Source organism: Cynocephalus volans, chromosome 5 (assembly GCF_027409185.1).
Source record: "Cynocephalus volans isolate mCynVol1 chromosome 5, mCynVol1.pri, whole genome shotgun sequence".
Classification (NCBI taxonomy): domain Eukaryota; kingdom Metazoa; phylum Chordata; class Mammalia; order Dermoptera; family Cynocephalidae; genus Cynocephalus; species Cynocephalus volans.
This window is the reverse complement of record NC_084464.1, coordinates 43,571,672-43,639,462: the sequence shown is the minus strand read 5'-3', so window position 1 is coordinate 43,639,462 and position 67,791 is coordinate 43,571,672. Positions and strand designations below refer to the sequence as shown.

Here is a 67,791-nt window from a genome sequence, read left to right as displayed (position 1 = left end):
TAATTCACTTTCTAAGCCAGAAGAGGATGAGGGGGACTGAAGAAGCAGATAATAAAAGGATTGAAGTGGATTAACGGTAGGGGAAGGATGAATGTCCGTCCTCCTCACAGGGCAATGATCCCAAAGTAGACCTGCCCGGACTCGGCAAAGTCCAGATAGTTGGGCAGATTGGTCTCGGCACTGAGTCGATCACCCTTCTCCAGCTGGAAGACCCCTCCCAGGTAGATGGGCTCATACCATGGCTTGGCTTCAGCCCCCTCTGGGGTCTCCCTCTGGCAAGGACTCTTGATGGCAGAGAGGAGGTTGACCTTGCTCTGGTAGGAAACAGCAACGCGGCTGATGGTGTGGGTGAGGAGCACGTGAGTGGAGGGGCAGCCTTGTCCCTTGAAGAGGACCTGGGAGTAGATGAGGTACAGCCCATCTGATGGCACCACCAGTTGGTTGTCTATCATCTCCACACCATTGGCCAGGAGGGCATTGGCACACCGGTTCAGCCACTGGAGCTGCCCCTCAGCTTGGGGGTTTGCTAGAGGGAGGGAGGGAGGCGTGAGTCAGTGTGACCCTGTCAGTTCACTCTCCACATCCTGTCCTCAAGTTCTGCCCACCCCCACATCCGGTTCTTGTCCACTCTGCCTGTCTCCCCACGTTCCATCTGGCCATGAGATTCTGAGTATCCGTCTTAAGGCCTGTGCTCTTTCTCCACCCTCCCCTAGAGCTCAGCAAGTCCTCCTGCTGTCTCCAAGGTCTGTCTACCCTCAGCCTGGGTTCAGCTCCCAAATCCTGTCCTTCCAAGTCCCATCTGCTCCTTCATCCTCAAGACACATCCTCAGAGCTCTTACCTACAACGTGGGCTACAGGCTTGTCACTCAGGATTCGAGAAGATGATCCTGGGGAGGAAGGAGGAAAGAAACAGGTGAGACCCTTAATATTCCCAGAAAGTATACCCCTACTTTGGGCCGGCCTGTGGCTTCCTTGGGAGAGTGTGGTGCTGACAACACCAAGGCCACGGGTTCGGATCCCATATATGGATGGCCAGTTAGCTCACTGGGTGAGCGTGGTGCTGACAACACCAAGTCAAGTGTTAAGACCCCTTTACTGGTCATCTTTTTTTTTTAAGAAAAGAAAGTATCTCCCTACTTTGACCTTCATTCCTCCTCCCTAAATCCAAGAGTCTAAATTTTCCCCACAGCTTCCTTCCCAGGACACTCCCCCCTCCCTCCACCAACTCAAACCCAGGATGAGGAGAGAGGCTTTGGACACACTTACTGAGTGTCTGGGCAAGAGGATTGATTAGATGGAGGCCATTTGGTAACTGTTGGGGAGAAGGAGAAGGATTAGCATCAGAGGAAGTCACCCCCAAAAGAGAAACAGCTGGCTGCTTATGTAGCTTGTGCTCTCTGCCCAGATGTCTGATTTTCTCTTTCCATTCATCCATTTATTCATCCATCCATCCATTCAACAACTCTTTCATTAAGTGCCTTCCATGTGCCAGAACTTTGTCTTCATCTCTCCTTATCTCTCTGTCCTCATCTCTCTCATTTTTCATATCTCCCACATCTCTATCCACATCTCTTTCTGTTTCGCCATCTTTATTCATATCACTTATTTCTCCCTATCTCTCCACCCACACCTCGCATCTCTCTCCACATCCCTCTTTATGTAGGTACATCTGCTTGCCCATTCATTCATTCACCCCACAAATATTTAGTGAGCAATGTGTGCTGTTGCTTCATCTCTCTCTCTACTCCCCCATCTCTCTCCAAATCTCTGTACCTCCCCATCTTTCTCCACGTTTTTCCTTCCCACCCTTCCCCATCAGCCCACCTCTTTCCCCCACCTCATCTTTCTTGCTCTCTTTCTCCCCCTTTTCTCTGCTGGCAAGGCACTCACCTCTTCCCTCTGGGGGCCGATCACCCCGAAGTGCAGCAGGCAGAAGAGCGTGGTCGCTCCTGCCACAAGCAGGAAGGAGAAGAGGCTGAGGCACCAGCACTGCCTGGGGCCCTGGGGCCCCCCTGCCTTCTTGGGGAGCACCTCCTCGGCCAGCTCCACGTCGCGGATCATGCTTTCAGTGCTCATGGTGTCCTTTCCAGAGGGAGCCGGTGGAGCCCTGAGGCACTGTGTGTGAGAGGGAGAGAACCTGCCTGACTGCTTGTCTGGGGGTGTGGCAGCTGAGGGTTATTTCCAGGGGTGTCTGGAGTTGCTTCTCTCCCTCTTGGCTGGTCCCCTTGTGTCCTCGCTGAGAGAGTTTATGCTGGCTGGGTGTGCAGCAGCTGCCTTTATATGCCCGTGGGGTGAGAGGAGGGCGGGGAAAGGTTCTCATTCAACCAGCGGAAAACTTCCTTGGTGGAGAAACCCATGAGCTCATCTGGAGGAAGTGGTAGTGGGCCCTACACCTTCTGTCTTGGTTTCTTCTCCATCGCGGGGGCGGGGGTTTGGAAAGTTGGGGACACCCAGGCATCAAGGATACTTCCCACCCTCCCTACTCGGATTCTGAGGTGGGCTTCCTGGGCCAGTTACCAATATGTGTGTAGGACCCTGGAGGCTGGACCCCAGTTGCCCCCTGCCCCTCAATGTCTATTATTTCCATTTATGTTGGGGACCATGTCTGTGGCCTGTTTCCCTCTGATTTCCAGACAGGAGTTATGTGGGGGGTAGAACTAGAAATGGGAGGGGCTTCAGAAAGCTGAGTCCTTAAGGGAGAGAAAACTAGGGCAGGGGGCGCCGTGCTGGGTGTTGAGGCTTGTGTCTGGGTCTCTGTGGGGAAAAGGAGCCGGGGGCAGGGCAGCCTGAGACTTGGGGGCATGCCTTGGGCCTCTGGAAGGGCTGGGTGGTGGTAGCAGGGACAAGCCTGGGACAGCCCCGGGGGATTGCAATCAGCCCTGGGAATTCACGGACCTGCTGGGGTGGGTCTTTTTCTTTCATTCTGACCAGGGACTCAGAGCTGGTTTCAGTTTTGGCTTCCAGGGGACTCTGAGGTCCCTGATGTTTTCATGAAGCCTCCACCTGTCAGAGCCCCGGTGTGTGGCCATGTCTCCTCAAATGTTCCCTGATTCCAGACCCCCTGGTCCTGGAGATTCTCCCATTCCAGAGGGCTCTGTGCATGGCCATGTCTTCCAGGGGTCCCCATACCCCACTCCCATAATTCTGAACATTTCTTCACCCTTTGGTGTGATCATTTCTCCCCAGAGACCTCCTGCAACCCCCATTCTGCGGAGCCCCTACTTGTGGCCATACCTCCCAGGGACTCCCTGGCCCCCTCTAGGCCTTGGACCCCCATTTTTCCTTAGTCTTCCCAGCTTATCCTTTGGTTCCTCCGTGAGTCAGCCACGTATCCCTGGAGCTCCTTGAGCCCCTTTATCTTCTTATTCTGCCTACAGCTCCTATCCCCTCTGAGGCCTCTGTCTCTCCCTCTATTCCTTAGAGAGACCTGGGACATCCTCCCCTCACAGACAGACAGACAAGCAGACAGCATTTCAGAGAAAAGAGGTTTATTGGGCTTCCTTGAGCTTGCAAATGTCTCCCTGTGGAATGTTGGATCAAGCAGCAGCTGGCTTTAAGAGCCTTTTGCATCCTTCTAGAGCCCTGCTAGAGACATACTTCTCTCTCTAGGTCAGCTTTGTGCCAATGCCCTCTCACTCCTCATCTCTTGGGCCTGTTTCTCTCTCTCTTTTCTGATGTTCTTCGATCATTCCCCTCTATCTTTCATAAATAAATAATTTAATTTTCCCCTTCATAAATAGTCCCCCTCCTGCCTCCAGTCAGCCCCCAAGCTCCCCCATGTGTCTGCTCCTCCTCCATGTCCAGGTCCTCAGCCGAACATCGGGGTGGTTCAGGGAGGTGTGGTCCCTGGGGGTGCCTAGACTTCCTTCTTTGAAAGCTGTGGGTGATTTGAGTGGGGAAGACTTGAGGCTGTTGGAATAATCAAAGGAGAGGTGCTGGTGACCTTTGAAAAGGTCAGAATGAAGGCAAAACGGGGAGAAGGCCTTGAAACCAATTTTTTTTCTTTCTGGATTTTTCCGTGTTCTATACAGCAAAAGCTCCAAAGAAGACAGTACTGGGGCTGATGACTAGGTGGGAGATGCTCGTTGTGTAAGTGGATAGCTGGTCTCCCTGGCTGAGCAGGAACACAGCCCCACTGTACATTGAGTGCACCCAAGGTCTCTGCGGCCCTGTGCACGCAAACTTCTGGGTGCTGAGGATAGGCACGAACAAGGGGTACTGGGGGGATAAGAGCCGGACCTCATGCGCCAAAAAGATAGGGGTGACCTTTGGGGAACAGGCTTCCCCAGAGAAGACCACCTGGGAGTAGACGAAATAGAGGCCATTGGTGGGGATCAGGAGGGAGTTGTTGCTCATAGAGAAGCCATGTTGGAGGAAGGCACGATCCACATTCACTTTCCAGTGCAGTGAGTCCTGTGATCTGGTGTCTCCTAAAAAGAGCCATAGGGGGTAGGGGTTGGGGGTCAAGGGTCTGGGTCAGAGGTCTCAATCCCTGAGGAAGCAGTCACCAGATGACTGAGTTCCTGGGGGAGGGATGGGGGAGAGGTGGGAGTGGACTGCCTCTGTTTTTTGGGGTGGGAGAAGTTAGGGGAGAGGTGAGCTGGATGTTTGGGTCCCTGAAGCAGGGTGGGTGCAAAGCTGGGAGGCTACACATCTGGGAGGTCAGGTAGATGTTTACCAACGAGGTGAGCAGCAGGTTTGAGGGTGCTGGGGTCAGTCTGTGCAGCTGAGTGTGAGAGGCCGACACTGGGGAGCCCCTAGGGGAGAAGGGGAGAACAGAGTTGAGGGGGGCTCTAGGGCTCAAGGTTTGACGGGGCCATCCCAGCAGCCCCCGTTCTCCTGCTGCCTCACCTGGGCCCCAGGCGGCAGGGCCAGCAGCAGCCCCAGAAGGAGGGGGAGGAGGAGGGCGCCATATGCCCTTGGGAGGTAGAGACGTCCAGGTGGTGTCATGGGGAGAACCTGCAGGGAGAGAGAGACAGTGAGCGGGGTGGGGCACACTGTGGAAGACGGACCTCCTGCCTGTGGAGACAGCCACCCCGAGAGACAAGGCGACAGACTGAGAAGGGGACAAGGTTCAGTCAGGGAAACCCCAAGGTGAGCAGAGGGAGACAGAGAGACAAGAAGGGAACAGAGAGATAGCAGCAGAAACAGGGAATGTGTGAAAGAGACAGAGAGAAAGAGACTGAAAGATAGAGAGTCAGAGACAGAGGAACAAACCAAAACCAAATCCACCAGGGCCAGGCCCAAGCAGGTCAGGGACCCAGGCAGCAGGTGCAGGAGGGGCTGTGCCCAGGCGAGGGGAAGGATGCCACAGGGTAGGAGTCTCAGGCCCGGGAGGCCCAAGGAGATGGGGCTGGAAAGTCTCACCTGCTGTGCGGGGTCTCTGGGCCCGGCGGCTTGGGTCCCTTTATAGAGGAAGCGGCAGTGGCAGCGTGGCAGGTGGCGGGCGGGTTCTAGGTCGGGGCTGGGGCCCCGGGGAAGCCCCCGGGGCTTAGAAGATGCTGCTGTTTCAGTCGAAGGCAGGAAAGGCTGAGGCCTAGGAGAGAACCACAAGCTGGGGGCTCAGGCGACTGAGTTCTGGGAAAGGGAGTGGGGTCAGGGGAACCGGGGGCTGGGAGGGCCAGGGAGTAGGGTCAGGCTTAGGAGTTCCAGAGAAGGGACAGTCAATTCAGGGAGGAGCAGGTGGGGTGTGGGCTGGAGGCCCAGTTCCCTGAAAAGAGATCATATATAACACCTCTGCACCCTCGGCTGGTTACAGGCTTCTCTCTTTGCCCATTTCCTTCTCTTGTACCTCCTGTCCTTGTCCTGAAAGACTCAAGTCACACTTGTCCCAGTTTGTGTACAGGTCATCTGACAGGTTTCATCTCAAGAAGTTCCATTATATACCTCCTTGCATGGTGTATACCTATTGTCCTAGTGAAAATATTAATTGAGCCCTCTTTCACTCTCAAAAGTGTCCTGGTTTGGATGATAAAGTTTTTGGTCCCCTTACCCAGATGCCATGAATTCATGTATGATGAGGTCTCATCCCACTCCTGAAGGATGTCCTCCACTTCATCCAGACCTCAGGTGGCCTCCACAGATCAGATTTATATAACCTGGGATAAATACACACTCCAGAATCAATGTGGCAGACCACTTCCATAGTTCTCTGTAGGGGAAGCTTCAGAATTCCACACAGGAGGGGCTTAAGGGTAGTGACCTAGGCTGGGGTGGGGACAGCGGATTTGTCTTGAAGCTTCATTTGCATAGCCAATACACTGTTTTAAATTGTTCAAGATTTTTTCCTTTTTATTAATGTATAACTTAGGGGCAATGAGGTTTGTATTTCTCAGGTGTGCAGCTGATGAATTTTTTCATCTGTATATAGCCATGTAGCCACCACCCAGTTCCACATGTTTTCAGGTCCCCAGGGTATTCTCTCATGCCTTTCCCAAGGTGATACTTCCAAAGATAACCAACCACTCTCTGACCTCTATTACTGTAGATTAGTTCTTCCCACTTTTGTGCTTCATATGAATAAAATCACGCAGAATGAGCTTGTTTGTGTTTGGCTTCTTTCACACAATGTCACGTTTGTGAGATTCGTCCATGTTGTTGTGAGCATTGGTAGTGCTGTTTTGTTATTGTGATGTAATATTTTATTGCATGGATATACTCTAATGCATCCTTTTGCTAATGGACTTTTGGCTTGTTTCTAGGTTTTGGATGATATGAACATTCTTGTACGTAAGCCAGTTTTTACTTAGCTTGTAAGTTATAGGTTTTTTAAAAAGCAAAGTTTCTAAAGATGATTTTGTTCTCTTCTCATAAGACTGAGATAATACCAACTGCCAACCTCAAATATTATTATTACTGTTATTGGTGTTGGGATTTCATTCAGAGGGTTTTAGAGGAGCTGGTGGTGACGGAGGCTGAGGCCCACTGTTGCTTTGAGCACACCGATGCTCTGCTCAGGCACAAGGTTCCTAGGGATCTTGGTGTGCTATGGCACAATAAGTAACATTCAGCATGTGTATGAGCTATTCCTCCTGCTATCCTCTCCTACCTGGGCCCTGCAACTTATCCTCTCTTACTTCACTAGTCTTAGCTATTGTTCCTTTTCATTCTGCAGGGATGGAAAGGGGTGATCTCTCTTCTCACCCATCATAAGGGTCACAGCCGACAGTCCTATAACAAAAGACAGATTAACAAGAGAAAAGCATAGTAAATTTATTTCATATAAGTTTTTTTTTTTTTTTTTTTTTTTAAAGATGACCGGTAAGGGGATCTTAACCCTTGACTTGGTGTTGTCAGCACCACGCTCACACAGTGAGCAACCGGCCATCCCTATATGGGATCCGAACCCGTGGCCTTGGTGTTATCAGCACCACACTCTCCCGAGTGAGCCACGGGCTGGCCCTATTTCATATAAGTTTTACATTACACAGGAGCCTTCAGAAATGAAGACTCAAAGATCCAGGGAAAACCATCTGTTTTTATGCTTAGATTTGATGAAGAATGAACAGCTGCATAGAAATGTGACTGGACAAAAAAAGTCTGATCTAATGGAAATAGACAGAGGGGGAGAAAAACTCAGAAAGATCTTTCTGTTTGGATTCTTCTTGGCCTCCCTATGTGGCATTCCTTCCTCCCAGGTATAGACCCTTCTGGAATGACGGTCTTATGACCTACTATCAGATAAGATAGGTCAGAGACTTTTTTTATGGCCAGCTATTACACAGTAAGGTGGGGAAAGGTTAGAGTAATATTTCTAGGTTCTATGGCTGGCTTAGGGGAAGAGGAGTTCTAGTTTCTATAGCTTGCCTTGGTGGAGGAAAGGGAGTGAGACACAGGAGGGCAGGAGAGGCCTTGGTTCTGAGGCGAATTCTGAGGCCACTTCTGAGGCCTTCCAACCTTTAGTTCAAAGTACTTAGAATGCCAAGGCACCATACTTAGGGATATCATGTTCTGAGTCCCAACAGTTCTCATTCCACCTCTTTAGCTCCCTCTCTACTCTACAAATATTTATTGAGCACCTTGTACAAGGCATTGGGGACAAAGATGAGAAAGATGGTCCCCTGACCTCCAGGACCTCAAGGACAATAAAGTGGGATAATTTTCATGACAGTGGGCTTATGGCAGCCCACAGAAAAGTCGTCAAACCTGGCCTGGGGGAGAGGTGATTTGGGTGTTCATTATCAAGGCAAAGAAGAAGTGGGGAAGCATTTCAGATGGAGGAAAGTATGTGTGCGAAGACTGGAGGTGAGAGAGAGCATGAAGTATGCTGTATGCTGAGATGTGCAGCTGAGTACAACTTGGGAGGTAAGCTGAGAACATATCCTGGAGGGTTTAAAACCAAGAAAAGAAGTTTGGATTTCATTCTAAATATGATGGGGAGCCACCAAAAATTTTAAGTGAGAGAGGGACCCACCCAGATTGGGATGTTAGAAAAATGAGTCTGGAAGCTACACTGAGGAATGGGTTGGGGTATGGGGGTTAGGGGACTAGGGAGGAAGCCAGAAGCATGGAGACAAGGTAGGAGGGTTTTTTGACAACCCAGCAAGATGACAGGGGCCTGCATTTATATTGAGGTAGGAGAATGAAAAGGAGAGAGTTTCTAGGCAAGACCTATGGGTCCTGGTGGCTGATCAGATGTGATGGAGAAAGGAGAGAAGTTATGGATGCCTCTTTTAAGTTTCTCGGTCTGTATCTTGTTCTCTTAACCTTATTATCTCTTGCGTCACTGTTGGTTTCCCTCTTGGCCCCTGCTCCTTTCCTTTTCTCTGTGTCTCTCTTTCTCTTGGGGTCCATTTTCCTTCCTGTTATCTCTTTTTCCCTCTTTGATGGTATGAGCTGATGGACTGAGAGACCCCAGCTAAACTATATTAAAATATAAAATGGTATTGCAATTAACAGAGAGAAACAGAGAGAAAGAGAGAAACACAGGGTCAGAGAGGAAGACTGGAGGGATGAAAAGGGGAAGGCAAGAAGGAGTGAGGACGAGACATGAGAGACAGAGAGGAAGGAAGGGCAAGAACTGGGCTGAGGCTTGGTGTCACGAGCATTTGTGATGTGCTGAAGAACGCTCCCTTGCGATGGGCCAATCTTGGTTTCAATCTCACTTTCGGAGGTTGTGTGAAATTTGGTTTCTTTCTTGAGGAGGCCAGCAGTTGGTTTGGGGCTTTCCCTGGGTGGGATGGCTGATGACTGGAGTCTTGTGTCCCAAACTCAGGGAAATTCAGTCTTTATAGTGGTCTCTGTGGAGAAACTAGTGAACTCTCTGAGGCCTCCAAATGAGGCTGAAATGACATTAGCCTGAAACTTGAATTTAGCCTCAAAACCCAAGTTGGGATTTAATACCAACTTCGACCCTAGCCCAAATTTAACCTCAACCCAAATCACAACTCAAACTCAACCCCAACTGTAACCCTAACCTCAAATCTAAACACATCCCAATATATAAACCCCCAAATAAAACATATCCTCTAAACCAACATGACCATTTCTAGGACTAATTTTGAAACTAACATCACCATTCCTAACCCTAAACTTGAATCTGACTCTAAATGTAAGTCCGATCGGAGTCAAAAACCTAAAATTGAACCTTATCTTGCTTTACCATATGTTCATCCATCCCTCCATTTAGTAAGTATTTGTTGAGTGCCTACTATGTGCTGGGCATGTTCCAGGCAGTAGGGATACAGACGCAAACAAGTCAGAAGAGGCCCCAGCACTCTTGGAGCTGATATTCCAGTGAGGAAAACAGAAAGGAAATAAACTGGAGAAGTCAGTAAGTAGTGCTACGAGAAAATAAGACAGGATGATATGGTAAGAGTGGCAGAAAACTATTTCACATACACTAGTCAGCAAAGTACTCTCTGAGTAAGGCAGTGGCATTGAAGATGAGACCCAAATGACAAGAGCGATCAGGTGAAAGTTTGGGAGCAAAGCATTCCAGGCAAAGGGAACAGCTACTGCAAAGGCTGGAAGGCAGAGACGAGCTGAGGGCGTTGAAGAACAGAAAGGTCAGTGTGGCAGGAGCAGAGAGAGAGACTGGGAGGGGGCGGGAGGTGAGGTCAGAGAGGAGGGCAGGGACCAGGTCACACAGTGCGAGGAGGGGTAAAGCGTCTAGCTTTTATTCAACTGTGGGAAGCCTTTGGAAGGTGTCAGAGTGTGTGTGTGTGTTTGAGAGAGAGAGGGAGAGGTGGAGGTGATTGGATTTATGTTTTTAAAAGGTCATTGTGGCTCCTGTGTTTAGATTGGCTTGTTTGTAGGGGACAAGAGTGAAAGCAGGGACACCAGTCAGGAGGCAATTGCAGTAATGCTGAAGAGTAGATGGTGGTAGCCTTGGAGATGGAGAGTAGTAGACAAATTTAGGGTATATTTCAGAGGTACAATCAACAGGACTAGATAATGGACTGGATGGACAAGAGGAAATGGGGAGACTGGAAGAGAAGCAAGATTCTGACGGGATGGGAGAACCAAAAGTTCTATTTCAGATGTGTTAAGTCTAAGTCTACTACACAGACTTGCAAATGGAGATGTCACTTGGCAGTTGGGTACATGAGTATGGATTTCAGAGGCAAGGTCAGAGCTAGAGAGGAAAACTGGGAGTTGTCAGCATGAAGATGGCATTTAAAGCCATGGAACTGGAAGAGATACCTTATCTTGTACATCCTGGTAAGACCCCTTCCCAGGTATTTGTGTTTCCCCCGACAATAAATGCAATGCCTCTTCCATTCTGAATTCCAGAAGCAGCAATCTCCTGCTCCAGAAGCAAAATCCTCCAGACGTCATCTTCTCCTGAATTCTCACTGGGATTCAACCACCCTGAATTCAATTCCCTACCCCACAAGGACTCTTCTACCAATTGATTTCACAATATATGATGGGTCTTTAAAAAGTTCATGGAAATATTTGTATTATCTTTTCATTCTATTTTTCCACAAACTTTTTGAAGTATCTCCATACTATGGAACTCCTCATATATTCAAATCTTCTATTTCACTCTTCCTCTGGGCACTTTGAAATCTGGTGTTCCCCTAATGGTGCTACCTCTCTCTTTGGTGAAACCTGCTTTTTCTTTGATCTCCAATGCTAGGGGTAGGGGGCAGAGGAGAGAGGTGATTATTCTCCCCCCACACCCATCACTCCTCCTCCTCTCTTGAAGTCCATGTCTTTTGTATTTGCCACGCTCTTCCTGTCTTCTCCATCAACATCTGTACTATGCTCTTAACAGCTTGCATATCTAGCTCAGTTTTTCTCCATATCTCATCCTCTACCACCATCTTTAGTGACTCCATACCACACAGATCAGATGAATCTTACACTCTGGCCTCTCCATTCTTCACCTTTTTCAACTCCAACATGTTTACAGTCTTTTTCTCTGCTCCACTTTAGCCACGAATAAACAAAGTTGCACCTTGAACTTCAGCATCACTTAGAAATGATACACTTTCATGATCTTGAACTCTGAATTTTTCTTCTCCTCACAAAACCATCCATTTTCTATATCTCCCACTCTCTCCTTCCCATTGACTCAGTTCTTTGTTCTCACCAAGACTTCCAGCTTCATCTACTTTCCTAGTTTTCCTTGTTGATTTCGTTTGACATGTACTGCATGGTCAATAATTTCAACTAGTATTTTAGAATCTCTCACCTACCTGATGCTCTACCAAGACCTTGAAAAACTTGACTTGGGTAAACTCAATGGTCTCATTCTTGGATCTTTCTTTTAGGCTGCCATGTATTGCAGGAGAGAGTCCTGTCGCCATAAGAGGCCTACTACTAATCTTGGCCATCTAACCTCAGAGTCCTCAGTGTTCCTTGACAAAACTTTCAGTCATTCTTTGTTGCCTCTCCATTATACTCCTGCAGGTGATGTTCTAAATCTCCAGGCCTCTACGTCTTTCACCCTACCTCTTCTCTCAGTTGCTGATGCCATCATCTTTTTTATTGTTTAAGGCCATCAAGGTGGATCTTACTTCCCTCTTTTCCCTTCACTGTTATTTGTATTCCATCTTTCCTTTTTTCTTGACCCAGAGTACTCTTTCTCTTTTTTCAAGGCTGACCCTTTCATCTGTACTCTTTATCCCACTTCCTGTCTTTACCATACTTTTTTCACCCCTTTCTTATATTTTCAGTACGTTTCTGTCTTCACGTGCCTTCCCTTCATCTTACAAACATATTCAATTTTCTTTCTTCAAATAAACAAAAAATCCTTCTCTGGACTCTTTCTCCCTCAGATATTCCACCTCTCACCTTCCCTTTCTGTGCAATATGTTGAGACTAGCTTCCTTAACTAAACACTTTTTCGAGAACTGGTAAAATTTTCCTCATCTGTAAGATTTGTGGGTAGAGCTAAGAGATGATTCTTAGTTGTTTTGTGTACTCACCACTCTATGGCTCTGCACCCACTGCCTCCTTTTCCTCTCCTCCCACTCATTCCTCAACCCATGTAAAGTGATTTCTGCCCCTCTATTAAATGGAAACTGTTTTCTCCAAATTTGTAATCATCTAGTTTCTGAACCCAAAGGATCTTGTCAACCCTCACCTTCTAGATCTTTCGAAGCCTCAGACACGGCTGCCTGGTCTCTGCTCGGCACACCCCTCCCTTGCCTTTCTTCTCTGACTGCTTCCTCAACCTCTTCCCTTTCTTGGTTCTCTTCCTTTGATCATCCTCAGGGTTCTTCTGGTCACTCCACCCTCATTCTTTTTTTTTTTTTTTTTTTTTTTTTTTTTTAATAAAGATGACCGGTAAGGGGATCTCAACCCTTGACTTGGTGTTGTCAGCACCATGCTCAGCCAGTGAGCCAACCGGCCATCCCTATATACAGATCTGAACCCGTGGCCTTGGTGTTATCAGCACTGCACTCTACCGAGTGAGCCATGGGCCGGCCTTCAGTAGGCCTTCTTTGAGCACTTTATTGTTCTATGCAGGTGCACCTCCCATTATTACCTGTAGTTACTCGTATATTACTTGTCTCACCAGATTGCAAATTCCATGAGGGCAGTGACTTTTTCACTTATACCTATTGTCTAGCAGTGCCCTGCCCCTAACAAGTGCTTAATAAAAATGCACTGACTGAAAGGGCCGGCCCGTGGCTCATTTGGGAGAGTGTGGTGCTGATAACACCAAGACCACAGGTTCAGATCCCTACATAGGGATGGCTGGCTTGCTCATGTGGGAGAGCGTGGTGCTGACAACACCAAGTCAAGGGTTAAGATCCCCTTACCGGTCATCTTTTTTTAAAAAAAAAACAAAAATGTACTCACTGAATATCTGAAATTGAACTCCTCATCTTGCCCCTTGGCCACGCTCCTCCTTCTTGATTTAAGTCATCATCTTTCCAATCCCCAAGGCTCAAAACTTGGAGTTATGTAAGACTCCTCTTTTCCCACTGCCACCAACCAATCAGTTGTCATATCCTAATGTCCCCTCGAAGTTTATAAAATTTGTTCCCTTTTTAAATGCTGTTAATGGAGTTATTGGGACTTAAGTAGAAAGTGCACGAGTTTTGGAGTCAGATGAATTTAATGCTAATTCCACTACTTCTTAGCTTTGTGGCCTTAAGTGAATTACAGTACGTTTATGGGCCTCGGCTTTTCTCATCTTTATAAAGGGGACCCACCATCCACCTTTTGAACAGATGATGAAAGGATTGCTGATGTTAGGAAAAGGACTGTGTAACACATAGTAGGTATCCAAAAACAGACAGTTCTTCTCTTTTCTGGGGGGGGGGGGGACACTGATTTTCCATCAACAGTTGTTTTCTATTTCATCCCTTGCCTGCACTCTGCAGTGCTCCCGTTCTCCCTCTTCTTCACAGCTGTCACCAGTGCCACTGCTCACAGGGTAAAGTCCAAATCCCTGACCCGGGCATTCTGTGGTCCTTTCTTCACTACATGCTCCCTCATACGTGTGCTGCTTCTGCCTCAGGACACTCATCTTCCCTGAACATCCTGTGGTTTTCTGACTCCTCGGCCTGTGCTCCAGCCATTTTACTTACCCCCAGAGCTTCTCCATCTCCTTCCACCCACTGGAATCCTACTCATTCATCAGAACCAATTCAAATGCTCTCCCTCATCCTCAGAGCCTCCCCTCCAATGTTTTCAGATGGAATTCACCTGCCCCTTTTCTGTAGCCACTGAACCTTACTGTGGAGTTGACTCAGCAAGCCTTGACTCAGTTAACTAGGTATGGGTCTGCCTCCCCTACTGGATTGTAAACTTGAAGCAGGGTTTGAATGTATCTTTGGGCTCAGTTGACCTGCACTGAATAGCTTCTCCCAGATCTTTTTCCTAACTTAACCCAAATCTGCCCCAATCTCAATCCCTAAATTGCCTCTCTTCCATCTCACTCGTCTCTTTCCCAATCTTGTTTCTCAAGTCAAACCCCAGCGCAGCCTCCACTGAGACTCAACTCCTGGTTCCCGCTCTAGAGAAAAGATACACATGCTTCCCCCTCCCCAGTGTTTCACGGTAGGCACTGAGTCACCTCTTGGGGATCCCTGGGCCCCCTCCCCATCCCCACTGTGGTGGACAGGATGCCTGCTGTCTTGGCCTCAAGAGGTCAGAGGAAGCCAGGGCCTCTAGGGCTCAGTATTTTTATCAGCCTAGGAAACAAGACACACGGAAGCGGAAACCATGTGGTCAGAGAAAGTGAACAGCCCTCATCTCAGGGGAACCCCCACTAGGGCTGGGGGCCAGACACCAGGGAGGGACATTGAAAAGAGGCAGGTCTGGGGGCCAAGGTATCAGGGCTTATTTTGCTTTGGTTTTATGTAACTCTCACAGAGAGGGAAATGACGTGCTTTGAAACCAGAGAGAAGCCTTCCGGGTGGAGGAACAAATTTGGACACTGAAGTTTTCTTTTCTTACCTCTCAACGCCCAGCCTAGGGATCCTAAACCCAACTCCCCCCAACTCCAAACCTAGGCTCTTTGCATGCCACTTCCGAAATCTCCAGCCTGTGAGAGGAACCGGAAACCAAGGTCACTCACAGCTTGAAGTCTCTTCTCTGAATCACAGCAGCTTCCTCTCTCACAGGATCTTTCTTACCAGCCCTTCCCCCTCCTGCCCCCTGAAAATCTGCCTGGTCCTTTGGAGGCCTTGGGCCTCTTCCTAACATCAGGCTCTCTGTCTTCTGCGAGGGTCTCATGCCCACCCCATGTTCCCATGTTTCCAGAAGCTTCCCCTCCCTGTCCTCTACCACCTTCCACTTCCACTCCTGGGGTTCTCCTGTATAAACCTGGGCTCAAAGCCTGAAAAAGAAGTTTCTGATAAGATCCTCTGATGTAGACAAACACAGGCTGTGCACTCTCCAATTCCCTATCCTAGTTTCCAGGGAGCTAGAGTGGGCAGTTGAGTAATGAATAGTGGGAGAGATGGAGATCCCTCCCTCCTCTATGGGGATCCCAGACCCTCTCTCTCCACCTGTCAGGATTTCATCACCAGTTCTTGGAAAAGGAGATGTTTATGTGGAAGGCAAAGCCTAGGCTGCTCAGAGATGAAGCATGGGGATTGGGGATGGGGACAGAAGCTGGAAGGAGGAAATGAGGATTGGGGCCCTGGAGGAGACTGAGAAACTAGAGGGCAGGAATAGCCAGGAGCCTAGCAGCCTGGCTGGCCTTGGGTGTGGATCTCTGGTTGCCCAAGAGCAGACAACCCAGGTTACATAATTTGGCTCTTTCTGCCTCCTTCCCCTGCTCCTAATTTTAGCAACCGAAATTCCACTCCCCCACAGAACTCTTCCTCTATCCATTCTGCTTCTATCCCCTGTTCTCCCCCAGCCTCCTCATGGCCCCCCAGCCCTAGCTACCCCCAACTCGGCTCGTTCAGTGACTCAGCAAAGGGAAAGCCCTGTGATGGGGGAAGAGGGTGTTAAGTGGGGAGGAGGATGTGGTTCTGCTTGGGGAGCTGGGGAGGGGAGCGAAACTGGTTTTGTTCCCCTTTTGGCCTCTGTTCACATCTATTTCTCCAGCTGCAGACTGCAGAGTAGATGGACCCCAGTGTAGGGAGCAGAGTGAGATGAGGGCAAACTGGGCCTTTTTAGAGCTGGCTTGAGGGTGGGCAAGCAGGGGATTCTCATTGTTAGCTGAAGGCATGCACTAGCGCCTGCGTGTGTGTTGCAGGTGTGTAGGAGCTGTGGGTTTCAGCAGGCAGGGCGGGAAAGGAGATGTCATGGGTGATAAAAACCACAGCAATGGAACAAGGCAGAGGAGACAGCAGGAGTGAAATGTGGAACCAGGTCTTATTAGGAAATGGCAGAGTCAAGGAGCAATGTTGGTGGCCCTTATCCTGCCAACGCTGCTTGTTACAAGTTCTGTTCCCACCCCACATCCTCTGCCATGCAGCATCTGACTCTTCCTCATTATCTCCACCTATCCTCACCCTTCCTTCTACCTGCCCCTGAGGCTGCATCCCAGTTTCTCGCTCTTTCCCTAGGGTCACTTGAGGGCCTCTGCATGGCGATTCAGGGCCTGAGAAAGGGCTGTCACAGCTCCCATTACACGGCCCAGCTCCCAGGTCTCAATCTGGCTTCGAAATCGCTGCAGGAAGCGGTCAGGGTGCCAGCGGACCTGCTGGACCCTCAAGTACCTCCTCAGAGCACCCTGTTCCTCCAAGGGAGGGCCCCTGGCCACAAGGGCTGCAGCCATGGCCTCTGGGTCTCCTCCCCCAGGGCAGGGCCAGGGCACATCACCAAAGCGCCAGAGGCTGCCCCTTCCAGCCCCTCTGGGGTGCTCTGCCCTAGGCCCAGCCCTGGCTGGCTCTGGCCCTTGGTCCCCTTGAGCCTCCTGGGCCCTCCTGGATCGGCTTTCACGCAGTTCTTCCTCCTTGGCCTGGGATCGCTCTCGGAAGAGCCGCTGCTCTTCCTCCTGCTGTCGCCAGTTGTGACTGGAGCCCTCAGCCCGTGAGGGTCTGCAGGATCTCTCTGCTTCCCGCTGCTGCTGCTGGTGCTTCTGGGCATGTTCCCGGGCCAGGCGCTCTGACCAGGCTGAGAAGGATTCAGGTTCCTGGGCCTCACGGGAAGCATCATCTGTTTGGGAGGTGGGATGGGGCATATCAGAGAGAGGCTGTGAGAAGGTGATGGGGCATGAGAGACAAGTATAGAGGAAGGGGCAGAGGAGCCTTGGGTGGAACATTCATGTAGTGGGCAGAGGAAAAGTGGCCAACGGGAAAGAAGGGCAGCTGTGGATGGCAATGGATTCCTCACCTTCAAATCTCCCAATGACCTCCTGCCACTCGTCCTCCAGCTCGCCCTGCAGCTTCTGCCTCCATTCCTGCTCCTTGGAAGCCTCATCTTCTTCCTCCTCTTCAGCAGAATCCCAGGGTGGTCCCCAGCCTAGAATTTGCCCCGGGGTCTCCCCATCCTTGTTCTTTATTCCCATGGCAGACGGACAGCGACTCAGCAGCGGCAGGAAGAAGTCTGTGTAGGCTGTTGGTGGGAGAGGAGTAAGCAGAAGTTAGCTGGGACTCCTGCTCCTTGGTAGGGCCACCATCTTGGACTCTGCTGGTCACTCACTCCCTTGGTCTTAGAGCAATGGAAAGGGTGGCCCACATGGCTGCCTCCTGGGTATTAGGAAATAACCATCACTTGAAATACATACTCATAGTTTACCATATGCACAATAAGTGTGGTAGTTTAAAATATTCTAACCTATATCCCCACAAACTATTTTAGTGTCCTGGGAATTCTATAATGTCAAATGACATTTTCCAGCCTGCCTCCAGCCACCTAGGGCAATGTCAAAATCCTTTGACTATGTATTCCATTTTTGGCTTGAAAGTCTTGTCACTATATATCCCTTCTTGTATTTCTCACTCAAAACTATACGTCAGACCGGTAAAATATCTGAAAACTCTACTCTGAACCATTATAAATATACAAATATGTAACATTTACCTTTTTATATCACTTTTCAATATATTGAGTAAAATAAATGTATTCAGGAGATCTTCTCTCAGCCAGCCTTACCCAGGGAGGGGAGTGGGAGGTAGACCAGCAATGAGTTTGAGCCACAGAAATGTTGCCAGCAGCAGAGCTCTTTCCAAATGACTGCTGACCTAGGGCAGGGGAAAGGGGCCTGAGATAGGGGGTCTCATCCAGGTACTAGGAGAAAACAGAAGGGGGACTGACATTCCTGAGTTCCCCTCTTCCTGAGTCCTGACCTCACTGCATATGGTCCAGGTTTAGCTAAGTGCCATGCTGCTTGCTTCACTGCCAACCCAGGCACCTTGGCCAGGCCCACCTGCTCTGGCCACCAACCACCTCTTTCACTCAGTGGACAGGGGAAGGTGAGGGAGGCAACCTTCCTTCCTGCAGACCTGCTTTCTTTCTCTAGGGTAGGAGGAAATGGACCGGCAGTCCGCCAATCTTTATTCTGTGGTGCTGGAATGTACCTTTTACCTGGCAGAAGGACAGGAAAAGGGTTGAACTGTCACTGCCAGGAAGGCAAGAAGACAGAATGGGCCCAGCCTTGGTTGGCCAAGGCCCAGCCCCACCAAACCACTTCAGGATGAGAGGAAGGGGCACTTCTTAGTACTGTTGTGACCAGTCACAAGTCCTCCCAACTTGTCCCACCCAGCAAGTACCTGTTCCTGTCTTCAACTGCTTATTCCTCACTAGGGTTCACTGCAGATGTGAGGGTGGGTGTATGCTCAGGCTGCCATGAGAGGTTTTAAATTCATAGGTTTTTAAGGAGTAAGGCCTCTAACTATAAGAACATAATAAATTAAATATGGTACAAAATAGTAAACAGATACTATGAATGATGTTTGCATGTGAAAAAAGCTGGGTTACAAAACTGTATTTAGGATCTGATCATAACTGTCTAAAAAAAGAGAACAAATCCTACAGTTGAAAAAAACAGACTGGAAGAAAATAAGTAAAAATTCTAGCCTCTGGGTGGTAGGACCGTAGGTAGCTTTCCTCTCCATTTTATTTAATTGATATTTTGATGTGAAAGGGATATAATTAAGTAGAAATTTTCTTTCCTTTTCATTTTATTTATTTATTTTTGGCAGCTGGCTAGTATAGGGATCTGAACCCCTGACCTTGGTGTTATCAACACCACGCTCCCACCAACTGAGTTAACCGGCCAGCCCCTCTTTCCTTTAAAAGGAGGAATAAATTTGATAACTATAAAGAGTTTGTTGTGGTTCTTTATGACAAATTTATTCAGAGATATGTGACCACACTACATGTATTGCTCAGCAATTTGCTTTTTTCATTTAACATCTCACTTATTTTTTTCCACAGGAATATATACAGTCTACCTCATTCTTTTTGATGACTGTATAGTTAGTGTTCCACTGTGTGTATGAAACAAACAAATCTCCCACCCCCAGTAGACAGACTTTGTTTCCAAAAATGTTTAGCCGCATACATATATCTTTGCAGACTTGTTATGGTATTTCTGTGGGGTAGATTTTCAAAAGTGGAGTTTCTGAGTCAATGAACATGTGCAGTTGTGCCAAATTGCTCTCAAGTTTGTGCCAAGAATATATGTGTGCCTGTGTCTTCCTTTACCAAAATTGAATTTCATCAGCCCTTTTAATTTTGCCAATCTGATACATTAAAAAATAATTTTATTAATCAAGTTTTCTTCTTTCAGTTTTTTGGATATTTGTATTTCTTTTGTGAGTGACTTATTCATATTTGTTATTCACTTTTTCCTTGGAAATTATGTATAGATATGAGATTTCTTTATATAGTATATTGTATCCGTTACATATATTGTAAATATTTTCTCCCATCTGTCCTTTGTTTTGGTGGCTGGCTGGTACAGGGATTCAAACCCTTGACCTTGGTATTATAATTATAACACTGTGCTCTAACCAACTGAGCTAACCAGCCAGTTCCCATCTGTCTTTTAAAATTTTTATGTAGTTAAATCTGTATAAGTATTTTCTTTTCTGACTTTTTTTTTTTTTAGGAGGGCTTTCACCATTCTAAGATTATAAAATATTCCCTTGTATTCGCTTCTACTATTTTTATTTTCATAAACTTAAAAAATTCAAAGAAGTACAAAGTATAGTGCAATAAACACCCCCATTCCTACTACAGGGTATGTTGACATATTGTTATTTTTATAACATTCTCTTAAAGAAATAAAATCATAGATAAAGCTAAAATTTTCTTTGATACCACCTTCAAGTTTCATTCCTCCTCAGGGGCAACCCCTCCCATAAATTTGGTGTGTACTGTCCTGTCACATTTAGGTATTAATCTGCTGGAATTTACTTTTGAGTCTATTTTACCCTAGATGAGCCAAATGTTCCAACGTCATTTATTAAATAGTTCACCACTTGCCAGTTTTTGAAATATCACATTTATCATCAATTTAGCAGTATAGATCAACTTTACCCAATGTTCTTTAATTAATATGTAAAAGTAAGTATGAAAACAATTAAAAAAAAATGAAGCAATATAGAAATGAAAAAAAATTCTGTGGAGGAAAAATGTACTTGGTCTTAGTAATGGAAGCACTGCTCTTCCTTCATCTGAAATAAGATGCAATTTCTAACTTAAAGGGACAGACATACTAATTGGTAAAAGAACACACTTAAAAAAAATGTCAATATTAGCAGCTTATATTGAGTGAAGATTGACTGAGGCTCAGAGGAGGAAAAGGTAACAGCAGTAGGGTGGTCAGAGAGGGCTTCAAAGAGGAGAGGGGGCTTGCACTGGGCTGGAAGGGAGAATAACTTAGCAAAGTGGAAATCAGGTGGAAGAGAAGGCAAGAGACAAGGAGGCTTGTGAAAGATGTGCTAGGGTCACTGAACACAGAGCCATGCAGCTGGGTCCGTGGATGAGCAGTGGAAGGTAAGGCTGGAAAGGCAAGTAGAACATAAACCACATGGCTCAGCTGTTGTAAAACAGGGCCACAGCCCACTTCTGTGCAGATGAAGGTGGGTAATAGATGTTAAATGTCTGGCATCATGCTGGCACAAGGCAGAACTGCACTGAATGTTACATTAAAAAAAAAAAAAAAAAAAAAAAGCCAGGCTGGCTTTATTCTTTTCGTGAAGACTGTGAAAAATGAACTCATTTCTCAATGTTCACTGATTTTGCTATACATACAGAATGGTTATTGTCTGACTAAGGTGTGTTTATATAGGGGTCTCTGACAGCTAAGGCCACTTCCCCATGAGGTGATGAGTTCTAAAAAGAAGGCACCAAAAGCTCAAGAGGTAGGGGCTGGAGTCTTACTGGGTGAGATAACCCAGCCCAGTTACTCCAACATGAACTGGCACATCCCTCAGACCTAACATGGGAACTGGGGTGAGGGTGAGTGGAGGGACTCCCGGCAGGGAATTCTGGGTCATTTAATCTGTTCAAAGAAGATATTTTTATTTTACTAAGGTAGGGTGGTCTTTAAAGCATCTGAAAGCTGAATGAGATGGGCCTTTCCACCAAGGACTTAGAAGGCCACCTGGTGGCAAGGCTGGCAGGGGACCAGGAAAAAATAAGGCCTGAGAGGACACCAGGGTTAGGGAGTGAAAGCACTGGGCAAGGGTCCCCCTTTGGAAGACAATGACCTGACTACTGTGAGATTTCAGACAAGTTCCTGAACCTTCTGGGCCCTACTTTCCTTGTCTGTAAATATGACAATAATATTAATTTTATGAGCTTCTTAGAATTCAGTACAATAAAGGAAATGCCTACCACACTGTCAGGGGCATTTTTACTATTCAAAAAGCTTTAATTGAGTAATATAAAAATAAAAATAACATACTTGTTTAGTGAGTGTCAAAGCTGCACCAAGTGCTTGCCTCATTTACTCATCAGACCCCCATTTTAGAGATGCAAATTAAGCTCACAGAGGTTAAGCTGCAGGTCCCTGTGAGTGGTAGAGCTGGGATTTGGATGCAGGTGTGCCTCAGGTACATGCTTTGTTGCCTTCCAAGGTCCTGCCTCTTTCAAGTTAGATGCCTGCACTTGGTAAACCTACTTTCTTTAAGCTAAAAAAAGAAAAAAAATCCGAATATGTCAGCCCATCTCACTTATTAAGGGAAATTTTGAACATATGGGGAAGAGGCTTCTTGTATCTACTTGGGGAGCTGTGGGATGATAAAAGCAGCAAAACAAATTGAGTTAAGGTTGTTTATTCCAGCCTAGAGGTTTTCCTCTAATGTTCTTACTTTACAAGGAAGTCTCCAGATGGGGAAAGAGGGTTTTGCCTTTAATTTCAGTAAGAGGGGCTATTCCTCTTCAGAGCTGCTTCCACTGCCACTACGATATGAACAGATTTCACATCTGAATTCCTCAGTGGCAGAGATTTTTCAGAACTCAGATGTTTTGGGGTTTTGATAAGAGATGATCTAATAATATGCTGTACACAGGTTGGGCATCCCAAATTCGAAAATCCAACATCTGAAACAGTTCTGGTTCCAGGCATTTCAGATAAGAGATACTGAACCTGTATTAAGTAGACCAGGAGTGCAGCCCTGATAACCAAACACATGAATGTTTCTGCAGTGAAATGAATGAATATTGACATCAGTAAGATAAAAGCAAAGCATAGATAGCCTCACTTTAGTTCAGGTTAGGTTTTTGTTACCAAATGAGTTTTAGTGGCAGACTGATGAAAATGTTTGGTTCTCAGAGTGTCTTTGTTTCAGACTTGTGGGTGAATATGGATCTGTTGATAATAACAGGAACAACAATCACCAGCATCTACCAAGTGCTTATCGTGTGCCAAGTGCTCTAATTGTATACTATGTCAGTTGATTTTCAAAACATGTATGTCACAGCATGGGTACTTTGAACATGGGCACAATCACTGTATAAATCTATAATGTATAACACGGGACAGTGTAGTTGTTAAGAACATGGGCCCTCTTGCTAGGCTTCCTAGGTTACAATACCCGCTTTACCAGAAAATAGCTGTGTAACTTTGGCAAATGACTTATCTTCTCTGTGCCTCATTTCCTCGTGTGGGAAATGGGGTATAATATTAGTACTTATCTCATAGGATTGTTGAGGATTAAATGAGTTACTCTGTGAGAAGTACCTGGCAAATAGCAAGGGCTGTTATTATTTTGTTTAATTTTGCAAATGGCAAATTAAGCCTTAGGGTAGTTTAGTACCTTGCCGAAGAACACACAGCTATTAAGTGTGGAGCTGGGATTTCAACCCAGGCAACTGCAGAGCCAGCGTTCTATGCTACTTTTTGCACTATGGGCAAGAAACAAAGTAGCTACTAATCTAGAAAGATGTGAAATTTGAAGACCAGTTGCTGTTTTGGGAACATTGGGCTCTTCAGACAAAGGCTCAGTAAAGTAAAAGTACGAATGATAACCACATGCCAATTTGGTCAATTCCCTCCCTAGGTCCGACTGACCAAATAACTAGCTTATTTCTCAACCATTGGTTGGCTTTCATGTCAGATCTGGTCAGTTGCTAATGACCTCGTTCCCCACTGGGCAAACTCACCATCAGGGCCCTGGCGGGCAGCAGCATGCAGCGCTGTGTCCCCGTGGCGGTCCTGGTGGGCAGGGTCTGCCCCAAGTCGAAGCAGCAGGCACAGGGCAGGGGCATCGTGGCGGGCACAGGCCCGGTGCAGTGGTGGGGGTTGCCCAGCATCTACATCAAGGCCCGGGTGTCTCTGGAGGAGGGCCTGGGCCCGGACCAGCCGTCCTGCAGACAAGTAACGACGGAAGCGACGCTCTCTGCGTTGGCGGCGGGAAGTGGAGGCCATGGAACTTTTGGGCTAAGAAGGAAAGAAAAAAGGCAGCAGTCAGGGCCCCAACCTTGGCTGGTCCTTCCCCCTCCATCTCTGACACTCCCTCTGTTCTTCTCTTTGATTGCCCGTTTCTTCTTACATCTTCAGCAAGAGTTGAGGCCTATCCTGATCTTCATCCCTTACCAGAGGATAGGTTTGAAAAAAATTTTGAGTGGGGCTGGGTCACAGATGTAATTTTTTAATGTAAAATTTGAGAAAAGGATAAATAATGGCTTAAAGGCTCATAAGCCCAGGGAAATTTTTAATAAAAGATTTTTTTAAAAACGAATAGGGCCTGATGGGATAATTTCTATCATCAGAAATTTGAATTTAAAAAAGACACCGATAATTTCAAATAATGATCTAGAAATTAAATATAATGTAAATGTACCCGGTAGACAGATGTAGAGGCTTCCCCCTCTGGGACCTGGGGGGAGGGGTTACTCATCAGACCTGCACCCCGCCCCCCAAGTATCCCCAGGGCTGCAGGCCGGAGGCCTGTGTTTAAGACGCTCGAAGAAGGGAGGCGGGAAGGGCGGAGATACTCCAGGCCGGCGGAAATGGCGTAGCGGAGACGCAGGGGAAGGGCGGAAATGAGCTGTGAGGCGCATTACCGTAGGTCATTCCGCCCCAACAAGGTGGTTTCTCGGTCTGGCCTCCGGAGGGAAAGCTAGGAACTTAAGATAAAGGGTCCGCCTCAAAGCGGAAGACTTCGAAAGGCGAGGCGAGGAAGGGGAGAAAGAAGGGCTGTTTGGAGGTTAATCCACGCCTCTCCCAACGAGGCGGAGAGAGGAAATGGTTCGGTGATGGACGAAAAGAGAAGAGAAAGAGAAAACAGTGGAGCTAGGGTAAAAATAATAATGGAAATGGAAAACAAAAACCACAGTGAGGCCAAGAACAGGGACAGTTCAAAAAAGAGAAAAACACAGACACGAAAAGATATAAGTAGACAATCGTAGGACAGGGCAAGTGGGATGGATGCAGAAGTTTGGACTTGGGAAACATGTAGAAAAAGATGGAAATGGAAACGGGAGCGAGAGAGGAACAAAAGTCGGGAAAATTAAGAGAAGCCCAGAATACTCTTTTCGCAGTACAAGGCTTACGAAGACATCCTTATCTTCTCACCCCACTCTCAACCCCACTATGCCTCCTTCTCTGAGACCATCAATCAGGCTCTTCTCCTCCCATCCAAATACTTCTCCCCAACCTTCCCCGCATCCCTAGACCTTCCCTACTGGAAAGGACCTGCACCTGCTGCGTCGTTGACGGGAAGATTTGGGCCTGGTCTCTGCTGCTCCCAGGCGGCCCTTCTGGGTACTGCCTGAGTGAGATGTGGGAAAGGAAGGCCAGTCATCAATGGGAGGATCAGATTGGGGGAGACACCCGGTGCAGGAGGCTGAGCGAACAGGGGAGCACTAAGACCCAGGGGTAGTGGAGGACCGCAGGAACGAGCTGGAGGAGGAGAAGTAAGGGGCGGGAGCCATCTGGTACTTTGGTAGCATTCGAAACAGCATCTGCCATAACGACAGAAATGGCCAGTCAGACCCAGGGCATCCAACAGCTCCTGCAAGCTGAGAAGCGGGCAGCTGAGAAAGTGGCTGATGCCAGAAAGAGTGAGTCTCCTCTTCCCTCCCTTAGGAGTCTGGAAAGAAAATTGGGGGTAGGGGACCGCAACATTTGAGTCTTTAGGAAAATCCAAGGCTGGTGGGGAGAGGGGTGGGGGCTGGAGGCCGGTCAGGAGGGAAGAAATGTGTGGGTGTTAGAATCTAGCACCTGGTTGGCTGGGAGAAGGCAGAATAACTTTTTATAAAGGATTGACTCCTACTATCACTTTTTTTGGGGGGGTCTACCCCCACACACTGTCCTTACGTCTTCCTCCAGGAAAGGCCCGGCGTCTGAAGCAAGCCAAGGAGGAGGCACAGATGGAGGTGGAGCAATACCGCAGAGAGCGAGAGCAGGAATTCCAGAGCAAGCAGCAGGCGGTGAGTTGTGGGGAAACTGGGATGGGACCCTCGGATGCAAGTTGGTGGGTGCATCTGGTGAGGTGTGTACAGGGTGACTCAACAAGAAAATATTGTGGTAGAAGGCTGAGGGGACACTGGAAAGGACCACAACGTTAGTAGGGCTTTGTGATATGTAAGAGAGTCTGAGAATTTTGAAGGACATTTACATTTGGGGTGGAGGGCAGAGTTTTACGGTCATAGATTGTGAGGTGGTGGGCATTTTACATTCTGTTTTAGGATGAAGTTGAATGTCAGGTCTTAGAGGAAAAGGGATTGTGTTGGTCTCTTTGGTGTCTGAATATTTTTGTGGGATGGGGGCAGTTTCTGTGAGGGATTTTCTTCTTGACTCCAGGATCTTTTCCTCGACATGCCTGTACCCTTCTGTCTCTGTTTCTGCTTTTTTCCGTTCTCTCTTCCACCCTTTCCACACCCCCCAGGCCATGGGCTCCCAGGGGAACCTGTCGGCTGAGGTGGAGCAGGCTACAAGACGCCAGGTACAGGGCATGCAGAGCTCCCAGCAAAGAAACCGAGAGCGTGTCTTGGCCCAACTTCTTGGCATGGTCTGTGACGTCAGGCCCCAAGTCCACCCCAACTACCGTATTGCTGCCTAGGACCCACCATAGGCCCTGACTCCTCCTGCCAGTTTCCTCCCTCAAAGAAATCTCTCAAATCAATATCACATCCCACCATAATCCTTTACTCTTTTCCATTCCCTGGAAATCCCAGGAGGCGAGATCCAATAGTTCTCCTGTGCTCAGATCTGAATCCCCCTGTTGCTCTTTAATCCTCAAGGACATTGTAAATTCCCAAGTCACTCTCATTCACCTTCTTTGTGAAATTTGTAGCATGGGGAAGTAGGGATGTGGAAAACACCCTGACCTCAGAGCCTGGTAAACTTGGGTCCCTCTCCTGACTCTGCCACTGCTGGCTGTGCAACTGGGGCAAGCTACTTAATGTGGTAGCCTCAATGTCCTCCTCTGTGAAACTGGAATAATAATAACAGTGTCTACCTTTTGGGGTTGCTGCAATGATTAGGAATCATTCTATAAAGAGTTTAGCGTGGTTTCTGGTGTGTGGGAGCTGTGATTCAATAAATTGGCAACCCTGTGATATTACCAACCCCTACTTACCTAACAAAACTTAAATACAGCTGTTTCACTTGTCAGTGGCTCTCTAATTCCACTCATTCATTGTGTGACCTTAGTATTGCTCTGAAGAATTGGTTGTCCTCCCATTTCTTTTCCCTGAAACCTTATGATCCCTGAGAAGATGAAATGATGACCTCATTTAGTCCCTCTACTATGGCTCCAAGTAGATAATACTGCATCTGTTAGCCTCTCTTTGTTTCTTTTATGCTGGTCTTTCTCTTTATAGGATTGTACCCTTTTCCTATTTCTCCAAATACCCATTACATGCTCAGTGTTTCTTGAGATTTTAAGTGATGCTGTGTCCCCTTGTATGCATGGCCTTCCTTTCTACATCCTCTAAGCCTTGCTTTCCCTTTGTAACATTAAAAAAGTGCAATAAAATAACTATGGAAAAATCAACTGGTGTGTCAAAGCAGCCTCCTTTTGTCTCATCATTTCTCATTTTCAGGCACTCTCCTGTTTTTTTTACTATTTCCCAAAACACCCCAAAGTGCTGTCCTTTGAAACTTGTTAGAGAAACAAAAACAAATCATTATATTTATGTGTTGATGTGTTGTCTCCCTTGTTATGTAAACCCTGTGAGGACAGGGCTGTTCATTGCTGTGTCCCCAGACCCAAGGACAGCACTTGGAACAGGGCAGGCAGTTGATAACACTGTTAAATAAATTAAATGATATGTAGGGTTGGGAAAACTGCCCTTCTATGACATCATCCTTGAATCAGTTATCGCTCTTCGCCACAGGAGACAAGCCTGCCCAGGGACTTGAACCAATGTGGTAATCCATAGTGTATTTATTAACCAGATTCTTTAAGCAGAGAGGCAGGATACAATAGAGAATTAGAGGTGTTTACATCCTGGCTGTCACCTTACTAGCTGCATTACTTTGGATATGTTCCTTTCCTTCTCTATTTTCTTGTCTATAAAATGGGAATACGTTTCCTACTCCTTAGTGTTAAATGGCTAAATGTGCTAACAGGAAAAAGGTCAAACGTTTGTTGTCATTTTTATTAAAGCAGCAGGATATCACGTCTGCCTTTTGTAGCATCTCAACGAGGGGGACGTCAAATGTTTCAGGAAAAAATCCAGACTGAACAATTGGACTGTTGAGGCGGCCCTAAGAATATTCTGCTCGAATTAACAATATTTATGGAATGTTGTAGAGCCCTTAAGCCCTACCATTTATTTTTAACACTTGAGGCAGAATCCAGATCCAGTATCTCACTCGGTAGATTCAGAACACCTTCCTGACTCACCTCCTGCTCACCCTCCCCAAGGCATCAGCTACATCTACCGACATCTCTTTGGGCAAATGCCGCTAAGCGTCCCCACGGCTGGGAAAGGGTCGGGGCAGAACCTCTGAGCACGGCTCACTCCAGTGCCCTAAGACCAGTCTCTTCCCTCCCCTCAGGTGCGGCCGGCCGTTCCCTAGCGCTAGCCCAGCAGTCCGCAGGTCACCTTGACTACCGGGCCAAGGACCCCGTGGGAACTCGGAGCCCCCACCACCCACGTTCCTCCCGCTCCCACAGAGGGGTGCCCAGAGAGAAGACCTGCCTAGCAAAAACCTAAACGAAGAGGCAGGGACACAGAATTGCAGTACAAGAGAAGAAAGATAACAGTGGAAGGATATGTTAGTTTTCTTTATGCCTGTTGTTACCTGCAGTAATGGAGGAGTTAGAAGTGGCTTAAAAAAAATTTCAGACAGGCATTTTCCAAAGACAACTCTAGAGCGCGCGGAAGGGCCTTTCTTCGGTGTCTTGCGCCTGCGCCCTGGCAGCCGAGAAGGCGGGAGGCCGAGGCAGAGGGAGGCCGAGAGCCGGAAGTGAAGGCAGATCCCCCTTTTCGTTGCTGTTGCTGCCGCCATACGTGCTTGCCGTGCTCAGGTAAGCTTCGGCTTTTGCTACCATCCGTCTCCATCTGCGCTTGTCCGTGGTCATCCTGTCGCATGGATTCCTGATACCCCGTCCACAGGCGATCGTCTTGTCTTCGGGGCCTAATTGGGTCTTTATTTCCATTGCGTGTATTCCTTTTAAGAGCAAAGAGTTCCTGGGGGGAGGCAGGGAAGCTAAGGGGGCCCAATCCAAGATGGTGGCCTTGGCGCCATTGTGTTCCCTTTGCTCCCGACTCCTCCCGTGGGTCCCTCGACTACCGGAGGACCCAACGAGGACGAAAGGCGGCGCTAGGCGTCCCCTTGTTCTGGACATTTGCGGGGGGCGGGGCTGTTTTCATCTCTCTCCTCTGGGCCCTCTCTCGGCTCACGGTGGCACTAGGAGGAAACGGCTTATGGGCCCACTTGGATTTTCTCACCTTCACTTGCTCACCCTTGTTTGGAGCTCTTTTGAAATGTTTACGAGCGGTGTGTTTCTCGGAAAGGACTCTCACCTGAGTAGCGCATCAGCGATACGAGGTCACTTGGTAAAGGTTCTGTTAAAGCCGGAGCGGTGATACTTTTTTCTCAATTCTTCCTTCTTACTTTTTGTACGGTGGAGAGATGAATGTTTTCTCGCGGCCGAGCCATTTCTCTTACACCCCCCCGTCCCCCGGGGTTTCTTAAGCAATGGAAGGAGGGTACTGAGGAGTAGGAGGCTGGAGAGCTGTGCGAGGTGGATGGCGGCCACATGATGTTTTCATTTTGAGAAGTGAGCGCTTTGCGCAGTGATGACCTTAATCTATCACCCTTCACTGATGGCTGCTGAGTTAGAGATCGATACCGTGAGAATATAGGGAAAGCACAATCTTCCTTTGAGAATTGAGGACTGTCCTTATCTTGTGTCTATTTTCCACCGTAAGTCGTTAGTCATATTTTGCTTTTCATTATCTGTTTTTCTTCACTATCGTTACTTATAGATCAGGAATTTATAAGGAATTTCAACTTCCTGGTTTCAGCTACTCTGATCCTATTGGGAACCTGTGTCTTAACCACTTCCCCTGGGACCACTTTTTCATTCTGTTTGCTTTTTGCTTTTTTGTTTTGTATGTCTTTGTTACTTTTCGGGTAAAGGTTGCGTAGTTTAGGGAAAGTGGAAGAGTGTGGGGGTGGAAAGGAGGTGGTGAAGGGCCCTGTTCATGACTGATAAGTCTTCCATCTTTTTTTTTTTCTTCCCCCACTAGCTCTTCTATCAGAAACTAGTCTTCCTTTGCTGTTCCTCAAGCCCCGACTCTTTCCCCTGGTTTTCACTTATTCTTAGAGAACCCCTCCAGAGACCCCCTTCCCTTCTCCCCCTGCCGGCCCAGTTATGGCAGAGAACGATGTGGACAATGAGCTCTTGGACTATGAAGATGACGAGGTGGAGACAGCAGCTGGGGGAGATGGAGCCGAGGCCCCTGCCAAAAAGGATGTCAAAGGCTCCTATGTCTCCATCCACAGCTCTGGCTTTCGGGACTTCCTGCTCAAGCCAGAGTTGCTCCGGGCCATTGTTGACTGTGGCTTTGAGCATCCCTCAGAAGGTAAATTTTCTTTTCGGCATAGAGTACTCATTAAGCTCCTTAGAGGTGCAAGAAAAAGATGTTTGTGGTTTCTCAGATGGTAAAGATTAATATTTAGAATAGACCAGGAAAGAAGTACCAAAGATGATTTTAGCAATAGAAGAGGCTTGTAGAGGCTGGTCTTTCATCATGATAATGTGAAAGTGCTAGTGATCCAAAAGCAACTTACAGGTCTGCTGTTAGTTTTTATGACTGGCCCTTGTTCTTGTCTGCTTGTTTTTAATTTTGTCATTTTGACTTCTAAATTTTAAATTTCCAGAAAGGGCTTGGTTGGACCTTTAGTCACCCTCTTTTGGGCCAGGCCAACTCTGGTCTCTGTAAACCTTTATGATTTGTCTAAAGATGGCTGACTGCTGGGTCAGATACCAAGTCCTTCATTTTGTCCAAGGTTGCAGGGTTATGTGACCCAAAGCATGGCAACCTAAGTAGGAGAAATGGCCTGTGGCAGGCACTCAAATGTTATGGATTGTTACAGATTAAGGAAAATAAAGAGAGGTAAAAAGGGTTTGGAAGTCGACCAGAATCAGGTAAATACTTTGAGACTTGTTATCTGGAGAGTGTAATTTAATTTTTCTTTAATTCTTTTTTTTTTTTCTGCCCTCCTCCTTCTAGTCCAGCATGAGTGCATCCCTCAGGCCATTCTGGGAATGGATGTCCTGTGCCAGGCCAAGTCAGGCATGGGAAAGACAGCAGTGTTTGTGCTGGCCACATTGCAACAGCTGGAGCCAGTTACTGGGCAGGTATACTTGGGGAGAGTACTGGAGAAGGCATTTTGGTTAGGAATATATGAGAAGGATGTTTCTGTCCCAGTTATATGACGATTTCAAAGCTGTGAGTGTTAAGATGACCTCTATCCTTGACTACCATGGGGAATGTTTCCTAGTAAGTGTGGGGTTAATGATTTGGATCTCAGAATTGAAGTCATTTTTGATCTGCCAAGTGTGCTTTTGTGACAATCACTTCTCCAGAGGGGATAATGAAGGGATATATTTACTATATGTCTGTTTCTTTTTTTTTTTTCTTTTTTTTTTTTTTTTTTTTTTACTATATGTCTTTCTGTCTACTCTACCCCTCCCACCTCCACCCCAAGGTGTCTGTGCTGGTGATGTGTCACACTAGAGAGTTGGCTTTTCAGATCAGCAAGGAATATGAGCGCTTTTCTAAATACATGCCCAATGTCAAGGTAAGCCAGGGTAAAGAAACCTGGGAGATTGAGGGTGTGGGGAGTTACAGGTGTCGGAACCTTGTAGGACAGCAGTCTCTGTGTCCCACAGATGTTAAATACTTATATGAGAACTTCAATATACATATAACTGATAATAAGTTCCTGCAAGCTTTGGATGAACAAGAGATTTTTACCAAAACGTAGGACTCATTTGGATATGCGTTATAATTTCAGAGATGCTTGCTCTATTTTAATTTTGGAGAAGCTTAAGTTTGTCATGGTTTAACACATGTTGTAAATATGCCTGTGTAGCAGGAGAACTAATGATTTGGCTATGGATGATGTTTATTACAAGACCACCCTTTTCTTTTCTTTTCTTTTTTTTTTTTTAGCATATTACGGGGGATTTTTTAAAAATTTAAAAAAATTTTTTTTATGCTTTTCTTTATTTTCTAAATTTTCTACAAATAAGCAGGAATATGCAGAGAATTGTGCAGAAGAGATATTATCTGTAATCTTTGAATTAACATTTTGACCTTTTTTTTTAAATCAAGTATTGAATTCTTGTATTTTATAAACATAGTTGAGATTATATATATATATATTTCTTATTTTATTTTATTTTATTTTATTTTATTATTATTAGGACCACCCTTTTCTTACTACTTCATCACATTGACTTTGAATCATTTCACTGGACTTTGGTTGACAGTTTGAGAATTTTGGGATGTGTGGCAAGAGAAAGCTGGAAGCTCTAAAACAGCTCCAGTGTAGTGTGTGAATTTAGAGGATCCTTTTCCTTTTTTTGGCCACTAGCTGGTATGGGGATCCTAACCATTAACCTTGGTGTTATAACACCTTGCTCAAACCAGCTGAGCTAACTGACCAGCCCCTAGAGGATTCTTTAAAATGGCAGAAAATTGAAAGATGTCTGGGGGCCACAACAGAGTTGGTTTCCATTATGTAACTTTGATATTCATGCTGTGGTTCCCAGACCAGTAGCTTCATTTGGGAACTTATTGGAAATGCAGATTATTTTGGTCCTACACCAGACCTACTGAGTGAATATATAGTAAAGACACTGAGTGAATATATAGTAAACCCTTGAACAACAGGGGTTGAACTGCACAGATTCACTTATACACAGATTTTTAAAAATAAGAATATTGAAAAATTTAAGTAGCTTACCTAACACTAGGCTATTAGTTAAGTACTTAACTTTAAACTGCTAAAGTAACTGTGGCCCAAGGAAAAGCTCAGATATACATGGATTTTCAGCTGTGCCCCTGTCCCCTGCATTGTTCAAGGGTCAGCTGTACATTCTAATAAGATCCCTACGTGATTATGTACATCAGAAGCACTGATGTATTCCTGTCTTCTCTGCTAGGATAGGGTAAAGAACAGCTGTACATTTACTCAGATTGTTGCAGTTTTTCACTTTGTTTTATTACTTTATATTTTAAGGGAACTAGGAGTATTTGATTTGTATCCCTAAACCAAAAATAATTCCTTAAAAGCCAAAGTAGTATTAGTAGTACCTACGCATGGTAAAAATGCTTAAGTAATCCAGAGGTCTTATAATGAAAAGATATGTGTTCTCCCATCTCTATTCCTACTTCACAGAAGGTAATACTTAACCTTTTTTTTTTTTTTTTTTTGTAGCTCTAATAGTTCTGTGTAACCAAGTCTTAGGCATTATTTTCCCAATTTATCAACTTGTAAGTCTTTTTGACTTCTTTCATGAAACATTATTTAGCTTGTTTATACTATCTTCCTCCCAGTATTTGAAAACTGTATTAATTGTAATTACCTAAATATGTTCAGAAGGCTGTGTATATATATGTGTGTCTGTTGTTACATACGCCTCTACTTTTACATTGCCAGAGTGAATTGGTTTACTTTCATCACCCTTGAGTCACTCAAAGGAGAATGTTCTTGCTGTTAAGGTCAAATATGAAATGTTCCTTTTCTTACTTTTGCTCAAAATTATGTTACAATGATTTGTTGAAGAGGCTGGGCCAGTTTTATAGAATATCCCACTCTGAATTTGTCTGGTTATTTGCTCCCTTATGTTTAGCTTGTTGTTTCCTCCTAGTGTTCCCTATAAACTGAAATTTATATTTGAATGCTTAACTGATTTAATTTAAACATTTTTGATGAGAATCCTTTATAGGTAATGCCGTACCTCCTGTTATGCCACAAACCTGGTTGACTCCCATTTATGATTTTAGATTAACCATTGGAGTACGGTCATGACAGTCTGACTCCTTGATTGTTCTTTTCCCCCTTGAAACTAGAAAGCAGTTCCTGGTGTTATTTGATACCATACTAAGACCCAGATCTTTAACAACCTTTGCCTAATGGTTTTAACCTGTGGTTTGGCAGGTCGCTGTGTTTTTTGGTGGTCTGTCTATCAAGAAGGATGAAGAGGTGCTGAAGAAGAACTGCCCGCATATTGTCGTGGGGACTCCTGGCCGCATCCTAGCCCTGGCTCGAAATAAGAGCCTTAACCTCAAACACATTAAACACTTTATTTTGGATGAATGTGATAAGATGCTCGAACAGCTCGGTGAGTGGCAGTGCTGGGACTGGGCTAGTGGTCTGAGGAGTTGTCCTTTGGAGCCAAATGATGCTTATTTGATACAGGAACACTTCTGTGAAAGGATTACTCTTGATCTGTCACCCATGACTGATGGCTATGGGTTCCCTGGTCAGTCTTTGTTAGGTTTTTAAGCAGCCTTGGTGATCAGGGAGAAAGGTTCTTCCTTTCTATGATAGATATTTCTTTAAGAGTAAGGGTCTTTGATAATCTTAGATGCAAGTCATTGCCGCCGCCACCTCCCTTTCCTTTGTAGATTCCTATACTAGGTGTCATGAGGGAGATATTAAACTGAAGGAGGAGACAGTCTACCCTTCTGGCATCCCCAGCATAGCACGTGATAAGAATTTATAGCTGATTAGGTTTCTAAACTTAAGTTCTGGGATTAATATGGAGAATTTGTTTCTAGGAGTTTGTGTGGCATGGTATTCTAGTGTGCTTAAGTGGGGTTAATAAGAGGAAAATTTTCTGTAAGAACTGGATTTTGGTGAAAGGGAGAGTGGGAATAGACATAGCACCTGAGAGGTCTTCCCTCATGATGTTTCCTAACTTGAAGTGGTGATCTTTAAGGTGGGCTCCAGGTGGAGATGTCATATCTGGATAGGAAAGTGTGATCCAAAGAAGACATGGAATGGACTCTGTCTTCTAGGATATTATAAGTGCTCAGTATTTGTAGATTGCTGGGGGATGGAGCTTGCAGAGAGAGGAGTTGGGAGAAGGGCCTGTAAAGCATTTTTATTTTTTTTCTTTATTCTTTGTGTAAAGCATTTTTAAAAGGCCTTATTTTTGTGAGGCTCTGGAGTGGGCTTTTATAGTTGTGGACTTTGGGGATTTATCCTATTTCTTGTCTGGTTAAAACACTGGAACCTGGTCCCAAATCTTTATTTGGGGATCTAAACCCTTGACTTTGGTGTTATCAGCACCATGCTCTAACCAAGTGAGCTAACTGGCCATCCCCTTTATTCCAAATTCATTGCTCTTTCCGTTGTGTTATTACTATGGATTTGATTTTATAGTGGTTGGAGAAGATGGAGTAGAGAGAGACCTAAGGTCATTCCCTGAGATGAGTCCCTTGCTTACCCATTTCTAGCAGTCTTCACCTCACTGGGAAGTCTACCTCCAATCTTTATCACACATGCTTATTTTTTCAATAATTTTTTTTCTTGTAGACATGCGTCGGGATGTGCAGGAAATTTTTCGCATGACCCCCCATGAGAAGCAGGTCATGATGTTCAGTGCTACCTTGAGCAAAGAGATCCGTCCAGTCTGCCGCAAGTTCATGCAAGATGTAAATACCCTTCTACCTTCTCTCCCTCCACTCCCCGCCCACTGCCTCCTCCCCTTCCTCGCCTTCTTCCTCCAGACTCCCTTGTCCTCCAAGCGCCAAGAAGGGAGTTTGTGCCCGTCTGGGAGTGATGGCTCCTTAAAGAGACAAGAGGCAGAGACAGCTAGTGTTAGGGTCTGCGCGGGTGCCAGGGAAACTCCGGAAGACTTGGTCGGGTTAACGTGAGAGCGGGTAGTTTCTGACTTTTTTTTAAAATCACGTTTTTGAACCTCTTCTCTTTTTTGGGTGGAGGGCAGGATTTTCTGCCCTGCCACTCGCCCATCATCTCCTGCATACCCCCTACAGCCATGCACCCTCCAGGTGGCATCGAGCATCCAACTGGAGCCTTCTGCTCACCAAAACTCATACCTCCCTGTGGCAGGAGAGCAAGAGAGGGACAGACAGATGGCAGGGCTTGTCCAAAAGAAGAGCAAAACAGCACGAATGAATCTGCCCCCTCCCCACCTCTAGGGGTGGGGGCCTTTGGCACCTCAATCCCCGATCCCCTACTCCTTCCTGCCCATACATCCTTGCACCATCTGGAACCTCGGCTGATGTGAGCCAGCAGCAGAGAAGCACCGTGGCGCGGCGAGGGAATATGGACGGCACCCAGCGGTGGATGGCGGCAGCGGAGGCCGCGAGAAACCTGACCAGGAAGCTGAGGACCAAACCAGCCTATTTTTCTGTTCCCGGTTTTTTTCCTGAACCCAACGCGTGCTGTGCCCCGTTTCCCCCATATGTGTTGGGGGTGGGGTGTCCTGAATGGGGTGGTAGTTTTTTTTCTTAACATTTTTTTTTAATACTGAGAGGAGGGGGATATGGGAAAGGTAAAGTGAATGTAACCGGGTGGCTGTTAGGGTTTGGGGCCAGACAGGGCCCTTGTGTAAGCAGTGGAGCGTGTTCCTCTGCTCCCTGCAGTGCTCCCTCCATGGGACAGCTCCTTCTCTTTAGCTGTGCTTGGGGCCCGAATGAGATTCGAAGGAGGCCGTGGAACTTCTCTTTAGAAAGCCTGCCTTGCTAGCCTGCCTTCTGGGATTGGACTTCTGTTTTTTTCCCATGACTCTCACACATCCTTTCCAATCTTGATTCCTGGATCTTCATGTTAACTGTGTCTACCAATATTGTATGAAGAGTGGTAGAAAAGTTGGGCTTTGGAGCTGTGTCAATTTCTATTTTTTTTCTGTCTTTTTTATGCTACTTTCCTCCCCTTCAAGGGTTTTTTTTTCTTTCCCCTTTTAAAGATGAATGCATATCTGCTGCTCTGAATTTGTTTTTAAGCACCACTTATTGATACCTTCCATGTAAGCCTGTACATGGTTTGACTCTTAGTCTGGAGACCAGACTTATCTAAAACTATTCCCTTGCAGTTTGAGGGCTAGTTGTTACTCACCTTGAGCAGTTCTCTTTGTGCATTCTGCTCTTAAAGACATACACTTTCCTAACATACATGAGCTTCTCCTATTTGAGAGAAATCTCAAATGAAGCAATCTTTGTCCTCTCCCCCATGTTCTTATAACCAGCATTGATGGAGTTATTCTGACCTCGAGTCACTGTTCCTGGGCATTTTTCAGGTGTTTGAATCATGTTTTCTTTTTGAGAATTATCTCCCCTTGTTTTCTTTCTTCCACCACCTCCATCTGAGGTAATGGCATTTTGCCATTTGGTGGTTTCACCATTGCTGTATTTCCTTTGCGGAGTTTCTTTCTGGACGCTTTATAGTTGGGCAGTCTTAAAACGCAACTGATGGAAAGGAAATTAGATCTAATGTGAAAGAGACCACAGTAGAATGTGGGTATTTTTGGGGGTGCGGTGGGGTTTTCAATCTGCTCTTTTCTCCCCATCCCCCCATGGGGTGTATTGGAGATCAACTTCCGCCACCCCCCCCCAGGTTTAACCCCCCCACTCTGCCCTCCTCCCGTTCCCCACCCCCTTCCTCCCTCCCAGCCAATGGAGATCTTCGTGGATGATGAGACGAAGTTGACGCTGCATGGGTTGCAGCAGTACTACGTGAAACTGAAGGACAACGAGAAGAACCGGAAGCTTTTTGACCTTCTGGATGTCCTTGAGTTCAACCAAGTGAGTTGTTCAAAGTGTCCAGTAGGGGAGTGAACATTGGATATATCTCCAGCTATAGCAGAAACCTTTGTATTAAGTACCCTTTTATTGAGACCACACATATGATGTGAGAGGGAATGATAAAGAAATTCTAATAAGTGAAATTCTTTTAAATGAGAATATAAATATCTTAAGGGCTGAGCATGAGCAAGGTGGGAGCTCCTTTTTGTCCTGTGACTGGCGAGGATAGGTCTACTCAATAAATGAAAACCTCAAGTAAAGTAAACCTTAAAAAATAAAGTCCTTGAAGGGTTTTAGTAATTTAGTAAAAACCTTGAACTATCTTGGTCATGTTAGGGTTCTTAAATCTTTTTATTCCTCCTTGTACTACTTATTGAGGAGGAGAATTTCATCAATTTACCTGTTGTCCATTTGCTCTAAAAACTGCTTTCTAGAATTAGGATAGGTCCCTTAGGTTTAATGTTTTAGTGAGTAGCAATGTCAGTCATGGTTTTTCTAGACCTTAGTTCTAATTTTTATCACTTTTTCATGTGGTAGTCTCATTCTTGTCTCCTAACATGTCTGGCAAGTTTGGTTACTGTTTTCCGCACCACCCCAGAGGCCAGTCTGCTGGGGAAAAAAGGAGCAGAGAAAGGCTAAGTTATATTTAGAACAGAACAGGAAATATGGACAATAGGAGAGAGGAAGAGGAAATTCTTTATAAGACTAATTATTAAAACTCATCTCTCACACATAATCTGTGTCACATACAAACACGGACTCACATCTTCCCACTCAACCCCCCCCCCCCACCAAACCACACACACACAGGTGGTGATCTTTGTGAAGTCCGTGCAGCGGTGCATCGCCCTGGCCCAGCTCCTGGTGGAGCAGAACTTCCCAGCCATTGCCATCCACCGTGGAATGCCCCAGGAGGAGAGGTGAGCTGGAGATGGGGATGATGTTTTGTGTCCTTGGGGGGAAAAGAGACCATTGAGACAAGGGAATCTCAATATTTTTCTAATGTCCTTTCTCACAAAGGCTTTCTCGGTATCAGCAGTTTAAAGATTTCCAACGACGAATTCTTGTGGCCACCAACCTATTTGGCCGAGGCATGGACATCGAGCGGGTGAACATTGCCTTTAACTACGACATGCCCGAGGATTCTGACACCTACCTGCATCGGGTAAGCCCCCCACCCAGAAGGACATCCCACTCTCCACCCCTTATTTTCTGTATCTTTTCATACCTTACATCTTCATCCCTGCCTCTGGGGGTCTTCCCTATTTGGGGTTCTAGTCCTACCCTCTGTCTCCCTCCAGGTGGCCAGAGCAGGCCGGTTTGGCACCAAGGGCTTGGCCATCACGTTTGTGTCAGATGAGAATGATGCCAAGATCCTCAATGATGTGCAGGATCGCTTTGAGGTCAATATTAGCGAGCTGCCTGATGAGATAGACATCTCCTCCTACAGTGAGTGTTGATCTCCCGAGACTGGCTTCTCCAGTTCTTTGGATTGTCCTTGTTCCTTAGTGTAGAACTGTCTTCAATCCCATTGTGTACGGAGAGTGCCTGATGCTTGGTGGGCATTGACCAGCTCATGCCCCTGGTCTTTGATGTCATGTTGGGTTGTGTTGATGGCCTCCGTGTGGGGTCTCTTTCTTCTCATCAGATTATTTATCTTTCTCACCCCCAAGTCTTTTCTCTGAACCCACACAGTACATGAACGTATGTATGTGTGAGTGCGTGAATTTCTGTGTTGGTTTTGCCTTTTCTGCCTTATTCTGACTGTGCTGTGTTCTGACTTCAGTTGAACAGACACGGTAGAGGGCTCACCCATTCTGGAATGTCACGATCTGCTCCTCTTCAGGAGAGGACACCAGCGTGGAGGTGAAGGAGACACTACTGCCACCTACCCCTGCCACCCCCACCCCATGGCTCCCTCTTTTGCATCACAACCCTCGTAAACCCCATTCTTGATTTGTCAGAATTTTTTTAACAAAACTAAAAATGAAACACGTGTCTGGTGTGTATAAGTGCTCCGTCACTTTACTGGATGTGAGGCTGTGTTAGGACATGAAGCAGGGTAAGTTCCTGTGAGGCCTGTGTCCCCTGCTGTGGAGCTGAGATCAAATGGGTGGGGTCAAAGTGGGGGTTGGGATTAAGCCACTGCAGAGATCATGGTTCCCCCACCACCTCCCAGTTTCTGGCCCTTCCTGGGGGTCTCTTCCATTTTCTCAGTGGCCTGGGAGAGGCTGGGAAATTTCTGATCAAAGGGCTGCTGGAGGTGGGGGTGTTGAGGGGTGGGCAGTATTACTGGTGCTGGAGGGTGATGTGGGAACTGGTGGGAATCTTAGGTCGCTTCTCCTAGGCTCTCTTGGTGTCCCCTCATCTGCTCCTTCAGCTTCTGGATCTTGAGCCTCTCAGGTCCTGGGTCTCCCAGGCAACCCCCTGCCCTTCCTGCAGGGCCTGGTATAGCCCCTGCTGCTGCTCTAGCAGCTCCTCAGCTTGGGCCAGCTCAGCTGTGTGGTGGGGCTGGGGCCCTGGGTAAGGGGTGAGTTGGGGAGGAAGCATAAGCCAGGATGGGGCGAGGCCCTTGGAAGCTGTGTTGCAGGGTCTGCCTGGAGGTGAGGATCCACCCTCCCTTTCCCCTTTTAAACCCCATTACTTCAGGGTCATCTGTGCTGAGAAGCCAAGCTAGCGCTCTGTCTTAGGCATGGACTCTGGGGGCAGTAGAGGTCACCCATCAGGGGCTATAACAGCTCCTTGACCAAGGATGTGGGGTCATGGGAAAGAGGAGGGGCTTTCCTTTCTTCCTAAGAAGTAAGTAACTGTTAGGTGAGAGGGAATTCCTGTTCAGGGACTTTGTGGACTGCTGCTGTGGAGGGAGGGGGTGTGGTGATAGGGAGCCCTGAGGTCTGCATGGGGTAGCGGGGCAGGAGCTGGGAGCTGAAAGCTGGAACTGGGCACAGAGCTCTAGGGTGGGGAGCTGCAGGATGGGCTTAGGGATTTTCTCCCACGCCAGTATAAGCCCCCCTCACTCTCCACGCTCACCCTGGATGCCAGTTACCCTGGGGGGTGACCTCATCTTCTTGCTGCCTGTGGAGCTGATCTGCTCCTCTATGCCAGCCTTGGGGTGCTGGGGGCCAGGAGAGCAGGAAGAAGTGAAGACAGCAGCACCAGGAGAGCCCAGGGAGAGGGCGGAGTGTGGTGAGTAGGCAGGGATCAGTCTGAGCTGCCAACTGCCAGGAACTGACTCCCTCTAGGCTTGGCCCTGCTTCAGTGCCTGGCCCTGCCCATACCCCTGCCCCACTCTGCTGCCTCCACCTCCCACCCAGCCTGGCCCAGACACAGTCCAGGAACAACTGCTCCTGATGAGAAAAAATGTTCCTCCAGTTTGGGCAGAACTTGCTTTACGCTGGTGCCCGACATTTCATAGGTTGTGTGTGTGTTATTCCTAACACTATGTCTTTTCTTATTCACCTCAATGCTGCAAGATAGGAATTACATCACTGGTTTGCAGATGAGGGACCTGGCCCAAGTGGTTCTGTGCAGCACTCATTGTGCCTGTCCCCAGTTCCACAGCTGGTTTTTGGTAGAGGCTGGGAGGGTTCATGTTCAGGTCTACCTGATGTGAAAGCTCACACTGACCTGGCTCTGATGCTGATGGTCCTACTTCCCTTTCCTTTCTTTTTGCTGGCCCAGGATGACCTTTTTTCTTGACCTTGTTTTGCAGTGCATGTTGTAGGAGTTGACTATTTCTGGTAGGTCCTAGCACCTCTGTATCACTTGTAATCTTGGCTCCTGACAGTATGACACTGGCACAAGTGTCAAGCTTTATTGAAGTAGCCAGCTCTCCCTTCACACACCTCTGTACTAGAGCAAAAGCCTTGTTCATACTGTGCATGTGTGAGCCTTGTGTACAGATGTCGGGCTCATTCAGTGTATTCTGAAGTGTCCTTTTGTGGCTGGAGGCCACAGCCACAGCCATGTGGGCAGAGGTGGCTCAGAAGGGAGTAGGTGGTCCAAGTTATGATCATCTGGGTAAAAGTTGGTCAACAGGCAGAAAAACATCCCTCAGTCCTTTTTTGTGTTGCTATAACAACACCTGAGACTGGGTAATCTATCAAGAAAAGAGCTTTATTTGGCTCACGATTCCGGAGGCTGGGCAACTGCATCTGGCCAGGGCCTCAGGCTGCAGGAAGAGATCACGTGATGAGAGAGGAAGCGGTCCTCTTCAACAACCTGCTCTCCCCAGGGAGGGCATTAATCTATTCATGAGGGATGTACCATCATGACTCAAACACCTCCCACTAAAACCCACCTCCCAACATTGCCACACTGGGAATCAGATTTCAACATCACTTTGGTGGGGACAAACCATATCCAAACCATAGCAGCAGGATTGCCAGAGAGTGGAAAGTGGCTAACCAGCTCAGTATCTTAGGGACATACTTTGGATTGGGGGGAAAGATGGGTTCTGCCATAGAGTAGGGGTTGTGAGAAACACTCTCACCCATCCAAGGCCAAAGGATGGACACGGAGACGTGAGGTACAGCGAGGCGAGACTTTAATTACAGCCTTGCAAGGTTCGGGTGTCTGACTGGCAGGTACACGGAAAAGGGGTGTAACAAGCAATTTATTCCCTAGTGCGCAAGTCCCTGCCCCCGCCTCCTCATTGGTTGGGATGCACAATCTTCCCGGATGACATGTAAGATTACCCTGATTTATTACTCCCTTCTAAGTAATTTCTTTGAGGGCTCAGGACAAACCCGTGAAAAAGGCCCACCCAAAACGCTGTGAAAGGAGAAACACTAGGAAATGAAGAGAACAATAAAGGGCTATTAACTCATTACCATTCAAGGAAAACTTTATCCATTTGAAGTAAACAATTAAGGGCTGGTAATAACTCATTAGCATCTGAAGGAGAACTTTTATCTATTCAGCGATATCCCCAGGAATAGGCTGAACCAGTCAGACAACTTTTGGACTGGGCCTGAATAATTTCTGAAAATGAATCACTTTGATTATTTTCTTACAGGGGTTTACGAATTAGGCAGAGAGAACTTGAAGTCGGTGGTTCTCAATCTTGGGGGCTGATGAGCCTTTAGATGAGGCTAAAGACCTCGTGTTCCCCATAGCTGACTTGTTCCCAGTTTTTAGTGGAAAAAACCAAGAACCTCTAAAAGTTTTAGGAGAGAGGGACTTTCCCCCATGTCTCTTAGTGATAGAGTTATGCACGGCTCATATTTGAATTGGAGTGTGTTACATGGCTTCATGTCTTAATTATTGCGACATAAGAGGCCCAAATTACTCTTGTTACAGATATGTAAAACTATCCAGATAAGGTTAAACAACCTATAACCAACTAACACTGAAGCTAAACTAACTACATTTGTAAATCAAAAGCAAGATTAGCAGCCATGGAGGTGGGGGGGACCCCAACAAATGAGACTTCTGCAGTGTAATCTAAATGATACAATAATAATCCTTCCTGAAAACTGGGCATTTCAACCATACGAGGTTCTGCTGTAGGTTATGAACTCCAAAATGGACTAACCCCCAATAATTTGCAGTAGGTAGTCCTAAACCGTAAATAAAATAGAGTCTGAATTTTGGCTTTGTTCATCTGTGAGAACTAAGGAAAGTACTGGGCTTTGGGTCAGTTCAAATTTATTGGATGAGAAGGAAACAATAACAAGAAAAACCAAAACAACAAGAAAAACAAGAAAACAAAAACGAATGTATCGGATGAGCTGTGGATCTTATAATCATGGAAATAAAGGAATGAAGATAAATATACATAAACCAGGTTACCTAGTTTTATGTTGTGTATATTTATTCACTTTTCATTATTCCTGAGTCTCTAATAAAGTCTTAATCAGATGTGAATTCTCACTTGGCCTCTGCAGGAGGGAGGTTCTGTCTTCAGCCAGGGACAAGCGGGGGATTATGGAAAATATGCACAAAGTAAAGGGGCTGCAGAGCCCCTGAGGTGACTGTGCTGATGGTGCCTTCAATATTGCATCCTACCCAGTGGATTGGCAGGAGTGGGGTGTGACTGGCATGAATCACTGTAGCCTTTATGTGGAACTCTTATGGAGAAGGGGACTTGGGGTTATTGAAATCCACCCATTATGTTAGTGTGAGAGCTTACTAAGTGCCAGTGACCCTACTGGGCACTTTTTGTTCCTGTCTCAAATGACTTTTACAGCAACCTTTCAAGAGAGCTCTTTTTATTTCATTTTTCTTGTATGTGGATGTGCAATTGTGTCAGCACTGTTTGTTGAAAAGACTATCTTTTCCCCATTGTGTTGTCTTTGCTCCTTTGTGTTTATGTGGGTCTATGTGTAGGCTCTCTATTCTGTTCCTTTGATTTGTTTGTCTATTCTTTTGCCAATACACAGTCTTTTTAAAAAAATTAATTAGGGGCCGGCCCGTGGCTCACTCGGGAGAGTGCGGTGCTGATAACACCAAGGCCACGGGTTCGGATCCCATATAGGGATGGCCGGTTAGCTCACTGGCTGAGCGTGGTGCTGACAACACCAAGTCAAGGGTTAAGATCCCCTTACCGGTCATCTTTAAAAAAAAAATTTTAATTAATTTTGACTGACAAAAATTGTACATATTTATGGTATACAGCATGATCTTTTGATACATGTATACATTATGGAATGGCTAAATCAAACTATTTAATATATAAATTACCTCACATATATCTTTTTGTGTGTGTGGGGAGTGAAAGGACGAGTCAACACCAGTTGATGATCCACCGGAGAGAGCTCGCTCATTAGGCGGCACACACACACACATATATAGGGCTTTTAGGGAAGGCTGATTGGCTTAAAATACAATCCCTACTTAGCATACCACATGGGGCTTGGGGTGAGCTGATTGGCGTGCGATTTGCGCCTGTGGGAAGGAGAATACAGAAGAGAAGGGCAACCAGTGCCATGATGGGGTGTGGCCGAGAAGGACTTATGTGATCAGGGTGTGATCCCTTGGGGCATTTGGGTTCTTACATTCCTCGGTGTGATCCCTTGGGGCATTTGGGTTCTTACATTCCTCGGTGTGATCCCTTGGGGCATTTGGGTTCTTACAGGGAGAACATTTAAAATCTACTCATAGCAATTTTCAAATACACAGTATATTGTTATTAGATTTCATCATAATGAGGTGCAACAGATCTTTTGAACTTATACTTCGTGACTGAAATTTTGTGTCCTTTAGTTAATATCTCCCCCAATTTCCCCACTTCCCAGTCTCTGGTAACCACTAGTTTTACACTCTGTTTATATGAGTTTGACTTTTGTACACTCACATATAAGGGAGATCATATTTGCCATTCTGTTCCTGGCTTATTTCACATAATGTCCTGCAGATTCATCCATGTTGTCACAAATGATAGGATTTCCTTCTTTTTTAAGGTTGAATGTGTTCCATACACACACACACACACACACACACACACACACACACACACACTACGGTTTCTTATCCATTAATCCATTGATGCATACTTAGGTTGATTCCATATTTTGGCTACTGTGAGTAATGCTGCAATAAACATGGCAGTACAGATATCTCTTCAACATATTGACTTCATATCCTTTGCATAATAACCAGTACAGGGATTGCTGGATCATATGGTAGTTCTATTTTTAAGTTTTTTGAGGAAACTCCGTGCTGTGTTCCTTGATGACAGTACCAGTTACCACACTGTCTTGACTACTGTAGCCTTATAGAAAGTCTTGAAGTCAGGTAGTGGCAGTCCTCTAACTTTGTTTTCCTTCTTTTTTGTGCTGGCTAGGTTTTTTTGCCTCTGTATAAACTTTAGAATCAGTTTGTCAACATCCATAAAATAACTTGCTAGGATTTTGAATGAGATTTTGTTGATTATGTAGATCAAGTTGAGAAGAACCAATATATTGACAATATGAACATGGAATCTCTCTCCATTTATTTAGTTCTTTTCTGATTTCATCAAAGTTTTGTAGTTTTGCTCATATAGATCTTGTATATATTTTGTTAGATTTGTACTTAAGTTTTTTATTTTGGGGGAGTGCTAATGTAAATGGTATTGTGTTTTGTTTGTTTGTTTGTTTGTTTTTTAAAAGATGACCGGAAGGGGATCTTAACCCTTGACTTGGTGTTGTCAGCACCGCGCTCTCCGAAGTGAGCCACAGGCCGGCCACATGGTATTGTGTTTTTAACCTCAAATTCCACATGTTCATTGCTGGTATTAAGATAGCAATTGACTTTTGTATATTAACCTTGTATCCTGCAAGCAACCTTGCTATTATAATTGCTTGTTAGTTCCAGAAGTTCTTTTATTTTTTTATAGATTCTTTTGAATTTTCTACATAGACAATCATGTCATTTGTGAAACAAAGACAGTTTTATATCTTCCTTTCCAACTTGTATACATTTTAGTTCCTTTTCTTGTCTGACTACATTAGCTAGGACTTCCAGTATAATGTTGAAAAGGAGTGATGAGAGGGTCATTTTTGCCTTCTTCCTGATCTTAGCAGGCAAAAAAAAGCTTTTGATTTCTCTCCTAGGTGAGCCACGGGCTGGCCCTCATTAATTGATTTTTAAATGTTAAACCAACCTTGCACACCTGGGATAAATCCCACCTGGTTTTGGGGTATAGTTCTTTTTAATACATTGTGGGTTTGTTTTACTTATATTTTGTTGAGGATTTTTATATCTATGTTCACGAGAGATAGTGGTCTGTCATTTTCTTTTCTTGTAATTTCTCTGTCTGGTTTTTGTATTAGGGTAATGCTGGCCTCATAGATTGAGTCAGAAAGTTGGGGCTGGCCTGTGACTCACTTGGGAGAGTGCGGTGCTGATAACACCAAGGCCACGGGTTCAGATCCCTATATAGAGATGGCTGGTTAGCTCACTTGGGAGAGCGTGGTGCTGACAACACCAAGTCAAGGGTTAAGATCCCCTTACCGGTCATTAAAAAAAAAAAAAAAGAAAAATGTATTCCCTCTGTGTCTATCTTCTGGAAGAGATTGTAGAGAATTAGTATAATTTCGTCCTTAAATGTTTGATAGAATTCACCAGTGAACCCATCTGGGCCTGGTGCTTTCTGTTTTGGAATGTTATTAATTATTGATTCAATTTCTTTAATAGATTGTCTATTTCATCTTACTTTTTTGATTAAAATTTTTTTCTGTAATAATGTTAGATTTACAGAAGTGTTGCAAAGCCCAAACACAGTGTTTCTGGATACTCCAACTTTCCTTAATGTTAACGTCTAACAAAACTATGTTAAGACTAGGAAACTAAGAAATTAACTTGGGTACAATACTATCCGCTAAACTGTAGACTGTATTTGGATTTCACCAGTTTTTCTACTCTAAAGTTACTACTTTTCTCTTTGCATATTTTATTCTTCAGAAGCAAATCAGCAAGTCCAGCTCACGTTCAAAGCAAGGGAAATTAAGCTCCACCTGCTAGATGGGGTATTCTCTTCATACATTTTTTTGGAATTCTTCTGTAAGGAAGAGTTGTCCCTTCACTCCTTTTTATTTATTTATTCAATCATTTATCTATTTCAGTATGGACTTGTGGATATTTATTTTATATTTTGGGTTATAATCCAGTATTATTGTTATTTTGTTGCTCAAATTATTCCAGCTTTGTTCACAGGGAGCTCTTTCAGCTTGGCTTCTGTGTCCCTCTGACATGCCCCATTTGGGTGGGGTGGGAGGGGCACTTCTTTTCTGGCACAAGATGTTCCAGGCTCATAGGCTCATCATCTATTCCAGCCCTACAATCAACTATTTTTCTAGAGAGCCTTGGTTCCTTTGATTGGAGATGATATAGAGATGCCAAGATCTGGGCTTGGGTGCTCATTTCTCTTTTCTAAAGAGGACACAGAGATTCCCAGAGCTGACTGAGCTCACACAGGCAGGTGAATGGTTCTCACTTCAGCATCACATTACAGCTTCTCCATGCATGTCCTTATTTCCTAAGCTTCTGTATTTTCAGTCTGTAGGGCTTAGACATTAATAATTTTATTATCTAATATTTGGAGGCTTTCCTAAAAGAAAAATTTCACATTTCAGAAACAAGTTTCACTTAACAAAATTGGCCAGAATATATATGAGAAAAAAAGACAGCAGAGCAAGGACTCATGTATATTTTTCTTTCACCTGAAATATCTCCCATTACTGCTACTCTTTACATGTCTCTGGGCCTGGGGGAAGGGTGGCTCCCTTGGGCCATAAGAGAAAAACGATGATGTGGAAAACATCTGCCTTCATCACCCTCCAGTCCTCTGATTTCTGCTCTGTTTGTGCCCATTCTCCCTCCACAAGCCCTGGCCCATGAGCCTTTTCCTTCTCCCAACCTCAGGCAGAGCCCATTCTCACTGAGAGCCGGCTCCTCAGTGGGAAGTGAGGGTAGAAGAGGAGACGGAGGTCAGAGCCTGGGTCTGTGGCAGAAGGTGCAGCAGGGATGAAGGGGGTCAGAGTGAGAAGGACTTCTGAATGAGGGTGACATAGGAGTTATCAGAAGGTTGAGGAAAGCCCAGCATCTCCATCTAGGAGGAAAGAGAGGACCCTGGGGCTCAGGGGCAAAGAGCAGAGTGGGGTTTGAATGAGATGCCCCCACCCTCATTCTGGTCCTCTGACAGCACCTCACTGCAGTGACACTGAGAGGCCCCTCCAAACCCACGTGCTCCACCAGGGAGGTGCATTTCAGCTTCTTTCTGGGGAGGACCCCCACAGCTGCCCAGTTCTAGTTTGTCTTGTCCCTTACAACCCCCCAATTGGGTCTCCCTGAATCCTGAGCTCAGGGTCAGCTCTACTTGCAGCCAGGTCAGAGTGACGTTAGCAGGTAAGGAGTCAAATGCTGGGCCCCTCAGAGTGTGATTGTCCTCAGAGTCCTCCTTATCAGTGACCACAGGAGAGACCACTGGATGCAGGAGAGAGAGCAGAGGGATGGAGTGAAGGGGACACATCTCAGCTCCCTCCCTCCTCACTGAGTCCTCTTCCACACACCAGGGCCATCCCCTCCCCCAGCCCCAGGACGCTAACAGCCTGGACAGGAAGGGAGGATCCAGGGCCCCACAACTCCCTGCTGACGTCTTTCCCTAAGTGTGCCCACCAACCCTGCTGCAGCTTTAGTGCCTACCCCACGTGGAGCCCTGGGTATGTGCAGAAGGCAGTCCTGGAATGTTCTTCCTTCAAATATCTGCATGGCTCAGTGCCTCTCCTCCTTCAAGTTTGCTCAGATGGCACCTCATGAGGCCCACCCTGACCATCCTATTTTAAAGTGCCATTTCTTCCATTACTTTGCATTGTGTCTACTGTGCCTGATTTTTTCTTTATATCTCCTATCATTTTCTAACATACTGTGAAGATTTCTTTGTTCATGGTCTCAACCATATCTGCCATCCCATATGCTGTTTAGCAATGTGACCTTGCCATCCCCTATCAAGAACTGGGGTCTGATCCCCCTCCCCTTGGATCTGTGACTGGCTTTGATGACTAGAACATGGGGAAAGGGACACTGCCTGACTTCTGAGGTTCTGACATAAGATGCTCTGTGGTTTTGACTTGGCTTCTTAAACAGCCCCTGGTGGACCCCAGGTTTGGAGGTGGAAGCAGCCAAACCATGTGGAGCAGCAGGCAGAAGAGAACCCAGGCCACCTGATTAACAGCCCCAGTGAGCTCCCAGCAGACAGCAGTGCTGACACAGCCCTGTGCAAGAGCCTCTTGATGGTTCTGGGCCAGTCGCAACAGCAGCCCCTGCCCAGGTCACATGTAGCAGAAGAGCTGCCTGGCTGAGCCCAGTTGACCCACACAATGACAGGTAATAAAAAGGTGGTTTCTTATTTTGGCATTGTTTGAGACTGTTTATTACCCAGCAATAGGTAACACAAATATATACCATACAATTTACTACTTTTATGTTTTTTTTCTCCATTTTTTATTGTCTGTCTTTCCTGCCAGATTGTAAGCATCAGGAGAGTGGGTATTTTGTGTAGTGTGATTATTAAATGATTAAATGGGCATTGGACAATGCCTGGCACAGAGGTACATTAAATATTTGTTAAATGAATGACTAAATCTGAGCTGTGGCTCAGCTGCAGTGTGGGGGACCCTGGGGAACTCTCCTCTGGCTTCTAGATGCCTAAAGTCCTGGGTCACTTATCAGAGGAGAAATGAAATTTGAGGCCAGTGCTGCAGATCTCCTAGTTCAGGGGTCGGGGGTGGCAGAGAGAGGGGCCTGAGGGGTCCAGTCTGAGGATCTGTGTGCTTGGTTTACCTGAGGGAAAGAGAGGATCACAGGGTGCATGGGTGGTGTATTAGTTGTTTTGTGTTGCTATAACAGAAATACCTGAGACTGGGTAATTTATAAAGAACAGAGGTTTATTTGGCTTATGATTCTGGGACAGCTGCATCTGGCACGGGCCTCAGCCTGCTTCTACTCATGGTGGAAAGTGGCAGGGAGCCAGCGGGTGCAAGCAGATCACATGGCAAGAGAAAGCAAGAGAGAGAGAGGAGGTGTCAGGGTCTTTGTAAACAACCAGCTCTTGCGGGAACTAATAGAGTGAGAACTCACTCAATACCCCTCCTCCCCCAGGGAGAGCATTAATCCATTCATGAGGGATCTGCCCCCATGACTCAAACAGCTTCCAGCACTGCCACATTGGGGATCAGGTTTCCACATGAGTTTTGGTAGGGACAACACATCCAAACTCCATCAGGCAGTGAGCTGTGGAAGGGGTAGGGGCTGCCCCCAGGAAGCTGAGAAATGGGTAGTTGGTTGCCTGGATCCTACCATCAAGGTTTCTGTAGCCCATGATGTGTACAACCTCTTGTGTGTCCAGCACATGGTATTCCAGGGCTTCTCAGCCTGGCTCCAGTTGTCACAGGGCAGGAAGGGGCACCTGAAGGTTGTGACAGTGGGTTGATCAGTGTTGGACTCATCCATGCCTATGAGATCCTATGGCAGGGAGTGAGACCCTGGAAACCCTGGTACTTTGGGACCAGGGTTGGTCCCTGCAGGGGTAGCCCAGACACCTGCCCTAGGCTCTCTATGGCCATGGACCCGGAAACCCTCTCCAAACATAACCCCACAGGAGTCCCCTAGGCCAGCCCCTCCCATGCCACTCTCCTCGCTGGCTCCTTCCTCTCCCTCCTTGTACCTCTACACCTCTGTGTCCGTATTTCTTCCCTGTCTTCACTTTCCCAGGGGCCTCCCTCCTTCCTGGACATAACGCTCCAGGGGCTTCTCCCTTGAAACCCCAGTGTGGGAGACTCCCTGGATTGAGTCCCAGGTGGACGGCCCCTCAGTCCGACAGCAGCAGCAGGAACAAGTGACAGGGACTCCAGAGTCCAAGGTCCCATCCTGGGAGACAGAGAGCACCTGGTATGTTTGTGGAGTCTTCCCTGAATCTGGGAACCAGCTGTTATTACCTAGAGACCTTGCTCTGCCCTGAGACAGTGTTACGGTCACTCAATGGGAGAGAAACATCTATGTCAGCATTGGTTTTGGAAAACACTTTAGACCTTGAACCTGACATGGGATGGTGGCACCTCCTTGTGTGCAACCCTGTCCTGCTGCTGGGATCCCAGGGAGTCTGTGGAGAGACTCCGGGTTGAGTACTTGGAAGGAGCTCGGTTCTTCTGTGCTCAGCTCTATGGCCACACGGGGGCGCCGCCGCGCTGCTCTCGGGTTCTGATGAGCAGCGCGGGAAGAGTCTGGGCTGTGAGTCAGGCAGAGACGGCCACCCCTGGGGCTGGACATCACCGGGGGATGATGAAGCCTTTGAGCAGCCCTGGACTCCACGGAGCTCAGAGGAGAGGAAAGTTCAGGAGCCTTGAGCTGTCCCCGAGGCTGCTGTCTCCTTCCCACAACCCCTCTCTCCAGCCCCTTGATGTCAACACTCCGGAAAATCGAAAAGTAGGAACTTTTTCCTTAACTCTATTTCTTTTTAGTTTTAGTGCTCATTCTTCTTCTTCTTCTTCTTTTTTTTTTTTAAAAATTTTTAAAAATTTCATGTACAAAGAGCATGCTTTCTTTCGCTGGGTGGATGCCTTGGATAATCCATTCAAGGAAGATCGCTTCGTCCAACGTGGTGAAGCCTATGTCCTCCGAGTACTGATGGAAACCTGGCAGCAAGTGTTCAGGCCGTGTTACTGGATGGGGCCGTGCGGGTTTGAGCAGACGTGGCGAGAACCAGAACCCTGGCCGACGTCCCGCCGTTGGCCCCAGCACGGCTCCTGGAAACCCATCTTGCCTTCAGGAGTGCAGGGAGGCAGAAGGGCAGTGCTCCTTCCTGATGTAGCAACGACAACAACATTGATATGACTTTTTTCAGGAAGGATGCATGAGACGTTGTTAACGTGCTCATCTCTGGCAGGGGACCTGGGCGCTTGGGGAGGGAGGAAAATTTCCCTCTAATCCCTTTGGAATGTCTTGAAGGATCTTTCCAAAATGTGTTACATAGGACCGGCCCGTGACTCACTTGGGAGAGTGTGGTGCTGATAACACCAAGGGCAAGGGTTCAGATCCCTATATAGGGATGGCCGGTTTGCTCATTTGGGAGAGCGTGGTGCTGACAACACCAAGTCAAGGGTTAAGATCCCCTTACCGGTCATCTTTCAAAAAAAAAAAAAAGTATTTGTTTTAATTGCTTATTGTTTGTCCTGTACGATATAAGCTTTATGTGGACAAGGACAGAAATTTTGAATGTTCACAGCTATACTTCTGTTGCCTTGAATAGTTCATGGCTATGGATTTAAAAATATTTGCTGGGTGAATGAATAAATGAATGAATGCACACACAGACTGACACACTCACAAAAAGACTCTCACACACTGCCACACACCAACACACAGTCACTGTCACACATGACACATCCATGCATAGAACACACTCCTACACCCCCCCCCCCACTGACACATTCTCACATACAGATACTCTTGAAGCTTAATTTTCATTTTCTTTTTGAAGCTTAATTTTTGTTCAACATTATGTTGTGGACATTTCCTATATCATTATGTATTCATTTTAAATTTTCTCTGAATTATTGTGAAAAATTTCTAAGATATCTAAAATTTGAAAGAATAGTACAATGGTCACCCTAGATCTAATTAATGATTATAATATTTTGTCATATTTGCTTTATGTGTGTAATAAATTCTGTTTTTATACTTTTTGCTGAAACACTTGAAGATCCCTTGCCAACATCATGACCCTCATTCCTAAATACTTGAGGATTCATCTCTTAAAAAGTAACATTTTTTTCAAACAACGATATTATTATCACACTGAAGAAAATTACTATAATTCTATAATAGTGTAAAATGTCAAAGTAATATAAAATTTCCCTAATGATCCCCCAAGTGTCTTTCATTTGGAGGTGAGAAGAGCTCAGGAGCCCTTGACCCTGTCTGAGGTTTCCATCTCCCCCACAACCTTTCTTTCTAGCCCCTTGACGGCAACACCCTGGAAAACTGAAAAGTAGAAACATTTTCTTCTACTCCCTGTTTCTCACTTTTTTGATAGACCCCTATTTATTCAGTTTTTCCTTATTTCAGAGCCACATCTCCATGTCCACATAACATCCTACAGTGTGGATGTGCACACTGGGCTCTCAGGACTAGGAGCACAGCTCCTACAGCCCTGTCCCCTCAGCAGGGTAGAAGAGGGCCCTGTGCAGGGTCACACGTGGTGCCCAGAAGTCGCAGCTCCAGCAGCAGGTATCAGGGCAGCCCAGAGACCTGGCGTGAGTGCCCTCCCCTCCCTCACGGTCAGGAGTGAATTGTGCACATGCTCTGAGACCCCTCCTCCCCCAGGGGCTCCATCCCATGTTGGCCAAGAAAGGGTCCTCATGCCAGAACTCAGACCCAACCCCCAAACATCCTCATCTCCATTGACAGAGCTCAGGTGACATCCCACCCCTGCTCCTCCCACCTTCACCTCCCCAGACACCACCATTGTCTGTCTTGAGCCCACCAGGATGAATCTCTTATGCCTTTCCCTCTGTTTGTGTGTCACACCGGGTCCCCAAATATCCTGCACCCTCATCCTCACAAGGCTCTGCACACTCCTGTTCTGTCTCTTCTCATGCCCCCTCCCAGCTCCTGAGCCCTTTCCCTTGTGCCCACTGGAATCTCAGCCCATGATCAGCTCCTGGCTCTGAGCTCCTGGCTCACAGTCTCTCTCTCCAAAGGTGCTGTCTCCTTGACCCCTGGTGATTTTAACATAAACAGATGTGGGAGGCTGAATAAGAGTCCCTGAAGATGTCCAGTCCCAATTCCTGGGACCCATGAATAGGTTGCATTACATGGCAAAAGGGACATTACTGATGTAGCTAACGTTAAGGATCTGAAAAGAGGGAGATTATCTTGGACTATCTACGTGGGTACAATCAAATCACACGAGCCTTTAAAAGCAGAGAACCTTCTCGGTCTGGAGTCAGAGATGCTGCGGAAGAGGAAGGCAGAGATGTAGGCGAGGGGAGGGCAGAGGTTCCGTGGGGGAGAAGGATCGGATGTGCCACAGGGGCTGTGTGGGAGGACCCTAGAGAGGGCTCTAGGAGCTAAGGGTGGCTCCCGGATGATGGCCAGGGAGGAAGTGGGAACCTCAGTCCTACATCTGAAAGGGACTGAATTCAGATGACAACCAGAATGAGCTTGGAAGTGGGTTCCTTCCCAGAGCTTCCAACAAGAAACATGGACCTGCCGACACTTGATGTTAGCCCAGTGAGACTTGTCACCTACATAACTGTGAGATAATAAATAGGTGCTGTTTAAAGCCACTTGGTGTTTGGTAATGTTATGGCAGCAACAGACCCCACCCAGCAGGGAGGCTGCTCTCCCTCTGTGGCTTCTCAGCTCTCTGACCTTCTCTCCTCCACAACCTTCTCCTCTGCTCCACCTGGGCCCCCATGCCTTTGTCACCCTTAGGTCATGTCATTGCCAAGAGCCCAGCCCTTCCACAGTCTCAGTTTCATGCTTCCCACCCCCTGACCACCATCGTCCTGTTCACGCCCTTGCAGGATGGACATAAGCTCTGGGAACATCAATACTGTTGTTTTATCATGTGATGTAACATCAGCCAAGCATTCCTGTGTTTGTGCCTGTTTCCAGGGTGAAGTCCACCCTGTAGTATGTCAGTTCCAGCAGTCCTTTGACCCCACTGGGATTCCCAATCTATTGATCCTGCCATCTACTCACTGTCCCTCACCCCTTGGTGTCCTCTCCTCCCTCCTCACCCATTTTGGATTCTGTGGTAAGTCATTTCAATCCCTCCCTTGCCTGTCCCTTGCTTTGTCACGCTTGCTTGATAAAACTGCACAGCTGGTGAATGCACCACTGCCTCCTCCACACCTGCCCCCATGCGGCTCCAGGAGGCTGGAGAACAACTCATAGCCACGCTGGTGCTCTCACTTCATCTTTACCAGCCAGACCTCACGGGGAGCCCCACTGCTGCCAGCCATCATCCCACCCTTGCAGGGTTCACCCCTCAGCCTCCTCCTTTGCTGGTGACTCTCACACACCTTTCTCTGCTCAAACATCCAACCCTCCTTCCCATTCTTTTTTCAGCAGATGACCTTGCTTCCTACTTCACTGAGAAAATATAACACATGAGATTTCCACCACCATCTAGTCATGAGTTTGCAGCTGCACCTCATGCTGGGCCTCCCAGTGCATGGGTAGTTATTGTAGGTTAACCGTCCAAGCTCCAGCCAGAGCCAGTCCCTCTGCTGGTGCCCTAAAAACCTCATCCCTTCTCACCTACTTAAAGATATTAGGTGGGGGTTAGGGTTAGGGTTAGGGTTAGGGTTAAGGTTAGGGTTCTTCTCTTTTTCTCTCTTTTTCATCATCATTTTTCTCTCTCTCCACTAGATCACTGTGGCAGTCATGAGAACGTTCATCTCACACCCTCAGCTGGAGGACGCACAACAAACTGATGTCCCTGGCTGCTGTGCTCTGAGGTCTATTGCCACGTTGGCCCTGAGACATGCTTCCCATGGCTTCTTCAAGACAACGATAGAGAAGAGCAGGGAAGGCTGCCTGGTGAGCTCAGTCAGGTAGAATGAGGTGCTGATAACACCGAGGCCACGGGTTTGATCCCTGTACCAACCAGGCAAAAAATCATGTTGGGAAGGCTGGCCTGTGGCTCACTTGGGAGAGTGCAGTGCTGATAACACCAAGGCCGCGGGTTCAGATCCCTATATAGGGATGGCCGGTTATCTCACTGGGTGAGCGTGGTGCTGACAACACCAAGTCAAGGGTTAAGATCCCCTTACCAGTCATCTTTAAAAAAAAAAAAGTTGGGAGAAGAGCAGGGAAACTAACTAAGGCAGGACCATTCCCATTCTAAGTCTGACTTAGGCTCCAGGGCTCCCTCGCACTATTACTAAACTTCCCTTAGACTGCACTAGGTCTAGGACGATTCAAACCAACCTTCCTCCCTCTCTCCTTCACTGTGGTTCAGACTTTCATCGTGGTCTGATGGCTCACGCAGCCTTTTCTGATTTCCTCCTCAATTACTCTCACAAGTATTTCCCCTAATACATCCTTGCACATCAATACTGTATTGATGTCTGCTCCTGACAGGATCCTAACTAACAGGAGTGGTATTAGGAGTTATCCAAGAACACAGGCAAAAAGATGGGGACTGGAGACGAGCTCACCCACCACATGGCAGGTGGAGAGGATGCCATCCAGGTTGGTAAATGGAGGCAGGGATAGTCTTGGCACAAGTTGGCAGCTGAACTGCTATAGATTTCACCAGTGGTAATCCGAGAAGATGTCCTGGTTTGGGTAACGCTATGGCAAGTGTGATGAGAGAAGACTTTAAAAAACAAGTGGGGGTGGGGTGGGGAAAGACGATTATTTACAAAGACAGTGAAGCTAGCTGGTTAGTGTTAAGCTCTGTTGATGCCATGTAAAAGCATAATGAGAATCTGAGGACAAGCAGTTACTGGCTAAGTGTGAGAGCCTCTGCTGTGTCTTACAGAGAGGCTTTTGTCTCCTGCAGGGGAAGGGCAGACAGAGTGGATGGGAGCTGGAGACTTAATTGTGGGGGTCACAGTACTCCAGAGGTGTTTGGAGCCAAGTCACACCAACTTGTGGAAGTCAGGGCCCTAATGGGAAACTTGAGATTCTGCAAACTAGAAGAGGGTTATCTGATGGATGCCCTTCAGGACCCTCTGGGCATTCAGAGAGGCTCAGCCTTCTTTAGCGATGGTCAGCACCTCCTGTGCTGGAAGATGCTGCAGAGTCTCACCCTTCTGATGCAACAGGAATCCCACCCAGGAGCTTTGCAAGAACAGGTGGCATGTACCTAGAAGAGCCTGAGGAGAACTTCTTGGATTGGATTTTGAGGGTGTTTGATCCATAGGACACAGCGTCAGCCTGGATCAACAAAAATCATTTGGCTTGGGGGCACTTTCTCAGGACATGGATTTATGAAGGACCTCAAGGCATGGAGTATTGCTGGAATGGCTCTTTATAACCTGGAAAAATTGATGTCGAGCCCTCAGTAAGGTGGACATGACTTACTTTCCCTGGCAGATGGTAGAGGATGGAATAAAGAGGCTGAGGAAGGTAAGCATGTAGAATGGAGATACTATGTGAGGCCAGAAGACCCTCCAGAGTCATGTTCCACAAGAGGACCCAGAGGGCATGCCTGTCACCAAGGCCTTCAGAGATGTGCTGGTAAGAGGGAGCTGCATGGCTAAGAAGCTTGGAGGTGTTGTCCTCTGCAGGCCGGGAGGATGATAGGGAAGCAGGTCCCAGAGTTGAGGTCATTAATATCTGTGGGGAGGGTGTGGCCCCAAAGAGAGAGAGACTAAATGGTGGCTGTTAACCAGTAAAGCCAGAAGGCACAATTGCCATGACAACCCCAGAGGAGCAGGAGGGGGCTCAACCTGCCAGAGTGTGGAGAAGTTTAATAGAATGTGGTGACCTAGGGTCAAAACAGCCAGGCAGCCAAAAAGGGCACTTGCCTAATGTCTATGATAAAAAAGCAAGAATTGAGGAGAAGGAGGCTGAGGACGTTTGATCCAATATAAAGTCACGATCCCATTCTCAATTCCCAGACGCCAGCTGACTTTCAGATTCAGAACCCAGTGACTGAAGCGTGTTCATATCCAAGGAGGAGGACCCTCAGACACCATGGCAAGTACAGACTGGGACAACTCCCTCAGTCCTTCTGCAAGGGAACCCACAGCCATTCCCTCAGGTGACTGTGCACTGGGAAAGGGAAATAGGCAGAAAGTTGAGGAGTAGTGCCATGGGGTTTGAGTGGACACTGACATCCAGATACCCACAGCACCATTCTGTCCCCATCACAGTGGGGCTTACAGAGGTTAGGTTACAAACTGGACAAATTGTGGCTCACAGTGAGACCCCTGGGTCCATAGATCCACCCCTGGCTATTTCCCCACTCCTCAAGTGCATAACTGATGTTGTCACACTGGCAGTTGGAGTCACCCCCATGCTGGGTCCCTGGTCTGTGGAGTAAGGGCTCTCGCTGGGCTGCAGGCCAAGGGAAACCACAGAAACTTCTCCCAGCCTGGCCAAATCAGCAATGCTGTTGTGTCCCGGGCGGGTCTTGTGGAGGTTACTGCAGGTTACTGCAGGTTACTGCAGAGCTTAGGACCACCACTGGAGAGCTGAGGAGGCAGGTGGTGCTGTGGGGCCTGTTATCCCCATTTACTCTAGCAGTCGGTCTCTGCAGAAGACTGATGGGGCCTAAGGAATGAATGAGATGGCTTCAGATGTAACCAAGCAGTCATCCTGCAGTCCTGCTGTGCTGGCTGCATTTTACTCTGGAGCAGGTTAAGAAGCCCTCAGGCACGTGGGATGCAGCCGTGGATTTGGGGCATGCATTCTCACTCCAGTTAGAAAAGTGGGTGTGGAATGATTCATATTCACATTGGACGAACTACAGCACTTATTTACAGGTTGCCTCAGGGCTATTTAACTCCCCCGTGCTCTATGATATAGTCTTTGGAGATCTGGAGGTTCCGGGCATCCTATAGGACATGAAATCAGTTCATTTCATTGACAGCATTGTGTTGATTGGGATGGATGAGCAAGAGGTGGAGAGTGTGCAGGAGGCCTTGGTAAAACACATGAACTCCAGAAGGTGAAAGATAAACCTCACAGAGTCAGCAGCGGCCACCGCAGTGCAGTTTTGTGGGTCCAGTGGTTAGGGTCAGGCAGGGACATCCCCTCCAGAGTAAAAGACAAACTGCGGCATCTTGTGTCCCTCACTGCAGAGAAGGAAGCACGCTGCCTGGTCAGCCTCTGTGGGTCCTGACACCACAGTCCACACCTAGGTACATTGTTGTAGCCCACATTCTGGGTGACATGGGAAAATGCCAGCCTCAAGTGAGGCCTGGACAGGAAAGGACACTGCAGCAGACCAGGCTGTGGTGCAATCAGCCACCATCCCTCAGCCCCCAGGGTGCTGGCAGTGTCAGGGGTGGGAAGACACAGTGTGGAGCTGAACCAAGCACCAGTGGGAGAGTCACAGTGGAGGCCCTGGGAGTCTGGAGTAAGGCCATGCTGTCCACAGCAGAGAAATATGCCCCCTTTTAGCAGCCACTTTTGGTGTGTTACTGGGCCCTGGTAAGTCAGAATGGTTGACCATGGGACACCAAGCGCCTATGCAATAAGTGCCCATTTGAACTGGGTTCTGCATAACCCACCACATCATAAATTAGACAGGCCCAGGACAGCCCATCCTAAGACGGAAATGGTCCATCTGGGATTGAGCCTGAGTCACATGTTAACACCCACCAGAAAGCATCCAGCCCTGAAGTGGTGCTGAACAGCCAAGCAGAAAAATTTACACCCACCAGTCATCATTGGTCCTCCCAGGACTGGCATGGTGGATGCATGAATGGAGTAACCAGGATAGTAGAGATAAGTCCACTAGCTTTGTTCCACATATCAAGTCTGATCCTGCTACAGTAGCCTCTGAATGTCCAACTTGCCAGCATTAGAGACCAATACTGGGCCCTGGTGTAGGACTATTTCTTTAGGGTGAGCCACTCAGTGACAAGTTGCCTATGTTGAACCCCTTCCATCCTAGAAGGGCCAGAAGTTCATTCTCACAGGGACAGACGCCTATTCCATGTGTGGGTTTTTCTTTCCTGCCCTCAGACCCTCAGCCAGCACCACTATCCGGGAGTTGAGGAAATGTCTGATCCACAAACCCAGAATTGCTCCTAACGCAGTATCTAACTGGGGGACCCACCTCTCAGTGAAGCAGGTGCAGCCTGGGCCATGACCACAGGATCCACTGGTCACATCACAATCTGCACCCCCTGGGGCTGCTGGCCACACAGAACACTGGACAGGCCTTCTAAAGGCACAACTGGAGCACCAGCTTTGAGGAAACATGGGAGGGAGGGGATGCCATCTTTCAGGACACAGGGCATTTACAGACCTCTCTATGCTGCTGTATTCTCAGTAGAAGAACACATGTCCAGAAACCAAGGGGTGGAAGTGGCATGGCCCCATTCACTATCACTTAGATTCACTCACTGAGGGATTTGGAACTTCTTGTCTCTGCAGCTCTGGGCTCTGCAGGATAGGGAGTCCTGGTTTCCCAAAGAGGGGTGCTCTTACAAGGGAACAAATGAGAGTCCATTGAACTACACGTTACAGTTGCCACAGGGAAATTTGGACCTCATGTGCCCAGAGACCGGCAGGTGAGAAGAGGAGTCTTCTCCTCTCTGTCTCCTCTGATCTGTAGGAGGAGACAGAGCTGCTGTCACACTTGGGGGCAGGAGGAGAATGTGTGGAACCCAGTGATCCACTTGGGAGTCTCCTGGATCCTCTTATCCTATTGTAACTGTGAATGGACACCTGCAGCAACCCAGCCTGACAGGGTTTGATGTCCAGAGGACCAGACCCCTCAGGAAGGAAGGTTTGGGTCACATCCCCAGGTAATCTATCAAGGCCCTGCTCCTGTGCCCTGATATCCACACAGTATTCGTGCAAAAACCCTGTTTCCTAGGGGCTGTTCTCAGGCGAGGCCTGGTCACAGCAGGGACACTAAGGCAGGCCCATTCCTGGGAGACATGGGACTCCTCTGGTGGCCAACTGTGGCTCCATGACTTCTCTAAGGCCTTGCTCACGTCTCCTTTGATTGCCTGTGGTCAAGGATACATTCATGAAATCTTTCTCCTCTGTTCATCACTTGGGTCAGACTTGCATCTCAGTCTGGTGGCTCTACCAGAGTTTTGTGGCTCCCTCCCCATAGTCTCTGACAGGTGTTTCCTCCATTAAAATACTGGCAAGTTTAATCCCATCTTGGCATTTGCTTCTTAGGGACTCAGACTAATAAAATTATTTTCACTTGTGTACCAATGACATATTCCTTATTCCAACTTGTAGAATCCTTCCCTTTATCCATCCGCTCCCATCAGCATTTGCTCTATTTTGCTGGTCTTTGTATGATCTCTTTGAATTAGTAGATGTTTGCTGTTTTAAGCCACTACATTTTGGGGTAGTTTGTTACACAGCAATAGATAACTAATAAAGCTCCATCAAGTTTTTTATTATTCTATAGTATTATCTACATCTCTTTTATTTCCTTGCACTTTGATAATGCTAGCTATACTTGCTGTCTCCATGCCCTCTTCTCCTGTCCTCTCTTATTTCCTTCTAGCTTTTCTCCTTCCTTCCCTTCCTTCTTCCAACTCTCCCTCCCTCTCTCTTCTTTCCTTTTTTTCTCCCTCCATCCCTTTTTTCTTTTTTTTTTTTTAATGGAAGATTCCAAACATGAAATAATACCATGTGGTTCTGCTAAAAAGAAGCATTATGTGGGCCTATATACTGAAAGTAAAATGCCAGTGTATATGGTAATAAAAATAAAGGAGAGGAAGTTATTAATAGAGTCTGAAAAAAAAATGCCTTTAGTGATGCCTTAGCCAAGACGGTGGCTTTCATCACTTAATTCCTCACTTTTGGCTGAGTGCTTTTGGAACATGTGAAGGTTAATTCTAGGTGTCAACTTGGTTAGATGAAGTAATGCTGAGAAACCTGGTAAAGCAATCTTTTTAGGTGTGTCTGTGAGGGTGTTTCCAGCAGAGATTAGTATGAAAGTCTGATTGGGTTGGATGGGAAAGACCCACCCTCAATGTGGGTAGGAACCATTGAATCTGCTGGGGGTTCGGAGAGAACAAAAGACAAAGGAAAGAAGTGAAGCTCTCTCTCTTGATCTGCTGGAGCTGGGATACACTCTTCTCTCCTGTCCATGGACATCAGAGCTCGAGACTCTTCAGCTTTTGAGTTCCAGAACTTACACCAAGGACACCATCAGGTTCCCTGGTTTTGAGGCCTTTGGACTTAGACTGAGCCATGCTACCAGCATCCAGTTTATAGATGGCCTATCGTGTGACTCCAGATTCTTCAGCTTTTGGGTTCCAGAACTTACAACAAGGACACTATCAGCTTCCCTGGTTCTGAGGCCTTTGGACTTAGACTGAGCCATGCTGCCAGCATCCAGTTTATAGATGGCCTATCGTGGAACTTTTCTTCATAGTCACATGAGCTAATTTCCCTAATAAATCCCTCTCATATAATGTATCTTATTGATTTTGTCTCTCTGGAGAACCCTGACCAATTCAGATTCTGGTCCTGAGGAGTGGGGTGATGCTATACAGATACCTGAAAATGTGGATGCAGCTTTGGAACTGGGTAATGGGCAAAGGTTGGAGGAGTTTGGAGGACTTAGAAAAAGACAAAAAGATGAGAGAATGTTTGGAAGATTTTAGAGACTGGTTAAATGGTTGTGACCAGAATGCTGATAGAAATGTGGACAGTGAAGACCATGCAGATGATGAGGTCTCAGATAGAAATGAGGAACTTATTGGGGCTGGCCCATGGCTCACTTCGGAGAGTGTGGTGCTGATAACACCAAGGCCATGGGTTCAGATCCCTATATAGGGATGGCTGGTTAGCTCACATGGGAGAGCGTGGTGCTGACAACACCAAGTTAAGGGTTAAGATCCCCTTACCAGTCATCTTAAAAAAAAAAAAAAAAAAGAAATGAGGAACTTATTGGGAATTGTACAAAAGATAACCCTTGCTACCCCACAGCAAGAAATCTGGCTACATTGTGTCCATGCCCTTGGATTTTGTGGAATGTGGCACTTAAGGGTTGTGAACCAGAGCATTTGGCAGAAGAAATTTCTAAGCAGCAAAGCATTAAAGAAGCTGCATGGTTACTTCTAACAGCCTACTCTGAGTATGGTGGCAAAGGCATGATGCAAAGCCAGAATTTAAAAGGAAAGCAGAGTGTAAAGATTTGGAAAATTTGTAGCCTGGCCATGCAGTAGAGAAGTGGAGAGCAGGAGAAAAATGCAAGGGTGAAGCAGATAAACTGTTTGCTAAAGACACTAGTTTGGTGATGAGGCAGCCAGATGCTAAGAGCCAAGACAATGAGAGAAAAGCCCTAAAGGCATTTGAGAAGTCTGGAAGGGTGCCCCACCCATCACAGACCCTGAGGCCTAGAAGGACTGAGTTGTCCCGGAGGATGGACCTGGGGCACAGCTGCCCTCATGAACCTGTTTCTGCATTCCAGCTGCTCTGGCTGGAGCAGCCCCAAGTGTGGTTCATGCAGCATCCCTGGAGAGTAGAAGCCTGAAACCCCAGTGGCATCCATGTTGTGTTAGGTCTGCAGGCCGGCATTACATGAGAGCTGTGGAGGCATGGCCACCTCCACCCAGATTTCAGAGGATATATAGAAAAGCCTGGGGGCCCAGGCAGAGACCTGCCACAGGGGTGGAGCCACTGCAGAGGACATCTACTAGAGCAATGCTAAGCAGAAAAGTGGGGTCAGAGCCCCCACAGAAGGACCCCACCAGGGAAATGTCTAGTAGAGCCAAGGCAGCAGGGGTCCCCAGAACTGCAGGGCCACTGGTAACATGCAATGCAGGCCTGGAAAAGACACAGGCACCAGCATGGACCACTGTGCTGCACCTGGCAGAGCTGTGGGAGTGAGGCTGCCTGATGCTTTGGGGGCCCAGATGCCCCATTGTGTCCAGGATGCAGGACTTGGAGTCAAAGAAGATTATCTTGGAGCTTCAAGACATAATGTCTGCCCTGCTGGGTTTCAGACTTGTTTGGGGGGCCGGCCCGTGGCTCACTTGGTAGAGTGCGGTGCTGATAACACCAAGGCCCCGGGTTCGGATCCCATATATGGATGGCCGGTTCGCTCACTGGCTGAGTGTGGTGCTGACAACACCAAGTCAAGGGTTAAGATCCCCTTTCCGGTCATCTTTTAAAAAAAAAAAAAAAAAAAAAAGACTTGTTTGGGGCCTGTTTTTCCTTTCTTCTGACCTATTCCTCCCTTTTGGAATGGGAATGTATACCCAATGTCTGTTCCACCATTGTGTCTTGGCAGTAGATAAATTCGGTTTTGTTTTTCAGGTTCACAGTTGAAAGGACTTTTGCTTTTGGTCTCAGATGAGACTTTGGACTTTTAAGTTGGTGCTGGAACAAGCTAAGACTTTTGGGACTGTTGGGATAGAATGGTTGTATTTTGTATGTGAGAATGACATGAGTTTTGGAGGCTGTGGTAGAATGATAAAGTTTGGATGTGTTGTCCCCTCCAAAACTCATGTGGAAATTTGATCCCCAGTGTGGCAGTGGAAACTGATTGAGTCATGGGGGCAGATTCCTCATGAGTGGATTAATGCTCTCCCTGGGGGGAGGGGAGATTAATGAGTGAGTTCTCGCTCTATTAGTTCCCGTGAGAGCTCGTTGCTTAAAAAGACCCTGGCACCTTCTCTCTCTCTCTTGCTTCCTCTCTCTTGCTTCCTCTCACCATGTGATCTGCTTGTACCCGCCAGCTGCCTGCCACTTTCCGCCATGAGTAGAAGCGGCCTGAGGTCCGTGCCAGATGCAACGGTCCAAAAATCACAAGCCAAATAAACCTCTGTTCCTTATAAATTACCCAGTCTGAGGTATTTGTTGTAGCAACACAAATGGACTAATACAGAACACTTCAGCAATATGAAGTCTCACACATTCCTGGTAAAAGTGTAAATTGGTACAAGTACTTTGGAAATCAAATTACTTTGTAAATCAAATCTAGTATGGTTAAAATATGTACACCATGTAATCCAACAATTCTACTGATCATATACTATGGGGACTTTCTTGCCTATGTTCCCAGGAGACACATACAATAATATATATATGGGGAAAACTGGAATCAACTACATATACATCAATAGAAAAGTAGCAACATTGTCATATGCTTATAAAGTATAAAACTTCAGCAGTAAAAATGAATGAATGACAGCCATGCACATCAGGGATCATTCTCTGACATGTGATGTTCTGTCACAGAAGAATACATATAGTATGAGTTCACTGTACAGAAAATTTAAAAACAGGCAAAACAAACTAATATTTGGTTTGGGGATATAAACACTGTGAAAATCTTCAGAGAAATGAAGGGAATACTAAACACAAGACTCAGGACAGAGGTTTCACCTGGGGGATGGGATAGGACAGCAGCCCTCGGTGGCCTCACAGGTTCTGTTTCTTATGCCAGTGGGTGCCCAGATATCTACTTCATCATAACAACTTAAACTGGCATTTTTCAAACTGCTGCTTGTGAACCGTTCCTGATTAATTTTTTTAAAAAATCAAAGATAAAAGAAGGGCTAGCTGGTTAGCTCACTTGGTTATAACATGGGGCTCATAACACCAAGGTCAAGGGTTTGGATCCCCTTACCAGCCAACTGCCAAAAAAAAAAAAAAAAAAAAAAGATAAAAGAAAATACCAAAGTTCATTGTAAGGATCCTTAGCAAGAACTACTGACATTGGAACAAAGCCATAGCCAATTGTTATGAGCCAAGTGAGAGAGAGGACCAGGATGCCATAAAAATAGCATTTGCTAGAGATAGGTCATGTGCTGTTTTGCTCACTGGCATCTCTGTAGATTTTCTGGTACACAATATTCAATGCGATGTGCAAGGCAATTCTACTTTGCCAAGGATTTGATGTGTTATTTACAATTTACCACACATACAACTGAATTAAACTTCTACAGAATCGTAATAGCACATCATTAATTAAAATAAATTAAACAGGAAAACATAAAGAAATAACCAGCGATGGAATAGCAAATGTGAATGGAAAGCACAATAGAGTTGCTTTAAATAAAACTTCAGAAGCGCATAATAACAGTGCTTTTCAGAATCATACTGGTGTCCAAATCACTTCTACCACATCTCATTAAAAAACCCAGTGAAAGATGTTAAATTTATTATAGGATGCCTATTGAATATCCAGTTTTTGAAAAACCTTGTTACAGATTGGATTTAACTATTTTTATTACTGCATCACATGAAAATTGTTGTCATGATGCTAAAGTAGGTGTAAGAATGATGTATGATATTCACATTTTTCTAACTGAAAAGCAATCTGATTAGGCAAAGATTTTTGAAGATTATGTTTGAGTAAGAAAATTGGCACTTTAGGCATTCTTTAACTACCTAGGAAAAACAACGACAGTTATTATTTTAAAGGCATTACTGGTATGGCACTGAAGTCTTAGAACTATTCTAGCTACTATACATTCTCAACTTTGTTGCAAGTTCTTGAAGAGAACATTATCACTAGAGACACTTGCAAGAAAAACTTTGAGATATTGTTGTATCTACTTTCTCTCTCAAACTTTTCCTTTATTTTATTTATCTATTTATTTTTCTTTTTCTGTCTCAAACTTCTAATCATTATCATCTATCCACACCCTGCCTGGATTTCTGACTAAGGAACTATAAATGAATAAGTGGGTATTGTTGTAAGCCACTAAGTTTGTGATAATTTGTTACCCAGTAATAGAAAATTAATGTACTGTCTAATAAATAAGCACATAACTTTCTCCACTGGAAGGAATATATGAAGAGATATGAACATTAGTTGCATGAAATAAAATCTTTCCTAACTTTTTCAGTATTTTTCATTTTATGATTTTCATGTGATGTGTTTAAATTTTAATACAATCATATTTCATTCCATTCATTTGACAAAATTAATTTAGTGCCTACTATGTAACATGTATGCCTTTATATGCTGGGGATACAGCGTTGGCCCAAACAGCTCTAAGCCCCTGGGCTTATGTGTTGCTATGGATTGGATGTCCCCCCAAACTCATTGAGGATTGGTCCCCAGTGTGACAGTGTTATGAGGGTGAGAAATCCTATTATGGTTATTGAAATATGGGGCCTTGAAGAGGTGATTAGATTGTGAGGACTATGCCCAAGCAAATGGGTTAATCTATTGATGATTTAGTATTGGTCACGGGCATGGTTCTGAGGGCTTTAAAAGGAGAAGAAGTAAGAAGTTAGCTTTCTTTCTGTTTCCACCATCTGCCATGCGACACCCTGGTTTGCTATGAAGAGTCGCTATCCACCACCAAGACTCTCACCAGATGTGTTCCCTGGACTTTGGACTTCCCAGCCTTGGAAACTGTAAGCAGTAAATATTGTTTCCTTACAAATTACCCACTTTCAGGTATTTGTGTTATAAGCAACAGAAATGGACTAATACATGTGCCTTATACTCTAGAAGTTTTATGTGAGTGAGATGGAGCCATTGGAACATTTTCTGTGAAGAAATGACACAATCTGACTCATTAACAGGACTGTTGACCACTGTGGGGAGAGAAGTCAATAGGTAGCAGGTGAGGGGAAAGAGCTAGTGCCATAATTCAGGAGTGAGAGGGTGATGGGGACTGAAGGGAGAAGAGGGCCTGAGGGATGAGAGGGACAGAGAGAAGGGTTGGAGAAGCCGAGGTAAAGAAATCTAAAGGCATGGAATTCTCAGGTTTAAAGATACTGTTTTAGGGCTGGCTGGTTAGGGTGCTGATAACACCAAGTTCCAGGGTTCAATCCCTGTACTGGTAGGCCGCCAAAAAAAAAAAAAGATTGTTTTATAGATTTTTTTTTTTTTTGCAGCTGGCCGGAACAGAGATAGTTTTTATAGATTTTTAAAAACACATATATCTACACAGCCTAGCAGGGTATTCTTTGTTTGGTATTTATAAAAACTAATTGCCTCTTTATGTTCATCAGGTTAAAAAACCAAACACGTGTCCCAATAAAATATGCACACCCCTCAGATGTGAGTGACTCATAAAAATGGCAGCGCATGAGCACTGGTGAGGAACACTGCACTGAGCACTTGCAACTCTGAGGTGGCTGAAGTTTGTACAAGCTTCTAGCTGAAATGCACAGCAACAAATTGTGCCTCTTTGTTCTGAGGATGTGTCTTGGACTCAGAGA

At 46.4% G+C, this 67,791-nt stretch overlaps 5 protein-coding genes and 2 non-coding genes across 9 annotated transcripts; 4 read left to right on the top strand and 3 right to left on the bottom strand.

The window, feature by feature from the left end:
* Positions 1-104: 104 nt before the first annotated feature.
* On the bottom strand, positions 105-2,076 carry TNF (tumor necrosis factor). The gene is made up of 4 exons (XM_063098038.1): positions 1,891-2,076; positions 1,267-1,312; positions 840-887; positions 105-526 (listed from the first exon to the last, which is right to left on the bottom strand). Exons 1-4 carry the CDS (start codon positions 2,074-2,076, stop codon positions 105-107), a joined length of 702 nt encoding a protein of 233 aa, XP_062954108.1.
* Positions 2,077-4,023: 1,947 nt separating this feature from the next.
* On the bottom strand, positions 4,024-4,950 carry LTA (lymphotoxin alpha). Its single transcript, XM_063098402.1, has 3 exons — positions 4,852-4,950; positions 4,679-4,757; positions 4,024-4,430 (listed from the first exon to the last, which is right to left on the bottom strand). The coding sequence occupies exons 1-3, from the start codon at positions 4,948-4,950 to the stop codon at positions 4,024-4,026; spliced, it is 585 nt and encodes a 194-aa protein (XP_062954472.1).
* An 8,547-nt stretch (positions 4,951-13,497) lies between these two features.
* On the bottom strand, positions 13,498-24,234 carry NFKBIL1 (NFKB inhibitor like 1). The gene is made up of 4 exons (XM_063097809.1): positions 24,102-24,234; positions 23,422-23,698; positions 17,197-17,418; positions 13,498-17,019 (listed from the first exon to the last, which is right to left on the bottom strand). The coding sequence occupies exons 1-4, from the start codon at positions 24,156-24,158 to the stop codon at positions 16,430-16,432; spliced, it is 1,146 nt and encodes a 381-aa protein (XP_062953879.1). The 5' UTR covers positions 24,159-24,234; the 3' UTR covers positions 13,498-16,429.
* Positions 24,235-24,447: 213 nt separating this feature from the next.
* Positions 24,448-27,216, top strand: ATP6V1G2 (ATPase H+ transporting V1 subunit G2). Of its 3 annotated transcripts, XM_063097768.1 has the most exons (4): positions 24,448-24,558; positions 25,240-25,323; positions 25,592-25,692; positions 26,151-27,216. In XM_063097768.1, the coding sequence occupies exons 2-4, from the start codon at positions 25,242-25,244 to the stop codon at positions 26,322-26,324; spliced, it is 357 nt and encodes a 118-aa protein (XP_062953838.1). In that variant the 5' UTR covers positions 24,448-24,558; positions 25,240-25,241; the 3' UTR covers positions 26,325-27,216. The 3 variants fall into 3 exon arrangements, with proteins under 3 accessions (XP_062953838.1, XP_062953839.1, XP_062953837.1); XM_063097769.1 differs by lacking the exon at positions 25,240-25,323; XM_063097767.1 differs by lacking the exon at positions 24,448-24,558 and having other exon boundaries at positions 25,075-25,323.
* Positions 27,217-28,619: 1,403 nt separating this feature from the next.
* DDX39B (DExD-box helicase 39B) lies at positions 28,620-39,501 on the top strand. The gene is made up of 11 exons (XM_063097551.1): positions 28,620-28,742; positions 29,971-30,306; positions 30,958-31,085; positions 31,436-31,528; positions 33,896-34,079; positions 35,279-35,397; positions 37,378-37,509; positions 38,320-38,429; positions 38,530-38,674; positions 38,811-38,958; positions 39,296-39,501. The coding sequence occupies exons 2-11, from the start codon at positions 30,096-30,098 to the stop codon at positions 39,310-39,312; spliced, it is 1,287 nt and encodes a 428-aa protein (XP_062953621.1). The 5' UTR covers positions 28,620-28,742; positions 29,971-30,095; the 3' UTR covers positions 39,313-39,501.
* LOC134379358 (small nucleolar RNA SNORD83) lies at positions 29,473-29,550 on the top strand. Its single transcript, XR_010023758.1, has one exon. It is a non-coding gene; the product is annotated as a small nucleolar RNA SNORD83 (small nucleolar RNA).
* On the top strand, positions 34,132-34,208 carry LOC134379359 (small nucleolar RNA SNORD83). Its single transcript, XR_010023759.1, has one exon. It is a non-coding gene; the product is annotated as a small nucleolar RNA SNORD83 (small nucleolar RNA).
* Positions 39,502-67,791: the final 28,290 nt, after the last annotated feature.

Excerpts from the sequence above, each read along its gene's own strand:
- DDX39B (XM_063097551.1), top strand. The coding sequence starts at position 30,096 with ATGGCAGAGAACGATGTGGACAATGAGCTCTTGGACTATGAAGATGAC. Across the intron at positions 30,307-30,957 it reads CTTTGAGCATCCCTCAGAAG|TCCAGCATGAGTGCATCCCT; the intron begins GTAAATTTTCTT and ends TCCTCCTTCTAG. Across the intron at positions 31,529-33,895 it reads AATACATGCCCAATGTCAAG|GTCGCTGTGTTTTTTGGTGG; the intron begins GTAAGCCAGGGT and ends GTGGTTTGGCAG.
- ATP6V1G2 (XM_063097768.1), top strand. The coding sequence starts at position 25,242 with ATGGCCAGTCAGACCCAGGGCATCCAACAGCTCCTGCAAGCTGAGAAG. Across the intron at positions 25,324-25,591 it reads AGTGGCTGATGCCAGAAAGA|GAAAGGCCCGGCGTCTGAAG; the intron begins GTGAGTCTCCTC and ends GTCTTCCTCCAG. Across the intron at positions 25,693-26,150 it reads TCCAGAGCAAGCAGCAGGCG|GCCATGGGCTCCCAGGGGAA; the intron begins GTGAGTTGTGGG and ends CACACCCCCCAG.
- TNF (XM_063098038.1), bottom strand. The coding sequence starts at position 2,076 with ATGAGCACTGAAAGCATGATCCGCGACGTGGAGCTGGCCGAGGAGGTG. Across the intron at positions 888-1,266 it reads TCCTCTTGCCCAGACACTCA|GATCATCTTCTCGAATCCTG; the intron begins GTAAGTGTGTCC and ends CTTCCTCCCCAG. Across the intron at positions 527-839 it reads GCCTGTAGCCCACGTTGTAG|CAAACCCCCAAGCTGAGGGG; the intron begins GTAAGAGCTCTG and ends CCCTCCCTCTAG.
- LTA (XM_063098402.1), bottom strand. The coding sequence starts at position 4,950 with ATGACACCACCTGGACGTCTCTACCTCCCAAGGGCATATGGCGCCCTC. Across the intron at positions 4,758-4,851 it reads CCCTGCCGCCTGGGGCCCAG|GGGCTCCCCAGTGTCGGCCT; the intron begins GTGAGGCAGCAG and ends CTTCTCCCCTAG. Across the intron at positions 4,431-4,678 it reads ACCTGCTGCTCACCTCGTTG|GAGACACCAGATCACAGGAC; the intron begins GTAAACATCTAC and ends GGCTCTTTTTAG.
- NFKBIL1 (XM_063097809.1), bottom strand. The coding sequence starts at position 24,158 with ATGAGTAACCCCTCCCCCCAGGTCCCAGAGGGGGAAGCCTCTACATCT. Across the intron at positions 23,699-24,101 it reads CCTCTACATCTGTCTACCGG|CCCAAAAGTTCCATGGCCTC; the intron begins GTACATTTACAT and ends TTTCCTTCTTAG. Across the intron at positions 17,020-17,196 it reads GGTCATTGGGAGATTTGAAG|ATGATGCTTCCCGTGAGGCC; the intron begins GTGAGGAATCCA and ends CCTCCCAAACAG.